Here is a 53,057-nt window from a genome sequence, read left to right on the forward strand (position 1 = left end):
AGTACAGGAACAGGGATGTCTTGCTGTAATTATACAGGGCCTTGGTGAGACCACACCTGGAATAGTGTGTGTAGTTTTGGTCTCCTTATCTGAGGAAGGATGTTCTTGATGATCAGCCATGATCATAATGAATGGCAGAGCAGGCTCGAAGGGCCGAATGGCCTACTCCTGCTCCTAGTTTCTATCTTTCTGATGAATCTGTGCTGCACCCCCCCTCCCTATAAGGCCAATATATCTTGCCCGCGGCGCGACTCTAAAAGGGGTTTAATCAGAGCTCGAAACATACATTGAGACACGCGGGTAATATTCCATTTGTTCTGAGGCGCTCAGCGCCAAAATTATAAAGTCATTTAATGGCTCTACTTTTACAAAGCCCGTTGGCTTTGACTCGGAGTGACCTTTGAATCAAGATAGATTCAGTCTGTCTCTGGGAATGACTGGGACTCAGGTGATGGATGAGAAGCCCCGGGGCAGTAACCATCCATTTCAAAGTTCCCCTCCTCTCCATTGGATTGAAAGCTGTTGTGCAATGCGGGGGAAATCCTCTTCTAGTAGAATTTAAAAGTTGAGCCGTTTCAAATGCAAGTCAAGTTTTTATTTTGCAACCTTCTCCGAAGTTTCCATTCCCCTCTCATACAGATCCCCCGCCTCCAACCTGCTGGACAGACTGAGCTAAAGTTTGTGGAGGGGATGCAAGCATTTTTTGTCGATAAACCAAAATCTACATTCTCTTATTAAAGAAGCCTTTTATCCGAGGGATTGACCCTTTAGGTCCACTCCCTCACTACCTGCACTAAAGAGAGGTCTGTAAATCACGTCCCTCTGTGTTTCTTATCACAGTTCGCCTTATCTCTCCAAAATAAAATCAACCTGGTTAGATATTTTTTTAAAATCTCAGCCGATACTCTCGTGTTTACAGACGTTGGGAGTTCTGTAATAATAAATAATCAGGTTTCTTTACAAAATCGCCCTATAGGTGCCTGATATGTTTTAGTGGACTTCACTTCCTCGAATTAAGTTCTTAAAACTATGCACCACCTCCCCCCCACCAACTCCTTTTCCAGACAGTATTGAAGTTCCGTTCTCATTCCTTCCGAAACCTAATTCAGTTAAAAAAAAAATTGGGGAGGGGGGCTGTTGATTTTTAAAAATACAGAATTTATTCAATTATTTGCAGTCTCCCAATCTACGTTGAATAATGTGGATATCAAGTGAACACTGCTCTCCTGTGCTACGCAGGTTGCTGAACCATGTAATGGTAATGAGGCGCACAGTATTGTGTTGCAGAATGACTCAAGAGAAAGCAGCGATCGACACCGTTTCCAGTTTGCTGAGACTGTGCAGAGTCTGCCATCTACTGGTCACTACTAGAACTTCAAATCAAGTATTTCAGGTCTGCAGATTGATTCTCGCTGAATAACATAGAAACAAGGATTTGTAATTATATAGCGCCTTTCATAACTTAAAGTCGTCCCAAAGTGCTTTACAGTCAATGGAGTACTTTTGAAGTGTAGTTACTGTTGTGTAGGAAACGGAAACTTTGGTCACTGTGCTGAACTGATGACCCACTGCAGCATTGCCTACTTTAAATGTGCACACAGCAAGTTCCCACCAACCGCAATGTGATAATGACCAGTTCATCTGGGTTTTTTGTGTAATGTTGATGGAGGGATAAATATTGGCAGGAACACCAGGGAGAACTCCCCTGCTCTTCTTCCAATAGTGCTATTGGATTTTTTTTTTACATCCACTTGAGAGGGCAGATAGACCTTATTGTCTCAAAAATGGCACTTCTGACACTGCAGCAATCCCTCAGTACTCAGGTCTTGACTTCTGACTCAAGAGTTAAGAGTGCTACCCACTAAGCCACAGCTGACATACAGGTGACGAAGCCAATGCCCACTTTACCCCCAAACAAGATTCTGAGAATAGAAAGGGGCGATTTATCAAAGGATATGGGGGAGAAAGTGGGAGCAGGCTATTGAGTTGGATGATCAGCCATGATCATAATAAATGGCAGAGCAGGTTCGAAGGGCCAAATGGCCTACCCCTGCTCCTTGTTTTTATGTTTCTATGTTTTCTATGATTAAATCCAGCTTATGTTTTAAACACCTGTCGATTGTAGATGGTAGAGAAGACTTGGGTAGGTCAAGAGTTGCACAGTTGTGAGACGCTGAGAAATAATGATTTAGAGCAGGAGTTAGTGTAACGGGTCATCTGTTTTATGCAATGAGGATATGAGGAGAGGAGCACATAAATTGGAGTATTTGGAGCTGAGAAAGGACGAGGAAAGGTCAATGGAGCAATATTGACAGAAATATCAACAGATGAAAAACCATGAAAGGGAGAGAGGCTTGCGGTGAGAGAGGAGAGATCAAATGACAAGTTAATCATTTCATCAATGAAATGTATTTGAAAATGAACCAATGTTTTTCATTTAGTGAGAACTGGCAGTGATTGATGTGGAAGCCAGTGACACCATTAATTAAAGTATCCCTGTGCTGGAGCACATGCTATTTATTATGTATGCCCTAAATCTAAGCTAATGGAACTTTAAACAGTAAAGGAGCTGTGTGTGAAATTGTACCATCTGTGTTCCTGCTTAATCGTTATTAATGCTCATCAAAAACATGTTTTATGGACGTCAAAGGTACTTTTGGTCTCATTACATTTAACAGTGTTAATGAATTAAAGTAGTAACTTACCAATTAAACCATTAATTACAGGTCAGAGATGACAAAAATAAATGCAGAAATGATTTTACATCTCTTTTTTGATATCAATTTGCTATTAAGGCCACATTTGAAATAGGCTTTGACACTCTCTCCTCAGTAAGAGAAACATTCAGTCATAAAGCTGCCCCCTGTATTCCACAATATCTGACAATGGAGTGAATTAGGGCACCGATTGCACTAACCAACATTTTGGGATGAAGAATAAAAACAGGGAACACTAAAGATAGAAACAGAAATGATAAAAGCTGGAAATCTGAAAGAAAAATGTCAAATTCTGGAAACACGGTATTTGTGGAGAGAACAAAGAGATTATTGCTTTTACTTGAGACCTTTCATCAGAACTGAACATTATATAAAATCTTATTTTGTGGTATGTTATTGCCATTGATATGTATTACTCTCATATATCAGGGTTTCAGCTTTGTCTCCATTGGTAGCACTCTTATCTCAAGTCAGAAGCTCTGCATTCAGGTACCACTCCAGGGACTTGAGCATAATATCCAGGTTGACAGCCCCAGTGCTGAGGGAATGTTGCAATATTGGAGGGGCAGTACTCAGGGAGCGCTGCACTGTCAGAGAAGCAGTACTGAGGGAGTGCTGCACTGTCGGAGGGTCAGTTCTGAGGGAGTGCTGCACTGTTTTAGGTCAGTACTGAGGGAGCGCCACGTTGTGGGAGGGTCAGTACTGAGGGAATGCTGCACTGTTTTAGGTCAGTACTGAGGAAGTGTCGCATTTCGGGAGGGTCAGTACTGAGGGAATGCTGCACTGTTTTAGGTCAGTACTGAGGGAGTGCCGCATTGTGGGAGGGTCAGTACTGTGGGAATGCTGCACTGTTTTAGGTCAGTACTGAGGGAGTGCCGCATTGTGGGAGGGTCAGTACTGAGGGAATGCTGCACTGTTGGAGGTGCAGTATTGAGGGAACGCCATACTGTTAGAAGGATGGTACTGAGGGAACACAGCACTTTTGGAGGTGCCACCTTTCCGATGAGGCATTAAATCCAGACCCTTTTTGAGGCCTTTGAAGTCGCCTGCCCAGAAAATATTCTATGCACTTGCTTCCCTCAGTTTCCTTCAAATGATATTCAATATGAAGGAATCCTGATTCATCAGTTAAGGGGCAGTAAATAGTAATTAGCATTGATTTTAAAATTCTCATCCTTGTTTTCAAATCCCTCCATAGTCTTATCCCTCCCTATCTTTATAACCTCCTCCAGCCCCTACAACCTTCCAAGCAAGAGATGCACGGTCACAGAGGGGAGACTTTGGCCTGAGTGAAACAGAGACTGATTAAATATATTTGGGAATTTGGTTCAAGGTGGGAATTCGGTGCATAGGGGAAAAAGGTGCTTTAGGTAAGATTTATTGCAAGAAGTAAAGAGTGCTGAGATTAAATAAAATAAAGTTCCAAGTGTCTATTGCAGACTTTATTTTAAAAAAACTCATTCATAAAAGCTGAGTTAGAGGGCAGGACTTTTAAATGCCTTGACAGTTTGCCAGCTCCCTTTGACAGTTCATCTTGATACTTTTGACAGTTGTTTTTGACAATTCCAATGAGCTTTACAGTTCCAATGAGTTTACATACTTTTTACACACATTCATGCCTAGTTTTAGGAATCCCAAAGGGCACCTGACCTCCCCCAAGGTGTCCCAGGACCATATCCAAAGGGTACTTTACTTCCCCAAAAGGGTACCGTGTCTATCCAAATGAATCCACAAAGTTCAAACCTACTGCTATCAGGTCTAAACTGCACACATCAGGTTTCAGACACCTCTCACACCAAAATCACATGAGGGGAGGCAACTGCTGATTTCTACGGGCAGCTACCTCTGCGAAATGCAGATGTGCAAATCCTGACCTAAGCCCATTCCTGGCCCCATGAAAATGGTAGGTGCTGTGTTCAAGTACGGGTCTTCTGGATTCGGGCCTCTTCAGCTATTTTCACCGTGGGGGAGAGGCTCTCTATCATAGTGAAACTCTAGGCCTAAGTCTTGATTTCAACAGTTAGGATGCATAGAGAAGGAAGTAGGTGTAGGAAAGAGTATTTGCAGCTTACAAGCAATGAGAGGTAAGTTTAAAGAAACAGTATCTAGAGAGAATAGAAAGGCTGAATGATAATCACTTTGTACCTTTGACCCAGAAACCCTTAATTTGGGATTATTGATCATCTTAGTAACGTATTACCTTTAGCCCTAATGATCAGAGAGGGCAGCGATGATCTTTAGGAAGGTTATTTCCACCTGGCTTTCCTTCTAGAACATGTTTTTTAAAATTCATTATTGGGATGTGGGCTTCGATGCTGGGTCAGCATTTATTACCCATCTCTAGTTGCCCTTGAGAAGGTGGTGGTGAGCTGCCTTCTTGAACCACTGCAGTCCATGTTGTGTAGCTGAAATGGAGGGAGTTCCAGGATTTTGACCCAGACAATGAGTCAGTCTTGTTTCAATGTGTTTGAATAATTTTATTGAACATGTGGGCTTACCATCTGGAGATATTAATTTGGGTTTTCATGTCAAGAAAGTAGACTGAGCTCTGGAATACACAGTGACAGGACAGCTGATTTTTTAAAAATGAAATTATTTATTGCGCTCTATTTGCACTTCTATGGATGTTGGAGTTGGACCCTGAAGAAAGAGGATGAGAGGAGGATAACAGCTTTTGAAATGTGGGTATGGTGAAGGATTCTCAGAATCGGTGGGATGGACAGAAAGACAAATGAGTGGGTTAGATCAAGAGTTCAGGAATCAAAAGGGTTGCTAAGTGCCGTTAGAGAGAGAAAGATAGGCAAGTACGGACATTGGAAACACAAACCCAATAACCTTGTCCGAGCAACAAAATTGAGAGTAAAAACAGAAGAGGAAGAAGAAAAATCGAATGGATAACCTTGAGACGTGGACTGAGGGAGGCTTGAAGAAAGCCAGAGAAGATGATGCCAACAGCCCAACTAAGGCTGTGGTGAAAATGAAGAAACAAAGAAACTTATTCCAATTTGGTTTTCCAAAGACCACCTGCTGCCTTGCTTCTACATATAACCATCATGGTGCTGTGTGTTAGTGTCCAACCACAGACTCCTGGGCCACCAGTTGAGCTACAGTGTAGGGAGCTGCCTGAAGGAGTCAAAGGAATAGTCATCCTCAGGCTGTTTTTGTATACCTGTTGTAAAGTGGCACAGGCACAGACCTGGGAGCAGGTGTTGCATTCCCATCAAAGCCAAGCTTCCTGCAGCAGATCACTACCGCTTAGAAGGACAGGGGCAGCAGACAGATGGGAACACTACCGCCTGAAAATTCCCCTCCAAGCCACTCACCGTCCTGACTTGGAAACATATCACTGTTCCTTCACTGTCGCCGGGTCAGAATCCTGGCACTCCCCAGCAATGTGCCCCCAACAGTTTGTTTGTGTATATGGCCACGCACAGCAGCATGTAGGCCGGTACACAGCCTGCATGGTACCGTCCAGGCCGACACGCACACACACACACATGCACACACACACCTACCTTAGTGGGAACATTGCCCCCTCCCTAACAGCACTGCGTGAGTACTGTCACTGCGTGGACTGCAGCAGATCAAGAAGGCAGCTCACTATCATCTTCTGAAGGACAATTAGGGATGGACAATAAGTGTTGTGTAGATGTCAATGCTATATCTAACCTGCTAGTGCTTGTTGCTGATGGTAGAAAGAAAGATTTGCATTTATATAGCATATTTCACCACCTCAGGATGTCTCAAAGCATTTTACACTTTAAAAGTACTTCACTGGTTGTAGTAAACACTGCAGCCATTTTGTACAAAGCAAGCTTCATAAGCAACAATATGATAAAGAACCAGATAATCTGCTTTTGTGAAGTGGGTTAACAGATGGATATTGGCCAGGATACCAGGGAGAACTTCCCTGCTCTACTTTAAAATAGTGGCAATGGAATCTGTTACACTCACCCTGAGAGGGCAGATGGGACCTCAGTTTAATGTTTCATTTGAAAGACAACACCTCCGCCAGTGCAGCACTGCCCCTCCAGCAGTGCAATGCTCCCTCAGGACTGCCCCTCTGACTTGGAGTACTCCCTCAACAGTATTGCCCCGTGACAGTGCGGTGCTCCCTCAGTACTGCCACTCCAACAGTGCACTGCTCCCTCAGTACCAACCCTCTGACAATGCAGCGCTCCCTCCATACTAACCCTCCGACATTACTGGCACTAGTGTCAACCTGGATTATGCGCTGGAGTGGGGGCTTGAATCCGCAAACTTCTGTCTCAGAGGTGAGAAAAGTCATCAACTGAGCCATGAGTAGGTGCCTGAAATGGGATGATGTTCCATTCTGTGGTATTAACATCTTTCACCTTGATGAGCAAAGAATGCACAATAAAAGACTTATTTATGTATGAAGTGGGCTGGAGTGAGTGCTGCTGCATTCCTATCAGATGTAGCTAGCAGATTTGGCAACTTCCTGCCAATGCCTTGAATACCTGGCAAAGTGATGCAGTTTCCATTTAACAGCTGAATGTGTATCTTCATCCGATCTTCACACCTGCAGCTGTTGAATTATTACATTATTTTTCATATAGTTTGCAACTTCAGACAATGTTTTCCACTGACAGCAGAATGTCTGTCTGGAGCGGAATATCCCTCACACTGTTATACAGGAAGAAGAGATCATTTGTTCCCACAAGCCTGTTCCGACATTTAGTTAGATCATGGCTGATCTGTATCTCAACCCCATTTACTCGCCTTTGCTCCATTTCCTTTGATACTCTTACCCAACAAAAATCTATTCATGTCAGCTATGACTCAGTTGTTAGCACTCTTACCTCTGAGTCATAAATTCTGGGTTCAGGTCCTACTCCAGGACTTGAACAAAAGAAAATCAGGGCTGACATTCCAGTGCAATACTGAGGGAATGCTACACTGTTGGAGATGCTGCCTTTCAGATGAGATTTGAAACCGAGGTCCCATCTGCCTAATTGGATGGACGTACAAGATCCTATGGCACTATGTTTCAGAAGAGCAGGGGCGCTCTCCTCTGGTGTCATGACCAATATTTATCCCTCAACCAACATCACTGAAGCAGATTATCTGGTCATTATCACATTGCTGTTTGTGGGAGTTTGCTGTGCGCAAATTGGTTGTTGTGTTTCCCACATTACAACAGCGACTACACTGTTAAAAAAAAACTTAATCGGCTGTAAAGCACTTTGAGATGTCCAGTGGTCATGAAAAACACTACATTAATGCGAGTGTTTCTTTCGGTCCTCAAAGCTCCAATTGACCCTCAGCATCCACAGATGTTTAGGGGACAGAGTTCCAGATTTCCACTACCCTTTGTGTCTGGAAAAGCACATCCCGATTTCGCTTTGAAATGGCCTAGCTCTCATTTAAAATGATACCCCCTTGTTCTGGATTCCCCCATCATCAGACATTGTTTCTCTACACAAAATCTCTCTTTAATAATTTTAAACACCTCGATTAGATCACGCTTTAATCAGGTAATCTCAAGGAAATACAAGCCAAGTTTATGCAACCAAAAAAGTTCTGAAGAAAGGTCACACGGACTCAAAACGTTAACTCTGTTTCTCTCTCTCCACAGATGCTGTCAGACCTGCTGAGTTTTTCCAGCATTTTGTGTTTTTATTTATACAACCTGTCCTGTTTGTAGTGGAGGAGTCCTAATCTCCCCATATTGAAATATCCATTTCTGAATGTTTTTAAAATTAAAACCAATGGTTTCAGACCATCCAAAAATCTAGATGTTGGATGTATCGGTACGTTACCTATTTGGTGACAAGTTAAGTTGTGCTGTAGTAACTTTGGGAATTTACAAGGGTTAGAACCATGCCCTTTCACTTTGGTGTTCTGGGGTGAAATCTCTGGGATGATCCCAGAGTGGAATGACTTGCAGTGAAATAACTCAGTAGAGTTCCTAATAGGTGTATGGGAACTACACATGGCCATTTGGATGGATTGCATGGACGTGGTGCAGTAGTGTTGCTCTTCTGAGATTAGGCACCTTCAGGAGCAGCTATGACAAAGCTTCATGGTACCCCCAACAACGGTGCACCATGGGATTGTTTAATGTTAGTTCCTATCATCAATTTTCCACTTTCCCATCTCACCCGTTGTTGTTAAGGAAAGCTTAGTTCATACTCTAGCCATGGAGAGTTAGGGAAAAATGGAGAAGAAATTGTGTACAGGCCAATCTCACATCCACCCTGGAAGCTAGTTTGAGAGCAGTATTGGTAGAGACCAGGTAGCAGGGCACCTTCCTGCCACTCTTGATTGTGGAGTGATGACTTGAAGAGGAGAAAAGACAAGCCAAGTCAAGGGGGGACAGCAGGTTGCCAATGGCAGGGTGTGCACAAAGGGTGCATGTTTTGAATTCTATAGAGTAACCTTTAGTTGCTGAGAGTGAGTGGAGTTAGCAACCTGCTCCCTATACTGCTTCAGAACTGATTATTAAAAAGTGTGTGAGGAGGAGCTGGATCTATCTGCCTTCTGAATCTTCTCTGCATGGGGAAGAAAAGCTCAGTATGTTCCCCTGATATGGAATCACAAAAAAAACTGCATCCCACAGCCCATGAGGCTCATGAGCATTGAAATGCTGTGATATTAGGGTGCTCATCTCTAGTGAGCCCATCACTTAATTCCCATCTTGCATCAGATCAGGCAAGGAAATTCCCTGTGCAGCCTGCTTCTGATGGAACTCCTGCGAGAAGAGACTTACGGGCACCTCTGGGAAGATCAAGTGGTGATGACAGGTCTGAGAGGAGATATCCCTGTCAAATAAATAACTGCATTCTCTGAACGAGAAGCCAAACATAACAGAACACCCAGGGAGTTGTCCAACTGTTACGTCTGCACTGTCTGCAACATGATTTAAGTACATTGGAAAAATGTAGACCATTTCATCAAAGCAGATGCTAAAATATTTTAACTGTGTTTCCTTAAACAGAGCCAAGAGATGCGAATCTTTTAAGGCACTTTGTGTGGAATCAGCTCACAGTCCGAGTATTTGAGGAATTGTTTTCTGTTCACCATAAGTGATCCTCTGCTGCCCCAATCCTCACTCGCACCAAGGATGATACCAGAACTGAGAGGTTATAACTATCGGGAAAGACTGAACAGACTGGGGTTCTTTTCTCCAGAAAAGAGAAAGCTGAGGGTTGACCTCATAGAGGTCTCCAAGGTAATGAAAGGGTTTAGTAGAATACACGCAGAGAAGATGTTTCCATTTGTGGGGAAGACCAGAACTAGAGGCCGTGAATGTAAGACAGTCACTAATAAATCCAATTGGGGAATCCGGGAGAAATTTCTTTACCCAGAGAGTGAGGAGAATGTTGAAGTGAGGGGAAGCTGGATTAACATGAGGGAGGGAAGAATAGGTTATGGTGATGGGGGTGATATGAAAAGGGTAGGAGGAAGCTCGTGTGGAGCAAAAACACTGTTATGGATCAAGTGAAGCAAATGGCCTGTTTCAGTGCTGTTAATACTTTGTTCACCCATCTCTTCTCTGGATACTGACCCACATTGGCTCCCAGTCCACCAACACCTCTAATTTAAAATTTCCATCTTTGTGTACAGATTCCTCCATGGCCTCTTTGCCCCCTCCTTACCTCTGTAACATTCTCCAGCCTCTACAACTCTCATTGATTCCAGTGACTGTGTAGACAAATTGCAAATGGGAGCTGATATTGAAAAATATGGAAATACATAGGGATTGAGATTTTTCACTGAATCCTGATTTGCCTGATCAATATCGTAACGTAAAACATGTCTGTCAAAGGCCAGAGCATTACATAAATATATTGAAGAAGATCTGGGCTCCAGCCTTGCCTTATTCTTCTGTGGGTAACTAATACACTTAGCAAAATAAGAGCTGGAAACTGCTGCTTTAAGCTTTTGGGCTCAGACAGACTTGTTGCAAAAATTAGAACTAATTTTGTTTGGCAAAAGTTACGATGATAGGAGCAGATTAAAGTTCAGCCAAGTGACCCTCAATTTGTTAGGTTTTACCACCAGTCCAGGTGTCCAGTGCATGGTGAAGGTTCCAGTTGGTGTTACGGGGAGGACCAAGAGCCTAGATTTTCTACTGTTTCTATTTGAATTGGTTAAAAACAGGTTCTTGTGCATCTAATTTTCCAAGCTCAGCTCATTATTAAAATTAAACACAGTTTTTGGTGTGAAGGAGAATGAGTGCAGGGAGTACACTCATGGTGGCAGTGGATTAAAGGGTTGGGGATAATTAATAGAGAATGCGGATGGGGTGGGGGGGGTGGAAAGATTCAGAAGGCAACTTAGCCCATTAGTGGCCTCTGGCAGGGCACACAGGATTTGGAGGTGGCAAGCATCAGTGAAGGGAAAGATGTCAGCTGTGACTCAGTGGCTAGTGCTCTCGCTTCTGAGTCAGGGGGTTGTGGGTTTGAGTCCCACTCCAGCAACTTGAGCACAAAATCCAGGCTTATGCCCACCATGTAGTACTGAGGCATGACACCCCGCCACCCCACCCCCCCCCCCCAAACTGCACCTTTCTGACCCCATTCGTGGACTGGGTAAAAGGTGCCAATTTTTGGGTGGCCCAGGTGGGTGGGAGCTCGGATTCTCACCCCCTCAAGCTGGTGCCACATCTACCTGGTACCATGGCAGCACAAGAAACTATGAAATAAACTGTTGCTTTTAAAAAAAAATCAAAACTTGATTTTCAATTTTTGTCACTCGACATAAAAAATAGAAACAAACAATCGCCGCCTTTAAACAGGAGAGGGAATATGTTGTGGTTTAACCTGTGTATTTTCTGTTGGATTCGCTTCGTTTTTTTTCCCCCCGGAGCTTCTTGTTCCTGTCAGGCGAATCGTTGATTCTGGGAGCCGCGGTGCAACCTATAGTGATAGTCGGGGCGCGCGCGGGGGTTGCAGCAGATGATTGACGTTGGGGACAGCCAATCACAGGGCGAACCTAGCTCGATCAGCCAACCAGCAGCTGAGGTAGGCGGACTTGGCGGTGACAGGTTAGGTTGAGCAGTGGAGGCCTTCCTGATCGTAGTTGAAGGAGCTGGTGAGTGAGGGGGTTTGTTATTGATTTCAGGGTGGGTTTAAAATGCTTTTGAAGATGTAATTCCCCGTTTGTTTTTAATTAAGCAGATAAGATAAATGTTAACAGGCCCTTTTTACTCCCATTTGCTTTAAAGGGACAGGCTTCCGGCAAGCACTGAGAAAACAGTCAATTCCACCTCGCCCTTTTCTACTTATTTTCTTTTATTTTCTGTAAAGACAAGTCACTAAGCATTTTAAGAAATGTTTGGTCCTCACTAGCAACTTATTTCAGCAGTGGTAGGGATTTCCCTGGCGGATGATGTACTTTGCCTGTTGCTGGTTGTTTTAAAGGGTTTTCCTAACAAAATGCTAAACGCTTTTTAGAAGGTGCAGGAGAATATTTTTTGATGGTGTTGTCGTAATGTCAAGCACAACTGACACTGTTCATCTATTGTTTTGGTCAGTTGACCAGGGTGTCTGACCTTTCCCTGCAGGGACCAAGCTCATAAAACTTGGGTGAAGATTGGTAACAGTCAATGATTTGGAACTCCAACTACACCTAGGGAGAGATTAAACAGGTAAAAACCACATAAGTCAGAGTACCCCTGCTGCTTGTTCAAGTATAAATCTACCTTATGGAGCTGGGTGGATTTCTGCAAGCTGGCTGTTGAGTTTTCAATAGTGCCCTGAGCTACTGTGGAGCTAGTTGGCTCGGGTATCAGACCACTGAGTCTGCCATAGAGGTCATGAATTCCATTGCTAATGGTGTTATCTTGATCCCAAAGAGATCCCACCTGTCCCTCCTCCAAGGAGGATACAATTTCAAACAAAGAGAAGAACTTGTCAGCTACCTTTTCATCCCTTAAAGAATGTTTGATTGATCTTAAACCCTGTGGTATGCACAAACTAACTGTATCACCATGCAGTTGATTTTACTGCTTCTCCACAGGCTTGAATCCCACCAAAGAACTTGCAAAATCAGCTAATTCGATGATATTACCTTGACCCATTTGTGGAATCTGTGATGTGGTGAGGTGCCTTTTGATGTTTCATTTAAACAGCCTGTATTTATATAACAGCTTTAACATAGTAAAACATTCCAAGGCACTTCACAGGAGCAATTATCAGAGAAAAAATTGACATAAGGAGTAGGGAAGATGGCCAATAACTTGGTTAACAAAGTAGGCCAGATGGGTTGACTTAAAGTTGGAGAGAGAGAGAGAGAGAGAGAGAGGTTTAGGGAGGGAACTCCAGAGCTTAGGTCCAAGGCAGCTGGGAGCACAGGGAGGGTGGGGGGAGAATGGGACTGGTGCAGGTTAGGATACAGGCAGCAGAGTTTTGGATGAGCTCAAGTTTATAGAGGGTAGAAGGTGGAGCTGGTCAGGAGAGCAAATTATTTCTGTTCAACACTTTTCACCTGCATGTTTTCTGACACAGCCTATCCTTCTCTGTCCCCTTTCATTAACCGTCTCCTGCCTCCTAGCAGCAAGGACACAGGAGGATAAAGTCCAGATTCAAACTTTGCCACCAACAGGAAGTACAATGTCACCTTAAAAAATAAAGATGCACCAATTCCTGCTCCACTCCTTGACATGAATTAAGGCAGGAGTGCATAAGCCCTGATTTAAATGAGGCAATGGTGGAAAACCTGGGGTAGCTCTGCTCTGTGCACCAAAAGCGCAAAATGGACCTGGCAAAATGCGCAAATGGTACAAATGCACCTGGAGGTCAATTTCATCCCGACTGTGGCAGTCTTGCGTTGTCTGGAATGAGGCCACCAAGCCCATTTCACACTGGACGTACAATATTTTTGGTATCTCCTCGCCTCAGTGTGGCTGTGATCAGGAGTTCACCACGCGGCTGTATTCATGAAGCTTGAACACCTCTAGTGTATTGGTATCTCCCCTCCCCTCCTCACTGATCCATGAGGCGGGGTCGGGGATCAGTGCAGGGAGAGGAACTCTGCTTTCAAAACAGTAAGCTGTACATAATGTGAATGGCACCCTTTCCATTTTAGCCATGGATGAGTGGGTAGCACTGTTTCCTCTGAGTCAGAAAGCTGTGGCTTCAAGGCCCACTCTGGAGACTTGAGCACAAAATAAGGCTGATACTCCCAGTGCAGTACTGAGGGAGTGCTGTACTGTTGAAAGGTTAATACTGAGGGGGGCGCTGCACTGTTGGAATGCCGCCTTTTGGATGAGATGTTAAACTGAGGCCCCTGCCTGTCCTCTCGGATGGATATATAAGGTCCCACGGTTGCTATTTTGAAGAAGAGCAGGGAGCAGGTTCTCCCTGGTTTCCTGGGGCCAACATTTATCATTAAAGTAAACAGATTTAATAGTCGGCTTTCCCATTTCTGTCAGTGGAGTCTTGCTGTGCGCAAATTGACTGGCTAGATAAGTGCAAGGTTCTATTTGCTGTTCCAGTATGTCAGCTTTGCATTATAAGTCTTAGAAATAGTGCAAATACTGGCTTTGGGTGGAACCTGAATAATAACTTTTACTCTCCCTGTGTGCAATACCTGAAAAAACTATGCTTAACTTTTACTATTTCAGTTTTTGGGTAAACTGTATCATTCTGCTTTACCCGATTATGTAGACAGATGCCAACAGCTATAAGTGGAGGACAGAGAAAGAGGGCCACTTTCTTTTTTGAACTTTCCCCTTCTTTAAAGTAGGAGACAGGATGAATGTTGGTGTCGCTCACAGTGAGGTTAATCCAAACACCCGGATAATGAACAGCCGGGGAATCTGGCTGGCCTACCTCATTTTAGTCGGAATTCTCCACGTCGTCCTGCTGAGCATTCCATTCTTCAGCATTCCTGTGGTGTGGACTCTCACTCATGTCATCCACAACTCGGTGAGTCATGGAGATTGGGCGGGGGTGGGATTGGTGGGCAGGGTGGTGGGGAGACAAAAATTCACACTTTTAAAGGGCAGGCAGCCACCATCCTGCACAGTCAGGTTGCAAAAACTGACCTCAGTTATGGATGGGTGAAAGAAAAGCAGCTAGGGCACCACTTGACCATTATCTAGTGATCCCTGGTGGAAAGTGCAAGCGTGTGTGAATGTTGGTAAACACAGAATTAAGCTTGCCTGTGATTTCCCTCCCACATCATGACCTATGTTTGCACGTGAAGGATGTGATGGCGTGGGAACCCTGCTGATATTTTCCTCTGCATTGTTTGCCATTGCATTCACATTTGAATACTTGGATTCCTGTTGTTGCTGTCAAATTTCATTATGTGATTTGCTGCCCATTTCCCCTCTCCCCTCTTTAAATGCACTAACTGGGATGCTGTTTCCCCAGGTCCCGTCCACCTTCTGCCGCTGGCTATTCTTCAAAAGTGACCCAAGGCAGCTAGTGCCAGGGAACTGTCCCACTGTGGCAATACAGCTGAGCCCAAACCCATCCCCATCCAATTGGATCTTGTGACTATCTTCTCTTTAACAGTGGAGCATACCGCTTGGTGCAGTCACCCAATGACCATTGCTGAGCTACAGCTCTGCTTGATTTTTCATTTTGTCGTACAGCTTATTCCCAAAATGACCAGAACAGAAAACAGTTAGCCCCCATTTCCTGAAGGGTTGGGTGGGGAGGGCATTTATTTACCCTTCACCATGAGGCAGAGAGAGTTCCAGTGTTTAACTGTATTTGACAGGATGTGAACTACTCAGTTTACTATGTATTCAAGAAATCAGAGGGGCAGTGTTGGAAAAGCACAGTGAGAGAGATGGAGATGAAGAGATGGGAATTCAGTTATTACTGGAAATTTCACTGATAGAGACACTACAGACTGAAAATTCCTGAATGTAACTAAACAGATCCCTGTTGTCCAAGACACACACTTTCAGTATAATTTTATTTTCAAAGTAAGCTCTCCCTGTTTGGACTTACACCTGCTCTAGGCTGTATTTTGAAAAATTAATTCATGGGATGTGGGCATCGCTGGCAAGGGCAGCATGTAATGCTCTTCCATAACTGCCCTGGAGGAGTGACGGTGAACTGCCTTCTTGAACTACTGTAGTCAATGTAGAATGCCCTACTCCCTGATCATGTTCCTGGAAGGGGGGACTATCCTGTCTTAATCCTTCTCTGCACTCCTCACACCCTTCCCCTCCCCACCCCACCCCACCAGGAGGCACTGCAAAGGCACTCAAGTGTTCCCCTATTTAGTGCAGCTCGGAGCAGAGCAGTAGATCTAACCCATATATATCTCCCTGCCTCAGGCCAATGCCAGAGCAGTAATCATCATGGCACTGATGATTATAGAAGGCTTGTTTTTATTTTGGCCAGGTGACCTGGACTGCACACTCATGGACTGACCCTTTGAACCTGAGCACAGGTTGGCAAGAGTTAATGAGCCTTTGATCATAACACATTCGTCACCGAGGTAAATTATAGGTATTAGTATATTCTCAACAGTTAGCATTAAATAAAAACCAAAAACCTTGAAATTCTTCTTGATGTCAATGGACTAACACGATGTGTGGGTATGATATTGTACTTGGGTGTTAACTATTTACAACTGGTTAAAATCTTTGCTACAATTAGCATAGGGCTGTCAGTGTATGTTCCTGACACGACTTTCTAGCCTAAAGCCTAGGTTTTTAAACCACAAGAGCTTCACATGGAAGACATTGCATATGGATCCTTAATTCCTTCAGCAAGAATAACATGAAAAAGATGGAGACCGACCTGCAGGCTCCAGCTGTGCTGAATATCCCCTGGGTTGCTCTGAGGTAGTTCCATAATTGCTGATGGCCTCTCCATTTAACAAAATTGCAACAGTCTTGGTCAGCACCAAGTGATGTACCAAGTCTCTGTTTGTAGGCAATGTATTGGTTTCTACACACGGTTAAAGGAACACCGTTTGAGACTCCAGACCAGGGCAAGGCACGATTGCTTACACACTGGGAGCAAATGGATTATGGGATCCAGTTTACATCTTCACGGAAGTTTCTCACCATCACTCCAATAATTCTGTAAGTCCAGGTTCCTTTTTCAGTACAACTGCTTTATTTGGTAAAACAAACACAAAATCTGGAACTTTTTTGTGGCAGAAGAGGGAAGAAGGAAACTAAGCAGTGGGCTCCATGTTATTAATAGGGAGTCAGTCATGGCTCAGTGGGTAGCACTCTTGCTTCTGGACTCAGAAGGTTATGAGTTCAAGCCATACTTGACAAACATTAGCACAAAAGTCAAGGCTGACACTCCCACTGAAGGACTGAGAGAGCGCTGCACTGTTGGAGGGTTTGGAGGGATGGTACTGAGGGAGTGTCACACTGTCAGAGGGTCAGTACTGAGGGAGTGCCGCACTGTCGGAGGGTCAGTACTGAGGGAGCACCGCACTGTCGGAGGGTCAGCGCTGAGGGAGCGCTGCACTGTTGGAGGGTTGGTGCTGAGGGAGTGTTGCATTGTCAAAGGTGCTGTCTTTTGGATAAGACATTAAACTGAGGCCCTGTCTGCCCTCTGAGGTGAATATAAAAGACCCTGTGGCCACGATTCGAAGAGCAGGGGTGGGGAGTTATCCCCAGTCTCCTGGGGCAAATATTTATACCTCAACCCACATCACTAAAACAGACTATCTGGTCATTATCATGTAGCTGTTTGTGTGATCTTGCTGAGCGCAAATTGGCTGCTGTGTTTCCTACATTACAATAGTGACTACACTTCTAAAGCACTTCTTTGGCTATAAAGCACACTGGGACATCCTGAGATCATGAAAGACATTATGAAAATATAAATATCACTTCTGTGTATGATAATCTCATGAAGTGTGGTTTTATAATTGATATAGTATCCCCGGGATGGGGATTTCTGCCATGGTTCCTCTTGCTGATCAGTGAGGGTTTGAATGTGTGTATCTTCACAGTCGAATAGCCTGTCACACCTGATGTATTTTTCTTTGGTGCTGTAAAGCAATCAGTGCCTGTGGTATCATTCCCATGCATGGGGTGGAGGGGAAACTTAAAAAAAATTATCATTCAATTCTGAGAAATAATCCAAGGTCTTGGAAAGGGTGCAAAGGATATTTACTAAAGTGACACCAGGGATAAGACACTTGAGTTATGAGGAGAGTCAGGAGAAGCTGTTGGAGGGTCAGCGCTGAGGGAGCGCCGCACTGTCGGAGGGTCAGCGCTGAGGGAGCACCGCACTGTCGGAGGGTCAGCGCCGAGGGAGCGCCGCACTGTCGGAGGGTCAGCGCTGAGGGAGCGCCGCACTGTCGGAGGGTCAGCGCTGAGGGAGCGCCGCACTGTCGGAGGGTCAGCGCTGAGGGAGCGCCGAACTGTCGGAGTGTCAGTACTGAGGGAGTGCCGCACTGTCGGAGTGTCAGTACTGAGGGAGCGCCGCACTGTCGGAGGGTCGATGCTGAGGGAGTGTTGCATTGCCAGATGTGGTGTCTTTCGGATGAGATGTTAAACTGAGACCCAATCTGCCCTCTGAGGTGGATATAAAAGACCTCATGGCCACGATTTGAAGAGCAGGAGTGGGGAGTTACCCCAGTCTCCTGGGGCAAATATTTATTCCTCAAGTGCAGAGTTAAGAGGGAACCTAATAGAGGTGTTAAAAATGCTATGGGGTTTTGATAGAGAAAGAGAGAAACTGCTTCCATTGGCAGGAGCATCGGTAACTAGAGGACCCAGATTTAAGGTGATTGGCAAAAGATCAAGAGGAGGAGATCGAGAGTCTTTTTTAGCACAGCGAGTTGTCATGATCTGGAAGGCGCTGCTGAAAGGGCAGTGGAAGCAGATTCAATAGGAACTTTCAAAAGGGATTTGGATAAATACATGAACAAGAAACATTTTCAGCACTTCCTTAGCCCTACTTCTGACGGTGTGGCACTCCCTCAGTACTGCACTAGGAATATGACAGAAGGAATGTGGGACTAATCCAAAGTGCTGGCACAGGCACAATGGGATGAATGGCCACCAGTGCTGTGTGATTCTACCAATTAGCATTTATTTAAGTGGCAAACAATCGTTAAAACTGTGTTTTCCTTCCAGGTATATGCTGGCAAGTTTCTACACTAAATATAACGTTGTTCATTTCCTGGTGAACACCACATCTTTGCTCACTGCGCTCATTCCCAAACTCCCGCAGCTGCATGGTGTCCGAATCTTTGGCATCAACAAATATTGAATGGGTGCATGACCACTGGGCAAATGCTGAAAGGTGATGCTGCCAGTAGCTCCAAACAGCCTCAGAAAGGGGCCAGCATGAGCAATGGGCACAATGTACTGAGACAATGGACAATGAAGGAACTGCTGGCACTACCTCTCGAAACATCAACTGTTCTCCTACCTGCGCAAGTGAAAGACTTTGTATGTATGAGTTGTGCTCCTGTGCATAAGCTGCTCATGTATAATTTTATATTTTTTTTCCTTCTTTGCATTAATTGTACACATATAAAAGAGGTTTATGTCAATGAGGGTGTGGAAGAGTTTTAATGTATAAGAATGTAGAAGTATGTGCCTAGCAAGTCTGCCCCCTGTCTACATTGCGTTGCAAACTCCACCTAACTAAAGACTCAATTAGTCTTTAATAACTTGGAAGCAACTGCTTGATGCAATAATTTATGTAAAAGTTCTTCCTCTCTCCCACTATGGCATAAGAACCATTTGTTGCCTTTCTATCTGTAACCATGGCAGAGCTGCTGCTTGATCTGATCTGACCTCTCCTTGCAACCTACTCCAGCAATATGGACTGAGCCGGGAGTCAGTCTCATTCCTTTTTCTTGCACTCTACAAAGGTGATTGAGGTTGTGCTATCCTAGCTTTTAAACAACATTAGAAAGGGTTAAATGCTGTGGTGAGACAATGAGAAGCCCTCAAGTCTGGCATTGCTTGAAATTGCAGCCCTTTAACACGACAGATAAGTAACATTGTGAAATTTCAGCATTTCACCACCTACAGTACTTAACTTAATTAGTCATTCCATAGGTGACAACGCCAAAGCCCAGTGCTAAGCCTATTGCACAACTATGACTATATTGAACCATATAAACCACTGATCCAAGAATTATTCACATTCTAGTTTAGCGCTGTTTAATGGAGAGTTAATTCTAATACTGAGGTTAGTCAGTCTCAACCAGGTCCCTGATACACAAGCCCACAGCATAATTTTGCACTAAAAGCAATCTCACTATAGGTCTCAAGAATGGAAACATTTCACACCTGTGCAGTCAAAGTAATTAGCTCAGTTGAGCATTTCTGAAATTAAGTTATTTCCATGCACTCATTCATTAATGATAGTTCAGTTTGCAGTCACGGTTCTAATACAGTTCCCATTGTGGTTAGCAAGAATGGGCAGAAGCACAAACCAGTGCAAAGCCAAACTGAACTCTTTCAACTACTGTACTCCTTGAGGCATTGAACTACAGGTTTCTCACTTTTATAAGCCGTTTACCTACTTAAACTGTTCATGCAGTTTAACATTACCTATGGTGATTAATTAACTAAGCATCAACTGTGGCTCAGTGGATAGTATGCTCATCCACAAATTGAAAGGTTATGGGTTCAAATCCCACTCCAGAGACTTGAGTACAAAAATCTAGAATAACATTCCCCCTGGTACCAGTACTCATGGAGGGCTGCAGTTTTCAAGGTGCCATCTTTCAGATGAAACAATAAACCAAACCCATCTATCCTCCTTGGTGGATTTGTTAAAGATCCCATGACACTAATTCAATAAAAGAATAAGGGAGTTTTCTCCCAGGTTCTGGTCAACATGTATCCCTCAGCCAGCATCACTAAAACAGACTACATCGTCAATATTATGCTGCTGCTTTGGGATTGTTACTATGCAGCGACTGCCACAACACAAGTGATTACAGCTAATCGCTTGGTATTGTAGAACTTGAGTGTTGCTGAAAAAAGAGACACGCTGTTGAAGCTTTTCATCTTGCACTCGTTAGGACAGATGCAAGAATGCCAAATTTCAAAGGGAGTAGCAATTTAATACTGCATAAGAAAAGGGGTGTCTGGAGAAAGGAACTTGCCTCCTTTGAATTAAACAAAAGCATTTGCTTTTTGGTGCATTTTCCACTCAGTGTCGACTTGCCAACCAATCAGCACCCTTTTCTCATGCATAGATTGTTGCTCCATTTGAAATTTGGCAGTCTTGCATCTGTCCTAATGAGTACAAGATGAAAAGCTTCAACAGCATGTCTCTTTCTCAGCAATACCCAAGTTCTGTATACCAAGTGACTATATGCCTGCGATAGATGCACAACAAAGACCAAACTTGGGATATCAACAACATGGTTCAACAAACAGGTGATTATCTGTTGAATGCCTCTGAGCTCCAAGGTTGTGCCAGTGTTCAGTGCCAAGCATATTGATAATGCTAAAATGAGACATAGTCTCATGTAGGATTAAGCTAGGTCATGTCTGCAAAACTCAGAGCGTAATGTCTAATGTTAGATGTGATGTCGCGATTGGACAGCACTTGCTGAACAGTCCCAAATGTGCTAAGAATTACATTGATAACCAATTTAAAATGATCATTTGGCTTGTAATGTGGCTCACTTACGCTTGCTAGAAACTATGCATATTTATACGCAGGGACTTGTTTTCTGCAAGCAAAAGGAACTTGACACGAAGATTGGCAGGGTGGTTAACAGTGAGGTTGAGTGTCTTGGGCTACAGGAAGATATAGACGGGATGGTTAAATGAGCAGATAAGTGGCAGATGGAATTTAACCCTGAAAAGTGTGAGGTGATACACTTTGGAAGGAGTAATTTGACAAGGAAGTATTCAATGAATGGCATGACACTAGGAAGTTCTGAGGAACAAAGGAACCTGGGCATGTGTGTCCATAGATCTCTGAAGTCAGAGGGGCATGTTAGTGGGATGGTGAAAAAGGCATATGGGACACTTGCCTTCATCAATCGAGGCATAAATTACAAAAGTAGGGAGGTCATGTTGGAGTTGTATAGAACCTTGGTGAGGCCACAGCTGGAGTACTGTGTGCAGTTCTAGTCGCCACATTATAGGAAGGATGTGATTGCACTGGAGGGGGTGCAGAGGAGATTCACCAGGATGTTGACTGGGATGAAACATTTAAGTTATGAAGAGAGGTTGGATAGACTTGGGTTGTTTTCGTTGGAGCAGAGAAGACTGAGGGGCGACCTGATCGAGGTGTACAAGATTATGAGGGGCATGGACAGGGTGGATAGGGAGCAGCTGTTCCCCTTAGTTCAAGGGTCAGTCACAAGGGGGCATAAGTTCAAGGTGAGGGGGCAGGAGGTTTAGGGGGGATGTGAGGAAAAACTTTTTTACCCAGAGAGTGGTGATGGTCTGGAATGCACTGCCTGGGAGGGTGGTGAAGGCGGGTTGCCTCACATACTTTAAAAAGTACCTGGATGAGCACTTGGCACATCATAACATTCAAGGCTATGGGCCAAGTGCTGGTAAATGGGATTAGGTAGGTAGGTCAGGTGTTTGTCACGTGTCAGTGCAGACTCGATGGGCCAAAGGGCCTCTTCTGCACTGTGATTCTGTGACCGTGGAGTGTGCCTTTTTTTGAATTAAACAAAAGCACGGGAGGGGAACAATAGCTCCATTCTCCATGGCAATGATGTGACCAATAAGTCGCCTTGCCAGCCAAACAGCATCTTTTTTCACATGTAGAATTGTTGCTCCCTTTGAAATTTGGCATTGTTGTGTCAGTCCTGACGAGTGCAAGATAAAAAGCTTCAACAGCATGTCTCTTTTTTTCAGCGATACACGTGATTACATTTCATTGGCTGTAAGGCACATTGGGATATCCTGAGATTGCGAAAGATGCTGTAGAAATATAAATTTTTTAATTATGTAAAGAGACTGAATAGTGAATGAGTGATGCCTCAAAATGGAAGCTTCCATTCGCTTTACATTACAGTTCTCTCCATGGGCACGTTTTGCAATCTAAGCCCCAAAATGAAGCTAGAGAGTACCTGTAATGTGCTTTTATCCTTTCCTTAACTTGTGGCCGCATGACTCAGTTAGTCTTCAGTGTTGGAAGATCCCGTATTCAAGACCCACTTCAGGATTTAAGCATGTGATTTTTAGGATGGCACTCTAGTGCAATACTGAGGGAGTGCTGCATTGGTGGTTGTGCTGTACTTCAAATGCATTATTGTAGCCCTAGTCTAATGGATGTCATCCCAGAGTACTAGTGGAAGAGGACCAGGAAGTTCTCCTGGTAATCATTCCTCGCTCAACAACACCAGACAGATTAACTGGAGTGTTGCTTGTGGAATCTTGTTGTGCGAAACATGGCAATTAGAGTAATTAAACAAATAAACTGAGAGACTTCATGCAGTGGTACAACAATGTTCTCACACTTCCAGACTTTGGGCTTAAATCTAGCCAGTGCTGATTAGGTGAAAGCCTGCATGTGTGAATGTGTCAAGTGAAATAGCTAGGGCTAACCTGAAAATGGTCCTGGAGTGAACACATTCACAGTACAGAAACTTTGCAAAATTTTAAATCTTACTCAGCAAATTAAAATAATTTAGAAATCTTTCTAAAATAAAAACACAAAGTGCCGCAAATGTACCTCTTCTCCACTGCTCAAAATTAATACCTGACTGCCTAGTTGTTAGTTTGTTACATGAAAAATTGAACAGAGACCCCATCTCCCCTCTCAGGTGGACATAAAAGAGCCCATGGCATTATTTCAAAGAGCATTAGCGTTCTTCCTGGTGCCCTGGCCAATATTTATCCCTCAATGAATAACTGCTGTTTGTGGGAGCAACTGAAGGTGGATTGAAGCTGGGATCTTTTTCTCACTTTGCATTTAGCCAACTGGGGGTTATTGAACAGAGACAGGTACAAACATTAGAAGGATTAATTCCAGTATGCGTAACCAAGCCCACCATCTTCAATGCATACAGTTGAACAGCAAACGTGAGTCTTCAACTTTTTAAAAATGTACCTCTTCTCCACTGCTCAAAATTAATACCTGACTGCCTAGTTGTTAGTTCGTTACATGAAAAATTGAACAGAGACCCCATCTGCCCTCTCAGGTGGACATAAAAGAGCCCATGGCACTATTTCAAAGAGCATTAGCGTTCTTCCTGGTGCCCCGGCCAATATTTATCCCTCAATCAATAACTGCTGTTTGTGGGAGCTTGCTGTGTGAAAATTGACTGTCGTGTTTCCTCCATTACGAGTGGCTACACTTCAAAAGTATTCCAATGGCTGTAAAGTCCTTTATGATATCCTGTGGTCGTGAAAGGTGCTACAGACATATGAAACAATAGATTCCAATCATGCCTGAACGTTTAAAGATAATACTCTCAGCAACAATATAATTTTTAAAAATACTCTCCCTTATATTAAAAAAATACACTTTATCAATGCAATCTGCATTTTATTTTCACTCCTGAAAAGGTTCTGGCCAACAAGAGATTGTGTCGGGATCTACAAGCCTTTTCAAATCAAATGAATGAAGGTCTGATAGGTGAACCTATCAAATAATAGCTGTAAATTTGCTGCTCGTCACCTCAAAATTAGCTCTAACTTCAACAATGCTCACAGTGATGGTCAGCAGAACTTTGTGAATAACAGCTTACAAACTTCTACATCAAACACTCTGGTCATAAAAGCCAACAATTTTTAAGTTACTTGTTCAACCTTAAGTATCTTAATTCATCTAAAAGGGGCAACCTACTGTCAAAAATTTCAGGATTAGAAACAAAAGGAGTGATTGAAGACATCATAAAATGAAAAATGTGAAAAACAGAAATGCTGCAAAACAGCATGTCACGCAGCATTTGTGGAGAGCAAGAGAGTTAACATGAAACTTTTCCATTATAATTGCTTTTTTTGATTCTTTGCCAAAACTGACATCACTGCTGTGAAAAGTGCAATTGTCATATACACACCATTTTAATTCTTGGCATATCATGGAAGGGTTTATTTGTACAGACACCGTCAAGGTGTGGGGTGGGCGCTACTGATTTTACTTATCATCAGGAAGCACTTTTAAGCTGTGTGCAATTTTCACTTTACGTGACTTCAGTCTACACAACATGGGCTTTTAAGACACCTTTGTAACCAGTTTACAGGCCAAAGAAAGTTGCTTTCACCTCCAAAATGGGCAGTAGAGCGAGGCAAAAGGAAAAAAAGTAAAAGATTATAACTGTATAAAGTTGAAGTTTGGGCAGGTTCAAAAAGTAAAATAAAAATGCCTTTTAAAAAAATTAAGTATTTTTTCTAAGCATGGTGTCATTATCAGTGTTCCTGATGTTTGAATAGATTTATTTTTGTACCAGCATTTGTTTCGGTTGTAACTTTTAGTTCAGAATCAGAGTGCTGTGCAAGAAATCTGATAATACTCGAATTTAATTATTGTCTCAATGCACTTGTTCATGTACATTTCCTAAACTTGAACTACCCCCTCCCTAACCTCCACTGTACCAAATCACCTGTTTTTTGTATTTACTCACCTTGGCTACAGTCTACTGCTCTGATGTCTCAAGATCCTCTCACTCCAGATCCTTACCAACTACTCCACCTCTTTACTCCCATGCTTACCAGCATCACTGCATCTCCCATTCAGCAACGACCTAAACCCCTCCAAGCAGCACCCTCTCTCAAACCTTTCCTCTTCAAAGTCCTCACAATGCTGTCTTGCAGCTACTCTCCCACCTCCTATGCTACTTCCCCCAACCTGGATTCTGCTTTGCCCACAGCACTGAGACTGCACCGGTCAAAGTTATAAATGACACATGACTATGACCATGACGATTTCCTAACTTGCACCTCCTATAAGCACAACTGTCCAAATTTAACACCGTGTTAACTGGGTTTCTGGCAGTTTGAACAGAATGGTTGAAACACTGATGTGAGACCATCTTTTGAAACTCAGGATGTTCAGATACACAATCAACTGACTACATTGCAGATGTCCTAGTTCTCCAGATTGTTCAATGATCACAAGGTAATCCAGCATCTCAGCTATACTGTATAGAACTAGGAAATTTAGATCACTGTTAGGTGTTAGGGTTGTGACATCACATATGCGAACTATTGTGGAGAACAGGGCTGTAGCTCACTATGTGCAGCACACATCTGCTCTCTTGGATTGCCAGTGCTCTCTTGCTAGATCCCTTCCTGTCCCTGTCTGTGCAGGGCAAAGAACAGCAAACATGCATTTAAATCAAATTCCTACTGTCTGGGAACTGATAGGCCATCTTGTATATAGGTCATAGATTTTTTTTGGCTAAGCAGTAGGGAGTCACATTATAAGTGGGCACCTTTTACCCAATATAATAAGCCTTTAACTCTATTAATTGGACAATTTCTGGCTCGATTCCCAGAGAAAGGTGGTTAAATCTTCAAGTACTGAGGAAGGTATACAGTGCTGAATCAAATTTCTATCAAGTATCCTCTTTCCATTCCTACCCCCTGGAGCTATGAACAGATGATGCAAATATTACTTTTATATCCCTGGACTGAATTAAATCCAGTGATAACTTTGAGTACCTCATTTGGGTTGCAAGGCACTTCATACTCAGTGTTCAATCATATTAAGATCTCTGCAGACAGCCATGTAATATATAATTCTTGCTACTGATAACTGTGTTCCATTATTATGCAACATGATATCATCTTCATAGAGGAGTTATGTTAAAGCAAATTGGGGTACAAAGGGTGGGGGAGAGAGAGAGGAGGATGACGACAAGGCATTCAGATAGCCTACAGAGACAGCAAAGGGCTGAAAAGGAGCACAACTCAATTTCTTTTATGATAAAGTTATTAACCAAAGGCTCCTTGTATATGATTTCTGCAGCACAGTAAATTTTCCAGTAAATTTTTTAATTTTTTTTAAAGTTACAAAAAGAAATTGTATCCGATCTCCCAAACCACAAATGTGCTCAATTTTACACCGTTAACTCAAATTAATTTCTGGTTTCTTTTATTGTAAAAAAAAGTGCTTTCTTTTTAAAAATAAAATACCAATCTTATGGTGCAAATTAGGCCACCAGACACACTGTTTTACGCTATTTTCACAATTTTTTTCCCATTAAAAATGATTGGGAGGACTTGAGACCTCAGGGAAAGGTACAGCCCAAAAAAAACCCAAAACATTTGAGGAGCATTTAAAAAGTCACCAACTGGGTCATGTCCCATTCTTCCTGTTGAAACCAGAAATTAATTTGTCTGTTTAACTCAACTTAAAAAGTAAAGTCCTCTTAAGATCATCTTAGTTGCTATTGTACATTCAAATTAAAACATTAAAAACAAGGTACAGTCCAAATCTATTCATACAATTCAATAAAAGAGGACTTTTATTTGTCTTTGCTCTACTCTAGAATCATGGTTGTCCTTCTCAGTCAGGTTGCCATTAAACTGACTGAGGTGATCGCTGAGGTTTGTTTTTGCACTTTAAGGCTCAGCGCGGGAATGTTCGTCGCACCTTCTTCCTCCGCTTTTGCTTTGTTTCGGTTCTTGGTGCAGCCTCTGCTTTGGGCTGACTGCTGGACCCTGACTGTGGAGGGCCAAAGAAGCTCCCGTTCGCCGTTTGAGGCGCAGCACCCTGGAAAATCTTGCTGAAGAAATCTTGGAGGTCAGTGGGAGGATTTGGGCCATTCTCGGAGCTAGATCTAAACAAGAGGGAAAGAGACATTACAATCCAGGTTTTGTCCCCCTCTCCATATGGCGGTAATCTGATGCAGCAGATTGTCAAAATCCTTAACCAGCCAGACTGCTAGATTCACTTTAAGAGATTCTCATGTGGAGGTCAGCTGTGTCGCATGCCATTCCTTGTCCAAGATAGGCAGGCAACTTCTGCCAATGCTGCTTTTCAGCTGACTGTTAAAGGCGGAACGAGGGGAGCTTCAGCTTGATTTTTGTGCCTTTGATGTGGGGGTTGCATAAGGGAGTCAACCATGTCGGTATGGGTCTAGAATCACATAGGACAGACTGGGTAAGATAAGATTGCAGGTTTCCTTCCCTAAGGAACAGTAATGAAACCGGTTAAGTTTTTAGGACAATTAGAGTGTTTCACAATCACTTTTACTAATGCCAGTTTCTTTGTTTCTAGATTTTAAAATTGAATTCAAATCCTCAGATTGTTAAAATGGAATTTGAACTCTTGAATTATTAGTCCAGTACTCAACCACTACACCACTGTAGGTACCACTTCTAACCTGTAACCACTACTTTTCTCCCAATAAGAATGGTTCCAGGGATGAGGGACTTCAACTATGAGGACTTCTGAGAAGCTGGGGTGGTTCTCCTTAAAGAGGTTAATAGAAGATTTGATAGGTGTTCAAAATCATGAGGGGTCAGGACAGAGTAGATAGGGAGAAACTGTTCCTCTTGGAAGGATCCAGGACCAGAGGACACCGATTTAAGGTGAATGGCAAAAGAACCAAAGATGACACAAGGAAAAATATTTTTACACAGCGAGTGGTTAGGGTCTGGAATGCACTGCCTGAGAATATGGCTGTCAAAAAAGGAATTGGATAATTATTTGAACAGAAAAAATAAAATTTGCTATGGGGAAAAGGGCACTGCAATGGCACTAGGGGACTTGCTTTTGCAGAGAGCCAGCATAGACACGGTGGGCCCAATGGTTTCCTTTCCTTCTGTATTTTAACCATTCTATATTTGTGATAACCTTGACATAGCACTGATGCACAAACTGAAATGCCAGGCTGGTAAGATCATTGAATCTAGACTGAGTTTTCAACTAGATTTTACTCGACTCACTTCCATTTAATTATTGCAATTTACATTAGGTCAATTGGGATACTGAAATTCTTGCTAAGAAAGTGATTTCATCCAGGGACTCCTATCCCCTGTGCATAGCTTGCCTGTGAATCTGCACTTGGATTACTACACTATAAAATTTACCTTAATGCCAGAGAAAGCATAGGGAGGAGAAAATGATTGGAAGATTAATAGTGAACATCCCTACATTTACCTACCTATGTCGACCACTGTTTCCAGAAGTTCGTGTAGCAAAGGATATATGGTAAGGAACATGATGTATATCAGGAGATATTCCAACCCTCTGACACCCAGCCCATTCTGGAGAGAAAATAAAGAGAGTTACTAAATTCCTGTGCCTCTGCATGACTTGTTAAGCTCTCCTAATCCTCCTCCTAACACATCACACATGTGTGGGCAATCTCTCCAAGGCTAGGATAAACAATGCAAAATACACACACCTGGTATAATTGCTTTTGGATTCCCATTTAGTATTCCCCAGTCAAAAAAAAAAGGGGGGGGGGGGGGAGAGAGAGAGAGAGAGAAAGAAAGAGAAGAGGGTGTGCGTGCCCATTCTGCAGTTTTTAACCAATAAGCTCTCCAACAACTCACTAGAAAGGGCACAAGTGAAATTCAAAATACTAAGATAAAAGCAAAGTGCTGCAGATGCTGGAAATCTGAAACAAAAACAGAAAATGCTGGAAAAACTCAGCAGGTTTAACAGTATCTGTGGAGAGAGAAACAGAGTTAACGTTTCAAATCCATATGGCCCTTCTTCAGAGCCTTCTTCTGAAGAAGGGTCATACAGACTCGAAACGTTAACTCTGTTTCTCTCTCCACAGATACAGTTAGACCTGCTGAGTTTTTCCAGCATTTTCTGTTTTTGTTTGAAATTCAAAAGAGATTGATTGTGGAGAGTGTATTAAGGGACATGGAACGGGCAGATAATTGGAGTTGATAATCTGCCACGATATAACTGAAAGGAAGAATGGCTTTGGGGAGCTGAATGGTCTCCTATTCCCGTGTAACAGGCTCAAGGGCCTGAATGGCCTCCTTCTGTTCTACTGACTGTCTATCCCTCCATATAGAAAAACACCGAGTCACCATTTTACATCAAATGGCCCAGAACCAACCGAAAAATCAGCATGTGCCAAACACAATCCCATCACTATGCCACCTCCCCAGTCCCCTCAAAAAAAAGTGATTTGAAAGGCTTTTCAACTTTAAGATTTTCAGACCTGGCTTCTCACTTGTTTTTCCTTTTAAGATTATTTCCATTGCTGTAGACAGGCTTTTAAAGTATTTCAGGAATATTTTCAAAGATTCTGGAATACAATTTTATTTGGATATTTCCAGGGAGGTTTCAGAAGAATCCCACAGGCCAGTAAATTTCCTGAAAGTTTTTATCCCTTGTTTATACTAGTTAAACATCAGGGCCCTGAATGGACCCGAATCAAAAGGTGCAGCAAATAACATGGAAACTAGATGTGGTTGTACTTTATTTTGTTGAAATTGTTGAAATAATGAGCCAAGTTGATGAATTTGTTGTGATTGTAAGAAACAGTAATAAACAGTTTCTGTAAAGTACATTTCTTCCCATCTTAATTCAGTGGAGAGTGAGAACTGCAGTTTGTTCAGAGAATGGCAAAGTTACTATCTCATGTCAGCCAACAGCAGGTGTATTCTGTAGGTTTTAGTATTGATTTTTTTCTTTGTTGCTGCTAAATCCCAAGAAAATAGAAATCTATCTTATACATTGAGCATCCAACAGTTAAGCCAAAGGCCTGAGATTTTCACATAGCACTGCACAAAATAGAAACAGGCTGTTTGGCTCAACTGGTTGATGCTGGCATTTGTGCTCCACACAGGTTCCAGGCTAGATTATAAATCCTTACCCTCTGAACACAATGCTATTCTGCTGGGGCTATCACGACTGTTAACTTTACAGAGTTTTTTTCCAAACTTGCGTCTTACACAAGGCTCACTTAAAACCTCCCAGTTTTGTCATCATTTTAATTTGATAGGTGTGCGATAATGGCTTCAAATTTCCTGTCTCCTTACCAGTGATATCATAAACTTTGCCATCCATCATGGCAAAGTAAGTGATTTTCAATCCTAGCATGCTCGATTCTGCCCAGAAGTCCCCATCCTCCACAGGGTGTCTCTTGTTACACTCTGCACAGTATCGAGCTGCCTTTGGTTCACGATCCATTTCAAATCTCCTGCAAAGGAAGGTCAAACTTTATATTTTACCACAGGTATATTAGGAATTGTACTTTCAGAAAGGTGTTTCAAATACCATATCATTACACAATCTTAGCCTGGAGCATTCTTTTAGTACACATGGTTCACCTGTGGCATTCGCAGTTCATGGGTTTTAGGGGTTGCAAGGAGACAGAAAGCAAGCTGTGTACAGAGTTGGTCTGAGAGCTAAACAGGTCAGGAGCTTTTCGGGTGGGATTGAAAAGCAAACGAGAGAGGAACAGGAACCTGACCAGAAGGTACAAGTAGGTGAGCTGCAATAGCAATCAGCATCCAGCAAAGAGAAATCATTTTTTTTTAAAAAAATGCATTCATTTTAGTGTGTACTTAACAGCAATGAAATGTAGTGTTCAAATAATGTTGTAATCTACCTGTTTTAGTTTCATTGTTCACAGGATACAGGGAACATTCATGCCATACATTATCTAACAGAATTCTCTTTTTTTGGTACAACATGATTGATGTGACACTATACACACCCATCAGAAACATTACTATTAAGTAAAGATTAGGGTGATGACCAACTTCTAAGTCAAGAAATTAAATTATGTAAGTAATCTGACAGGAGAATGACAAGTTTAGCTGATGAGTGAGAGCTGTGAAAGCACACTGCAACTGGCCACAGAGCTCCTAGGGTGGGAAATAAAGTCAGTCAGGGCTGCCATTCTCGACTACTACTGCTGGAGACAGATGTTGGCCTCAGCTGTGATCCCACTATGGTTGAATAGACTAATATTCACTATCTAGGCTCACATGATGAACAGTCAGTTGAATGAGGTGCCGAAGGGCACTTGGTATCCATGGAATCTTATTCCAACCAGAATTTGCACCTTGAGAGAAGGAAGATGGGAAAACGGGAAAGGGAAGATCAACAAAACAAACATCACCTAGCTTGACATTTATTTAAACAGATAAATGAGAGCACAAACTTGTGTTTTCCTTCACATTTACTGCACATCATAGTGTTCATGGCTTCCTTTAGGTCATCCTGGAGCTTGGTGAGAAACTCGTTCATGGACCGATGTAACTCACTCTCTGCAGCCCGTTTGCTAAAAACAAATAACACAAAAACATCCAGTTATATCTGGAAATAAATCTAGAGCAGGAAGTAGTCGAAAATTAAACTTGGGTTCCGCATTTCCTCAGAATAGAGGAACAAAGACTCAATACGAACCTCTCTCTACAACAAGCTTTCAATATCCATGCCTGGGGAAAGGCAGCTTTGATGAATTGAGAAGTTACACAAGAGAGAAGCTGTGTTTACACAGCACCTCATCACACCTGCAAGATGGCCCAAAGTGCTTTACAACCAACAAATTACTTTTTTTGAAGTGCAGTCAAAGAGCAAATGCAGCAGCCAATTTGCGCGCAGCAAGATCCAACAAATAGCAAATAAATGAACAACCAGATAATCTGGTTTTGATGAGGTTGGTTGAGGGATCAACGTTGGCCAGGACAAGGGACACAAGTCCCCTGCTCTTCCTCAAATTATGCCATGGGATCTGAACAGGAAAACACCGCTTCAGTTGGAGATCAAGAAAATGAAGGGACCAATTGCCCCAGGTTGCTCTTGCACAGCACAAGTAGCACAAAGTAATAGTAGGTATGACACCTCATGCATTCTCCTTTTGCATAGCCTTCTGTGTGGAGTATTAAAATTACTTAACCCACAACCTCCTTCAATCAGAAACACTGAAGTAAATTAGATACATGTAAAATGGAAAGCAGTTGCAAAAATAAATTTTAAAAATTTATAAAAGTCATGAAACATCAGAGAAAAGTAGGCCTAACCAGAGCTAATTAGGTATATATTTGAGTAGCCAAGTAATACTTTGTCTTTTAATAAGGTGCATGTTCTAATGGATTTTTGTGCTGAGCAATAGGAGTGTTGGCAGTGCAGGGGAATGGGAAAACTTTTACATCCAGCTTCAACATCAAGTGCTTCCAAACCATCTGTATGATATCTCTGCAGGAGGCTGACAAGTTACTACTAATTGAGTTGGAGTTTACAGACAGTTTTTGTAATGTAGGAATAGAAACTCAGTCAAATCCGTCCAGACTTGTTCACTAGGGACTCTTGTAGCCAACAGTGAGGAGACTTTAATTCCATTGGTCTGAGCTGTGTTTAAACCCAGTCCTGTGGTAAAATGGCGGCATCCTTAATGATATCAGCAGGAACCTTTAGAGGTTTTTTTTAAAAATTAAACTTGGTAACATTTTCACTCCTTAAATTAATCAAAATGGTAAACTTGGAAATTAAAAAATTACGAAAAGTAATCAGATTTGAGTAGTTCAAAACATGTTGAAATATTGACATCGTAAATAGAAATAGAAGGCAAGTTAACATTTTAAAAAAGACTTTGATCCTAAAGAGATAAGAATCACAGGCCACATGGATATGTCTGGAATGCAGCGCTGAATTTTGCTTACATTTCATATTCCTTCCTTCTCTCAGGATTGCTCACAATATCCCACGCCGCTCGCACCACCTTAAAGGCTTCCTCCGATCGTGGGTGTTGGTTTTTGTCAGGATGAACCTGCAATCACAATGGGGGTGGTTACTTTAAAAGAGAACAGTTTCTCAATCTAATGCACCTTGCTCAGCTACAACCGGTGATATTTCACAGAAATCCAGGCTTGCCAGTCTTCATTCATAAAATAAAATTATTTAACTAAAGCTCATCCTACAAATCTTGGGTGGAAATAAATGACTAAAATTAAAGTTTACAAACTGCAGGTGACTTGGTGGGTAACTGCAGGGCCTGAAGTGGTATTAATACAAACAGACGAGGAAGCTCCCAGCTTTATTCATTAGTCTGTGCTGTTACTTAATTTTAGCCAGTGGAATGCTACTACTCGCCTCACCACCCTGCCCCTTTGAAGGAGGTGCTGCGCACAAGCAAAGAGATGAAGAAACAAAAATATATCAGCTGGATTTCACTGTCCCGATTACTATTCAAAGACCCTGGCTAGAGGGTTGCTCGATATTGGGCGAGGACAGGATCGGGCTCAGCTGTGATGCCCTCTAGAGCTGAACAATCTGCCATCACTATCTCGGGTCAAGAATGTAAACTGCTACTCAAGAAAGTTCACCAGTTACAAAAATTATTCTGCAACAAAACAATGTTCTAAACACTAAACTCCATTATCTAGTAAATTGAAATAGTGAGACTCACCAAAATACTGTTATAGGTTGTCAAGTTCACTGATCTATAGCAAAGCATTGTATTACATTACATATGCAAAACTACTAACCCAGAGAAAGGACCCTAGCACTGGGTTCTGAACAGTGGGGTAGAAATAAAGAAAGACCCAACAATGGTGAAGAGCCCTCCAATGCAGAAATCAGCGTACCTTCGACAGTAGGTCAAGGATGTGTCTTCTTTCAAATCAAAAAAGACTGCCTGATATTTCCTTGTGGAATTTTGCTGTGACTGATATCGCTTAATTGCTGGCCAAAATTTGCCTGACTGTGTATCTCAAATGCACATTATTGCCTCGTGATGAGACGTCTTGGTTTAGGTGCAATGCTCGTTCTGAATTATACACACAGCCAAGCAGCAAATGGGAAAGTGCCGTGCAGGCTGCACATAATCATCCTGTTCAAGATACTGCGATGCAAAAAAATGTAAAGGTACTTTACAATCAAACGAATGGACTATATGTATCAGAAAAATATCAGAAGGGCATTTTACTAGGTGTATGGCTTATTGAGCATCAGCTGACAAGCCTATATAGGTAACAGCAATTCCTAACATTGCTTTTAGGTAAACAATAAGCTTGCTCTGTAGAAGCTGTGTTTTTTTTCCCCATAGGTATAAGTATCTCATGACACTTTCAGGGAGACTGATGTCTTTAATTGCTGCGATTGACAGATGTAAAGGCACCCTTTTGACCTCTTTATCCCAGTTTGACCTTTGTGAAGTTAATGGTACTTGTGATTGGGGAGGGTGGTACATAAGGTTGAGTGGGATAAGTTTGGATAGATCTGATGATCCTTTTTTGGCTTAGTGAGAAAGCGCACTCACCTCAATCAGAAGATTGAGGGCTCAAGCTCAGTTCCAGAGACTTGGAACACAACCTAAGCTGACACCTTTACCAATGCAGCACTCACTCAGTAGCACACTAAAGGTGCTATCTGTTGGATGAGACACTAAACTGAGGCCCCATCTGCCTTCTCAAGGAGACGTAAAAGATCCCAAAACACTAATGAAACAGCAAGGAGTTCCCTGGTGCCCTGCCCAAGATTTATCCCTCAAACCAATTTTCTAAAAAAGATCATTTATTGCATTGCTGTTTGTGGGATCTTGTTGTGCATTTCCCTACATTTCAACAGTAGCTGTAAAAGTATTTAATTGATGGTAAAACACCCTGGGATATTGAGGCAGTGAAAGGCGTTGCATAAATATAAGTTCTTGCTTACCTTTTTTCGTATTAAAATGTATATTTTCTGTATTTCTCTTGCTTCAATTTAATGTTATTTCTTAACAAACCTGGCCTTGTGTAATCAGAGTATTTGGTTTCTCAGTGGTGTCCACCCAACAGTCAGAGAGAAGTTACCATTTCCAGTGAGATATTTGTGGTCACAAGTGTTAAACTTTTGGACATACCTTTCCAACTAACAGAAAAAAACTGCACATTTTCAAAACAACGTTTATATAAAACACATTAAACATTCCAAACTCTCAAACGGAAATTGCAATAAATGAACCCTCACCAGGACTGCCAGATACTTAGTTATCAGTTATAGAAACAGATCGAGCAAAAATGTTCAGTAACAGTATGAATAAATACAGACTTAGCTACTGTAGGGGGATCACAGCAATGTTTACTTAGTTATGGGATCTAGATATGAATATAGCAGATTGGGGACGAAAACCCAACTTCAACCTTTAAGGGCATGAGAAATCAGAGTGTAACATTTTTAATTCAGTTACCAATTGGAATAAAGGTACAGGCACAAAAGACTGTGTCTGATTTTAAATTCCCTCTGCCTAGGCCACTGGATATCATCATAATACTAGAGCAGAAAGCAGGAAAACAACTTATTTGATGCTGCAGCTGGCAAACTGTTCTGTTGGGAGGTCATTCAGCCAGCTGTGAAAAAACATGACTTGTGTAGAACATCAACCTTACTTTTAGCCCTGAAGTGGATCATAAATTTTGAGCAATTATATATAGTACAGTCACAGATCCTTGTATAAATGTTCACTCAGTAATTTGTACAATATAAAAGGGCACAGCTCAGACAGTGGAGCGAGCTGCTAGAGGCTAAGTAACCAACTACATGTGTCAGCTATCATGTAAGATCAGTTGCTTTGATACCAGCTCTAGACTAAAAATGTGTATGTTTGTGTAGCTTTGACAGCTACGCAGTTTTTTTATGGAATAGGACCTGCTTGTTGTCAGGGCAACATCAGCAGCTTTCTAAAGATCTGGACCAGTCCAACTGAATACAACACCCTACCACACCACCATGTGTGCGATAAAAAGAACAGGATAATTAGCCATTTATAACACTTAGCACATCCCCATTCCCTGTAATCAACTGTAAACCTTTCCTCTCTGATAACATAAACATTACTGTTTTAAATCAATTTTAGAAACAATATTTATTACTACTTTTGTGCCATGCACAATACCTCACAATTGGCCAACCACACGTCCTTCCCCTTTACCTCTGACCAGAATCGCAGAGTAAACCAATCGGCATGAATAACAGCACCAAAAGGAGGTGGAGGGGAAATAAAACAGCCCAAACCCAACTCTGCTCAGGTCAAACTGGCTACTACCATTAGATGAGGAGTTCTTTTTAAACCAGCTACACAAGAATTGTAAAACAAATTTTGAAAAGAAAGCTGCCTACTAGCAGTGAGGAGCAGTGCATTTGTCGAGTATCCCAGGTTTCAGCCACATTATCGCAGGGTGGGAAAGATCTGTGGATTGAAGGCAGCAGTCTCACAGCTACAACCTAATCTCTACATTCAGGTGGCCTGCTCTGAACCCATGAATTAGACTGCAGATTTCTGATACATACAGGAATATTACATTAGGTTTAGTTTTGTAGAATTTTGCTATTGAGAATTTCCCATTTTTACCATCTTTCAAATTTTAGTGACAGAATCCAGAAGAGTGTGAGATTTATAAAATCCCAATAGCCAACAGGAAGAGATATTATTTTAAAAATAGAGAAATGCCTGCTGTTACAGTTAGGTAACTAACCACAATAACAGAATAAGCAAAAGTACATCATCAAAACTTGAAAACAGGAAAGGTCAGAAAGTGAGGGGGAGGGGGTAAGAGAAAGCTGCTCATATTATTTTGCATTTAAAATAATAAATGACTGTTATTTGAGCTGAAACACTGAGCCAGAATTTTCTGGGAAAATAACAGCAGTTCAATGCGCTCACTGTTATTAGCGTGTGAATAATCCAGCAACTTGCAGAGAAGACAAGACACCCCGTTAATTGCGAATTGCCACAAGCTGCCAGATGATTTGCGCTGCTCCGCTGTTAGCCTTGCGACAACCACAGATCGCCATCAAACTCTGAGCTTCAAGAAATTGCTGCGTTTGCGCTTTAAAGCAAATTGAATTTGCCGCAGAAAGTTAGGGCTGATGTTTAACAGTTCGAGGATCCTTTTAATGAGATTTACAGCCCTGCAATGTCACTCAACCTCTCGTCCCAGAAAGGGAGCAACTGAAACTGTCGATTCTCATTCCTGCATATTTTAAAAATTTTAAATTCAGATTTTCTTCCTTACTTTTCCTTTCTCTAAATCCAATCTTTCTTTCCCTCTCTTTTTGTGTCTTAGTTGACTCTAGTTCACCTTACTTCCTTTTCCATCCTTTCTCGGTATCATTCTCAATGGTTTAGACAGACTTGTTGGCCCCATTGTTCACCCATTGCCCGTTATCAGCTCACACTTCCAGCAATTTGTAGTGCAAAAAAAAGCAAGCTGAACGGAGAGGGGAAAAAATTCTAAAACTGGGCATGTCGTGAGATGCCCCGCTCCAGCAAAGTCTGGGTCATTATGTTGCAATTCAATGCAGAATGCATCATGCAGTGTTGCTAGACATGGGGCACATTGCTTTTGTCTATGAATCCATTTTGTCCACACATAATTGAGGCATTTCAGTATACAAAATTATTTTTCAGCTGTCAGCCCCAACTCAGTTGGTAGCATTCTTGTCTCGGAGTCAGAAAGTTTTGGGCTCAAGTTCCACTCCAGAGACTTGAGCATGATATCCAGGCTGACGCTCCAGTACAGTGCAGAGCAAGTGTGGCACTCTCAGAGGTGCCGCCTTTTAGATGAGGCATTCAACTGACAGCCCATCTGCCCTCTCAGATGGATAGAAAAGATCTCACAGTAACTATTTCAAAGATCAGCAGAGGAGTTACCTCCGGCGTCCTGCAGTATATTTAATCAGCGTCATGAAAAAAAATGATCTGGCCAGTATCACATTGCTGTTTGTGGGAGCTTGCTATGCACAAATTGGCTGCCGCATTTCCTACATTACAACAGTGACTACACTTCAAAAGTACTTAATTGGCTGTAAAGCACTTTGGGATATTCTGAAGTTGTGAAAGGCGCTACAGAAATGCAAATCTTTCTTTCTTTATTCACGCAATGTTGGTTTAAAGTGCCTGATTTCACATTTGCTTCCCTCCAATTATGCAGGAAGTGGCTGTTGGTTGAGATTTTTGAGAGGAAATGCCTCATCGCTGCCAATGAAGTGGGCACTGCCAATCACTTTCTATGCTGTCTTCCAGACCTCAGCCATGAGTGCACAGAGGTTCAGTCACTGGTGTTCAGAGGAACTTCTTGAGCACCACTGCCCTCTTCTCAATAACAGAACCAAGACTGAGAACTCAGTGACACAGGAAAAACAAATCTAGCACCTGCTGTTACACCACTACGTGGCCAGAGTGTGAGAGCAGAAATTCAGGTTCAGTGCTAATTTTGCTGTGATAAAGACACTATATAAATGCACGCTGTTGCTTTCTATGGGGTACTAGCATGTTCATAACCAAACATTGAACGAATTGTGCAATCCCCCAGATGGTGCTGCAACAAATGAAAAACATGACTGGGTAAGTTTATGTAACATTAGGAAATGAAGAATTTGAAATATCTGACCAAGGTAGTTAGATCAATGATACAGATTAGCTGACTGAATAGCAAAATTATTTTGATCAAGGACTACCTACCCCTATTCCAATTGTTATGTAGGCAAATATTCAGCAAAGCCTGACAATGAACTATATAGATCTGGTTCAGTCTACTCTGTCCTGATTTTGGTTATCACAGCAGATTCGATGAGTGAGAGGTGAGCAAAACAAAAAAATAAAATCTACCAGGATTTCAGGTCTTAGTCATTATCCAACTCCCCTCTACTGGAATTGCATATGAGTGACCACCAGGTGAAGTGGTTGACAAGCTCACTGACCCCAGTATGCTTAAAGGTCAGCTGCTCCTTGGATGTGTTACCGAAGGACCTCTGGTACATGAGACATTGCCTTTGGGAATGGGGGAAATTTTAAATTGCTATAAATGTTAGGGTGTTTAAAAAAGGTTACCCAGAGCAGTAGGACCAAGATTGGTACAGGTTTACCCTAAGAGATGGAAAATAGAAGCAGATTTTAGACACCCACAATACTTAGAACTTCGGCTGTGATAATCAGTCAAATGGAAATAACTGAGACAGACAGATGAATTTTGTTTTTAGTTAAATGTTTTCATGCAAAACTCACCAGTACGGCCAACTGCCGATAAGCCTTTTTCAGCTCGGCATCAGTGGCCATTACCTCCACGCCCAGAACTTTAAAAGGATCCAGGTCCTCCTCTGGTATATCGGCCATTGCCAGCAGTCGGTCCACCTCGTGATCTGGCTGGTATCTACTAGCACTGGGTGACTGGGGGGACGGAGATGAAACTGGAGACTGGCCTGCAGTCCGCCATTTACCAGTAAGCCAGGATCGCATTTTCAATTTTTCCCACAATCTTTTCAAATAATTCCAAGTCCTAGATTCTGCTATAGACGAGCACAAGCTGTGCAGAAAGAAAACAGCTGAGAAATGGGGAAAGCTTTCCTTGCCCCATATGGGTAACTTCTGAAATATCCTGGAAACCCCAGACTTTCCATATTTGTAGCAGAGTCGTAAACATCCTATAAATAACATAAGTACGAGAAAAAGCAGGGCAAGCAGCATTTTTAGAAACTTTATAGTCATCTTCATCGAGGAAAAGCAAAACCATCTAAACTTCTCTGACCCCGATTTTGCTTGCTTAAGTAACCACATGCATGAGGTCCTTGCACTGCCCTTTAGGGAGTTAAAATCTTCCTTTTGTATCTGGCAACATGAATACACAAGTTTGCCCCCTGTCTCCACATACTCTCCACACTTGTGGGTCACAAAAAGAATGACATCCATTAGAATTTTCACATAGGTTACACATTTCCAAAGCAATTCCTCAGTTTGTTTTTGCACTCCGCTCTTTAATCTGTCCCGATTGTCAGTGTGCTGTCGCTTCCTCTCAGCCTTTGTATGCCTCTGCTTATTAGCAGTTGAAGACTTGCCATTCTTCTTCACATGCTCCCTTGCATCCTCCTTATCATAGGTGTTTGAGGAGTTATCTTTTGATGATTTGTTTCTCTGGCGCTTGCTGCTTTTCCTGCTGGTGAACTTCATAGGATAGCTGATTTCTTCCGTCATTTTTACTGGGTTTTCATCCATTCCTTCATCTTCATTGAATTCATCACATTCATCCATTCCATCTTCTTGAGAAGCATTGGCAGAACGTATACAATCCAAGTTGTCAAGGAAAGACAGATTGTCATCTGTCCTGAAGGGGAAGTTGTGGTCTCCATAGCTGCCTGGTTGAAAGCATCCTTCCAAAAACACATGAGTACACACAGAATTCTCCCCCTGGTGGATGGAGGACAGACACCCATTCTCTCGTGAATCCTTCTCAGTCACACCTTCACGATCAGTTACACCATCAGGAAGTGTGTATGACTTCTCACTACTGGCCAACTCTGTGTCTCGATTTTGAAGATTACACCCATCACCTGATATGCCAGAACAATAAAGAGATGGCATCTGCCCTGTAAAATCCAGATGTCCACAGGGGAAGCGCAACCCTTCCATGTCCAGCGTCTTCAACTTTTCATTTAAAAGTTGATCTGAAGATGATCCTTTGTGATCGAAACAGTTTACATCACCAAGAGTCCAATCTGACAAGGTCACTGGCGTACAGTTCCCTGTATCAGTTTTTCTTACTGGTTCATGACTCGTCCTTTGCCAGGTCGTATTACCACGAGAAGGAAGGATGCGTTCAGAAATATACCGACTCGAGTCAACACCATCGCACCGGGCATCACATGAGTATGGAAAATCAGTCGTTTTATCATCACAGGGAGGATTGGCAACTGGTTGTCTTATCTGATCAAACTGGGAATGGCTGTGATAGGACAATCGCTGCTCCTCCTTCACATACCCGTGAGTTTTGCTTCTTTCTGACCACTGCAGATCATTTCGCCGAGCATGACGATCCTTTCTCTCCATTGTAGCAGAAACGCAAGTTGCTGGCAGTCATGTTTGTTCCATCTTCACCTAGAATCAATACACAAGATACAAGTGCTATAACAGAGAGAGAGAAATAAATATATGTAAACATTTGATGTAATTATTACCAGGACTAATGGTGTAGTCTGAAAGCCGTCTCAATTCAACACAGAGCATCTATCTGGACAGTTATTTCCAGAACTTAGTATATGCTATAAAAATATATAGCCTGTCCCTGGCTTTAAACAAGTTATATATATCTCAAGCTTGCTCTCATCATTTTTATTATAAGAAGCCCCTTGATTAGATTTGGGCACTGCAATCACTCCTACGGGTCCATTATTCATTCCCAATGATAACAGAAGGATGTCAGCGGATATTTTCTTACCCATCACAATATAGTTTCCTCTCAATTTTCTTCCCTTCTTTCCTGAAAGTGCGGAGCTGTGCTGGGGGACAGTACCAGAGATACCACTATCCCTTCTTTACCTTTTCCAAGTTCATTGAAGCTTGAGGAACTGGTACTTTCTGGTCTATATGGCTACACTGGAGTGCAGTCGCTCAACATATAGTACACAAAGGTCTGAAAACTAAAGAAAATAAATCCACACAAGTTTTTGTATTTCTACCCCCCCGAAATAAAATGTCCTGTACTTCATTCTACAGCCATATTCAGGCAGGATGAGAAGCACACTAATCAGAGTACAGTGACATTAACCTACACATTACCTTTCCCTCCAACATCCCCAGCCTCTTTTGAAGGGGTGCCTAGCCAAGAATTAAAACTGGGATTGGGAGCTGCAACTTTGGATATTGGGGACATCTAGCTGGAAGGTCTCATTGCTGTATAGTTTTTTTTATTCTTTCATGGGATGTGGGTGTCGCTGGCTAAGCCAGCATTTATTGCCCATCCCCAACTGCCCTTGATAAGGTGGTGGTGAGCCGCCTTCTTGAACTGCTGCAATCAGTCTGGTGTAGGTACACCCACAGTGCTGTTAGGAAGGGAGTTCCAGGATTTTGACCCAGCAACAGTGAAGGAACAGCCAATATAGTTCCACGTCAGGATGGTGTATAACTTGGACAGGAACTTCCAGGGTGTTCCCATGCATCTACTGCCCTTGTCCTTCTAGGTGGTACAGGACGTGGGTTTGGAAGGTGCTGTCGAAGGAGCCTTGGTGAGTTGCTGTTAACAGAAGAAACCGGGAACACTCAGAATATGTTCATGATTGTCAACTGAACCCTTGAGATTAGAATGGCAACAGATCAACTTAGCCATCACCTTTTAACTACTGAAAAAAGGGATAAAAGGAGCACACATGATGGATAATCGGCCTCTCCACATCATTTGGAGACTACATAAGGAGCAGTTGAATGCAGTTTTTGTCCTCTAAATTCAAGGAAATCATCTAACAAGTAACAAAGTCAGTTATAAAGGTAATTTTCAGAAGTGGAACAAACAATCAATAGGTGACCTTCAGCATGTATGCTCCAATTACATGTCACTTGCTTTTTCAGTTCTGGATTTTTTTTCACCTGTGCAGAGAGCTATGAAGTAGGTTGGTTAATATGCACAAACTGTTATGGCTAGAGTTGGCACTTGTTACAGCTAGTGATGAGTACACAGCCGACTGAATGCTTTTCCAGCTGTTGGAGGCTTGTTTGTAGGAAGGTAGGTGGAGGTGGGCTGCTGTCTCACAAACATGGAAGAAATAACATCTCACATGCACAACTGGCTGAAAAAATGGACATAAAGTCCAGCTGCAGACCACACTGTCACTCCAGATTTTAATATATATATATTTCATAGGAGCATCACTGGTTAGGTCAGCATTTGTTGCTCATCCCTAATTGTCCTCTAGAAGCTGGATGAGCTGCATTCTTGAACTGCTCGTGCAGGAACGTCCACAGTACCATAAGGAAGGGAATTCCAGGGTTTTGATCCACTGACAGTAAAGGAATGGCGACATAGTTCCAAGTCAGGATGGCGTGTGGCTTGGAGGGGAACTTGGTGTTCCCAAGCACCTACTGCCCTTGTCTTTCTAGGTTGTAGAGGCTGTGGGTTTGGAAGGTGCTGCCGAAGGAGTCTTTGAAGCAGTGCATCTCGTAAATGGTATACACTGCTGCCACTGTGTGATGGTGATGGAGGGAGTGCATGTTTAACGTGGCGGATGAGGTGCTGCTTTATCCTAGATTGTGTCAAGCTTGAGTGTTACTAGAGATGTGCTCATCCAGGCAAGTGGAGAGTGTTTCATCATATTCCCGACTTGTGCCTCGTAAATGGTGGATAAGCTTTGGGGAGTCAGGATGCAAGTTACTCTCTGCAAGATTCCCAGCCTCTGACCTGCTCTCATAGCCACAATATTCACATGGCTAGTCCAGGATATTGAGGGGTGGGGTGGGGGGGGTGTTGGAGTTCAGTGACAGTAATGCCATTGAATGTCAAGGGGAGATGGGTAGATTCTCTCTTTTTGAAGATGGTCATTGCTGGCACTTGTGTGACACAAATGTTACTTGCCACTTATCAGCCCAAGCCTGAATGTTGCCCAGGTCATGCTGCATTTGTACACGGACTGCTTCAGTATCTGCGGAGTAGCGAATGGTACTGAACAGAGTGCAATAATCAGTGAACATCACCACTTCTGACCTTATGAGAGGGGGCAGCTGGTGCTGGTACCAATGCCTTGTTCCTTGATATCATGCGTGAATTGAATCGGCTAAAGGCTGGTATCTGAGATTCTGGGGATCTCAGAAGGAGACTGAGAAATGGATCATCCAATTGGCACTTCTGGCTGCAGATGGTTGCAAATGCTTCAGCCTTGTCTTTTTGCGTTGATGTGCTCGGCTCACTCATGACTGAGGAAGTGGATATTTGTGGAGCTTCCTCCTCCAGTCCATCACAGGATGTGGCAGTGCTGCAAAGCTCTGATCTGATCCTTCAATGAGCTAATGAAGCTGTGGTTGGGGAGGGGGGGCAGGAGCCAATCAAAGCCCTCTTTGCTCCACTTAATCATGGAGGTGCTGTGAGCCAAATCAGCAGCAGCAGAAGAATTGTACTAACCACAATCTGTAACCTCATGGCCTGGCATATCCCCCACTCTACCATTACCACCTAGCCAGGGGATCAACTCTGGTTCAATGAAGAGTGTAGGAGGGCATGCCAGAAGCAGCACCAGACATACCTAAATTTGAGGTGCCAACCGACAACACAGGACTATTTGCGTACTAAACAGCACATGCAACAAGTGATAGACAGAGCTAAGCAATTCCACAACCAACGGATCAGATCCAAGCTCTGCAGTCCCGCCACATCCAGTTGTTCACTGGAGCAGGTGGCTCCACAAATATCCCCATCCTCAATGATGGTCTTTGCCTGGTACTTGTATGGCGCGAATGTTACCTGCCAATTGTCAGCCCAAGCCTGGATATTGTCCAGGTCTTGCTGCATTTGGACATGGACTGCTTCAGTATCTGAGGAGTCACAAATGGTGCTGAACATTGTGCAATCATCAACGAACATCCCCACTTCTGACCTTATGATGGAAGGTAGGTCTTTGATTAAGCAGATGATGTAGGTCATGATGGGGGAGCCCAGCACATCAGTGCAAAAGATAAGGCTTTGCAACAATCTTCAGCCAGAAGTGCCGAGTGGATGATCCATCTTGGCCGCCTCCTGAGGTACCCAGCATTACTGGTGCCAGTTTTCAGCCAATTTGATTCACTCCATGCAATATCAAGAAATGGCTGATGGCACTGGATACTGCAAAGGCTATGGACCCTGACAATATTCTGGCAATAGTATTGAAGACTTGTGCTCCAGAACTTGCCGTGCCCCTAGCCAAGCTGTTCCAGTACAGCTACAACACTGGCATCAACCCGGCAATGTGGAAAATTGCCCAGCTATGTCCTATAAACAAAAAGCAGGACAAATCCAACCTGGCCAATTACCACCCCATCAGTCTACTCTCTATCATTAGCGAAGCGATGGAAGGGATCATGAACAGTGCTATCAAGCAGCATGTGCTTAGCAATAACCTGCTAACTGACGCTCAGTCTGGGTCCTGCCAGGGCCAGTCAGCTCCTGACCTCATTACAGCCTTGGATCAAACATGGACAAAAGAGCTAAACTCCAGAGGTGAAATGAGTGTGACTGCCCTTGACATCAAGGCAGCATTTGCCAGAGTGAGGTGTCAGGGAACCCTAGCAAAACCGGAGTCAATGGGAATCAGGGGGAAAACTCTCTGTTGGTTGGAGTCATATCTAGCACAAAGGAAGATGATTGTGGTTGTTGGAGGTCAATCATCTCAGTTCCAGGACATCACTGCAGGAGTTCCTCAGGGTCATGTCCTCAGCCCAACCATCTTTAGCTGCTTCATCAATGACCTTCTTTCCATCATAAGGTCAGAAGTGGAGGTGTTCACTGACGATTGCACAGTGTCGACACCATTTGCGACTCCTCAGATGCTGAAGCAGCCCATGTCCAAATGCAGCAAGACCTAGACAATATCCAGGCTTGGGCTGACAAGTGGCAAGTAACATTCACGCCACACAAGTGTCAGCAATGGCCATTTCCAACAAGAGCGAATCTAACCATTTCCCCATGACAATCAATGGCATTACCATCGCTGAATCCCCCATGATCAACATCCTGGGGGTGACCATTGACCAGAAACTGAACAAGACATGTAAATACTGTGGCTACAAGAGCAGGTCAGAGGTTAGGAATCGCATTGTGGGTAACTCACCTCCTGACTCCCGAAAGCCTGTCTACAAGGCACAAGTCAGGAGTGTGATGGAATACTCTCCACTTGCCTGGATGAGTGCAGCTCCAACAACACTTGAGAAGCTCGACCGTCTAGGACAAAGCAGCCCCGCTCGATTGGGACCCCATCCACAAACATTCACTCTGTCCCCCACCGATGCACAGTGGCAGCAGTGTGTGTACCATCTACAAGGCGCACTGCAGGAACCCACCAAGGCTCATCAGACAGCATCTTTCAAACCCACAACCACTATCATTTAGAGGAACAAGGGCAGCAGGCACATGGGAACACCACCACCTGGAAGTTCTCCTCCCAGCCACTCACCACCCTGACTTGGAAATATATCGGCCGTTCCTTCACTGTCGCTGGATCAAAATCCTGGAACTCCCTTCCTAACAGTACTGTGGGTGTACCTACACCTCAGGGACTGCAGAGGTTCAAGAAGGCAACTCACCACCACCTCCTCAAGGGCAATCAGGGATGGGCAATAAATGTTGGCCTTGCCAGCGATGCCACATCCCGTGAATGAATTTTAAAGAAGTATCTCACCTGTCTTGTGGTGCATCAACCTCCTGAGATACTGGGAGAGATTTAACGGTATATTATTAAGGCTTCAGAATTTTCCACCTGAATTACCATGGCGGTTTTTGACTGCTCAGATTATACACTCTTGCGCAGTTTTGGTTTAACATCCATGTGACTTTATTGCACTTGCAACAGGAGAATTTTATCACCCACCTTAACTTGCTCTCTCTCTCCCCTAGTTCTACAATTACCAGGACAACTAATGCTACATCTACATTTCCTTGTGTTTGTATGCTGTGCTCAGTGCACATTTAAAGTGTCAACCAGTTGGCTTCAAAGGAACAGTATAGAGCTTTTTAAAGTTACAGGGTTCAATTCAGTTCTAGAATGACAGGTTTGAGAATTCTTTAATCTATAAGTTTTAATAGTCCATTGCTTATTTTTGGAATTTTTAGCCTGGTGATACATTCAAGATGGTAATTCAAGCTTCAGAGCATTTTGGAGTGATGCCACTTAGATATTCCATTCTAAATTCTTCTGTTTGCATTTGTAGTGGGCACTGCTATTGCAAACCTGTGAGCTGTAAGCACACCCCTTTGCAGTGGATGGGCTGCAGCCCCACCACTGGTGACGAGGTGTAATTACTATGCCAAGTTTGCACAGTTTCCATTCTAAATGTAGGCATAGGAATGTGTAATGGAACATTAAAATAAGGATGGAATGCATGTCTTTAAAATGGAGACTGAGTTGCACTTGTGCACTTTGGACCAATTATTGCCTCAAACTTTAACTCCACTTCACCCAACAAAATACACTTGCCTTGACACGCTGCGTGCAACACACGGAAGATTGAGGTTGAGTTTCAGCTTTGGGCATAATTAGGAAATTATATGGGTAAGGTTACAGCTCAAGTTTCCACTAAAATCCATTCACAAATATAAAACCTTCTGAGAACAAGCATCATTCTTTCTTTCCATTAAATAGTATTCCTAATGTATTTAAAAGTAGGAGCCTAGTGCCATTTTATTAATACAACTGAAAATGGTCTTAACACCAAAAACACGCATTTTTAATAAAGGTGTCTAGCCCTCCATGAGTTGTTACATTTAAAAATCACTAAAAACGACAAAAGTACTATGCTGAACCATTTAATAGTTTCATTGGTGCAGCTTAATTCATTTCTTAGTAAATTAAATTATTTTTGATATGGAAAAACTTTTAAAATGTGCCTAAGAAAGTGAAAGCAATTTGAAGAGCCTTCCCAAACAAGGAGAATTGGCAGATTCTTGCAATTTCTTTTGGGGTGGGGGAGAAAGAGTTGGACAGTTTTGCCAGCATGGCCTGATTCAGGTGAATTGAGTCTTGAACTAGTGGTGTCAAAGGCTGCGGAAAATACAAGTTTGGGCTTAACTCATTCAGGTTTAAAAATCCATGATCTCGTACTGATTTGGCCAATTCCACCCAGATTGCATTAATATAATTAGCACAAACGAGCAGAAGCTCAACACCTAAATTTATTAAAATCTGATAGATATCTAAGAGTCCAGGTTGTGGTGCAAACTTGTCAGCTTTTCTCAATCAGTGGTAACACACTCAGCTGAGTCAGAAGGCTGTACATTCAAGTCCCATTCCGGAGACTAGAGCCCATAATCCAGGCCATCACTTCAGTGTTGTCGGAGGTCCATCTATCAGATGAGATGTTAAACCAAGACCCTATCTATCTTCTCTGGTGGACGTAAAAAATCATCCCATGGCAGCATTTGAAGAGCAGGGTAATTCGTCCTAGTGCCCTGAAAATATTTACCCCTTAAACAATATCACCAAAAACAATGATCTCATTGCTGTTTGTGGGCGTTTGCTGCACGCAAATTAACTGCTGCAATTCAACAGTAACTATACTTTAAAAGTATTTCACTGGCTGTAAAGTGCTTAGGGATGTCTCGAGGTTGTGAAAGGTGTTGGTTCTCTCTCTCTTTCCCTTATCCGTTCCCATGCCCTCATACTAGATTATCCATTGCATTTAGTAAATCCGTTTATTTCTTCCCAACAGTTCCCTCACTTTACCTGGGGAAATTGCCACACAATTTGCTGTCAAATCACTGTAGGGAGCTTTACACTAACACAAGGGGGTGTTCACAGCCATTATATTTTAGTATGTGCAACCAAGTTTTCTTTTTTAAAACCATCTGTTGCAGACCAAGCTTTACTTTCAGTTTGAGGATTTTTTTCATTTAAAAGTATTTGTAGCACAACTGAATCTTAGTGGTCTGGTAAAAATTTCAGCATCAACAATTGCAATTAGACAAAATTTTAAAAGGAGTGAGTGGCTGCTATACTTGCCCAGGCTGTTGGGAGGTGGCTGCCCGTAAGGAGTCAAAAATAAGACTTAGCTTTGTTCAACTGAATTTTGCCAAATGTAAGAAAGCACTTTTATCCAATAAACCTACACATTTTATAATTTAAAAATGCAGTTTTATTTCCACTATATCAGCTTAGAATCCACTATATCCCTGAATTAATGTAGGCTGTTCACCAAATTTCAATTCAGGTTCTTTTCTTTAACTTGTCTGCATATACCTCCCTAAACACCTCCACCCCGTCCCCACTTTAAGATGCTCCTTAAAACCTCTCTCTTTGGCTAAGTGTTTGGTCACCTGTCCAAATATCTCCTTACGTGTCAGTGTCAAATTTTGAACAGTCCTGCGAAGCACCTTGGGACATTTTGCTACATTAAAAGCACTATACAAATGCATGTTGTTATCCCAGAAAGTGTTTAGAGCAGATTTAGAATTATACCACTGAGCACAGGTGTTTACAACATGAAAAACTCACATGCCCAATATTAAGTTTTTATTGAAATCTTGGTGAAAAAAATCCAAATGTGTCTGAAGAAAAATTTCATGTGCCCATCATTATGCTTTACTGAAATCCTGCTGACAACATGGTTCTCTCTTATAGATAAAATAGAGAATACTATAGTAAATCATATATTATGTGCAAAATAATAAAGCTATTAGAATAGCAATCTCAGATTATAAGCCTTCACACTTACAATTTATTACACTGTCACCCATCATTTCTATCTCTCATCTCCTCTAAAGCAGTTTGAAGAGGCAATAATGCATTCAAACAATTACTTCTCACAATAGTCTTTGAAAGTTACAACTCTGTACACACAGAGGTAGAGGAGATGATAACCTTACCAGTAACCATTTCTGCTCAAGGCAGATTGCAAGTACATAAATTGGAAGGGTGAAAATAACCAATGTACAAAGAGTCTAATTTTCACTGTTGTCATTTGATTAGTTTTCTTAAAAAATTTACCTACACATGTATATAACAAACATACTGAAATATCTTCACCTTCCTTCACCTCATCCCCCGCCACACAGATAACAACAGATTTGTGCTGTTTTAAACTAGAGACCAATGTAAATATGAACATGTAGCAGAAATAATGATTCTAATGCAGTGTTACAAGGGTATTTTATCAGTTTTACAGTACAGTTTACTCGTTGGTCAATCTCCTGATAATCTATATTTTTAAATAACTTCACACACAAAGCAGTAGCAGAGTATGGCATTTATGCCACTGTCATGTCTTAAATTCTTTAGCAATAATTGCGTCACTGATGGGTTATGTTTTTTAGCTCATGACATAATCACTTCAGCCTATTTCTTAATTCTGTTTTCTTCATATTACATTTGGCTCCAAAATTTTATAACGTTTCTAATATAAAACACAGTATCACCCACTTAACAACTTGACCAACTTCAGAAAAACTGATTGAAATTTTAAAACTTACCAGTAAAATTTTACTTTAAACGACACAGTAATAAGAAACCTATCCATTTTGGGATCATAGGAACCAACCTTATTTAATATTTAGTTATATTTTGCAGTAACTTACAGTAACCTTCAGTAAAAAAAACCTCGATTGAATTTTCTCTAGTCTAATGTCAAGAGATTTATACTCTTAGCTTTTAAAAACACGTTCAAAACAAATGCTAGTCCTTTGGCAATTGGGATATTTACAACCCAATGGTGGTGGAAACGGAACCGCCCCTCGAGGAATAGCTCCCGCCTCCTCTCCTTGTTGATTGGCTGGAGGTTTCGATGTTAGGAGAGTGTGCAGCTATGATTGGTTGCTCCGCCTGTCAGGTTAGATTCATTCGCGAGACACCCTCCCCTCCCCCCTTTCTGTTTGGATTCAGTTAGTGGGTTTGATTTTCAGAATGTCACGGGACGGATCTCACCTCAGCTTCAAGCGACCGCTCCTCTCACAACATCAAGGAAAAAGGCAGCAGCGTCCGAGCCCAGCTGCCGCCGATTGCGGTGAAGCGGGACTTTCAACGTCTCTACTCAGAACAAAACCGCCCGTTTCAACCAGTTTCTTACAGCGGTGGCGGTGGGGTGGGCGGGACACTAGTTCCACTTCCGGTGTGAGCCGGATCTACCGTCATGCGCCTCAACGCAGACGCATTACCGGCGTAACTGTGGGGTAAAGCAGAGCAGGGTAACTGGAAGCTAAATAAAGCCATAATAAATAAGAGGCGGCCGCCATTTGGCCTTTTCAACCCTGCTCCACTTCAATAAAATCATGGCCGATGTCTCCTTAACTCCACTTTCCTGCCTTTTCCCATAAACCTCGACTCCCCTATAGCTCAAACACCTGTAACTCAGCCAGGGGGCCAACTCCCAGCAAAGGACACTTTGTCATCCCACCCGAACCTGGAAGAGCTGGGGGCAGGGAGAAGGTGCACCAGTCGCTAGAGCCCCTCTAGAGATGGGACAACAAGCTGCCAGGAGATCGTGGCACACGCACAAAATTCAGAGGTACAGAATATGGAACACTGTCTCAGACGGGGGCAACCCAGGACAAGCCCGTTATTTTACAGGACGGTTGGTCACCCTGAACTCAGCCTTGAATATATTCAATGACCCCAGCCTCCACTGCTCTCTGGTGAAGAGAATTCCACAGACTAACGACTCAGAAAAAATTCCTCCTCCTCTGTCTTAAATGGAAGACCCCTTATTTTTAAACCACGGGCCCTAATTCTAGATTCTTGCACCGGGGAAAACATCCTCTCAACATCTATCCTGTTGGGTTCCCTCAGAATCGTATATGTTTCAATAAGATGACCTCTCATTCTTCTATAGTCCAATAAGCATAGGACCAACCTGCTCAACCATTCATCATAAGCCAACCCTTGCATCTCAGGAATCAGCTGAGTGAACCTTCTCTGAACTGCCTCCAATGCAACTACATCCCTCAAGTGAGAAGGCCAAAACTGTACTCAGTACTCCAGGTGCAGTCAAACCAATGCCCTGTAACAAGACTTCTCTACTGTTATACACCATCCTCCTTGCAATAAAGGCCAACATCCATTTGCCTTCCTAATTATTTGCTGTACCTGCATGTTAACATTTTGTGATCCATGTACAAGGCCACCTAGATCCCTTTGTACTGCAGAATTCTAGAGTCTCTCCATTTAAATACTATGCTTTTCTATTCTTCCTGCCAATTTTTTTTTTTGCCCACGCACTTGCCAATCTCCATTTGCAGACTCTTGTACCCTCCTTACAACTCTCTTTCCTACTATCTTTGCATCAATGGGACCAGGCTAACTGTGGTAACCAAGAACAGTGTAACTATGGGGTAAACCAGTTCATTCCCATACACCACAGCAGTCTCGTTCTATGGTACAAACTTTGATTTGACAAGTATTATGGAAGGAGTAGAATAGCTAAACAGCAAAAGTCAAGAGACTGCAAAGAGCAGGGTTTTGCCCGGGACAAAAAAAAACTTGCATTTATATAGCACCTTTCATAACCTCAGAACTTTTGTAGTGTGGTCACTGTTGTAATGTTGGAAATGTGGCAGTCAATTTGCACACAGCAAGCTCCCACAAACAGCAGTGTGTTAATGACTAGATAATTTAAGTTAATTGAGGGATAAATATTGGCTAGGACACCAGAGATAACTGTTCTTCAAAATACTACCATGGGATCTTTTACATCCACCTGTAAGAGCAGCCAGGACTTTAGTTTAATACTTCATCTGAAAGACAGAACTTCCGACCATACAGCAATCCCACTGTACTGGAATGTCAGCCCAGATTTTTATGCTTTGAGATGATCCACTGATATAGGAAAGCTAGGTATGCCCCATATATCATATTACAGAAATACAAACCACATAAGTTGAACTGAAGGACTACGATCGTAACTTGTTCTGCACATTTTTTCCTTTGTGCTTATAGAAGCAATTGGTACCACTGAACAAGTACTTACACGTACAGCAGACCCCATATTCTGTCAAAGAGTACATACCTCCATAAAGTTGCCAACCTCCATCCCCACCTCATCAATAAGTAATTAAAAAGACTACTGGAATTGTAGCCTTTATATCCGAGGGGCTTCAGTTATAGAATCATGGAAAGACCCTATCTGAACTATTGCATTCAATTTTGGGCA

General features: G+C 42.6%; 2 protein-coding genes across 9 annotated transcripts; one reads left to right on the forward strand and one right to left on the reverse strand.

The window, feature by feature from the left end:
- Positions 1 to 11,695: 11,695 nt before the first annotated feature.
- On the forward strand, positions 11,696 to 19,184 carry ormdl2 (ORMDL sphingolipid biosynthesis regulator 2). Of its 4 annotated transcripts, none has more exons than XM_041180554.1 (5): positions 11,701 to 11,777; positions 12,220 to 12,333; positions 14,430 to 14,614; positions 16,589 to 16,740; positions 18,763 to 19,184. In XM_041180554.1, the coding sequence occupies exons 3-5, from the start codon at positions 14,441 to 14,443 to the stop codon at positions 18,896 to 18,898; spliced, it is 462 nt and encodes a 153-aa protein (XP_041036488.1). In that variant the 5' UTR covers positions 11,701 to 11,777; positions 12,220 to 12,333; positions 14,430 to 14,440; the 3' UTR covers positions 18,899 to 19,184. The 4 variants fall into 4 exon arrangements, with proteins under 4 accessions (XP_041036489.1, XP_041036488.1, XP_041036487.1 ...); XM_041180553.1 differs by having other exon boundaries at positions 14,433 to 14,614; XM_041180555.1 differs by lacking the exon at positions 12,220 to 12,333 and having other exon boundaries at positions 11,696 to 11,777; positions 14,433 to 14,614.
- A 4,915-nt stretch (positions 19,185 to 24,099) lies between these two features.
- Positions 24,100 to 51,020, reverse strand: dnajc14 (DnaJ (Hsp40) homolog, subfamily C, member 14). 5 transcript variants are annotated; one of them, XM_041180547.1, is made up of 7 exons: positions 50,837 to 51,020; positions 39,480 to 41,342; positions 33,157 to 33,263; positions 31,656 to 31,775; positions 30,526 to 30,686; positions 28,683 to 28,785; positions 24,100 to 27,353 (listed from the first exon to the last, which is right to left on the reverse strand). In XM_041180547.1, exons 2-7 carry the CDS (start codon positions 41,292 to 41,294, stop codon positions 27,143 to 27,145), a joined length of 2,517 nt encoding a protein of 838 aa, XP_041036481.1. In that variant the 5' UTR covers positions 41,295 to 41,342; positions 50,837 to 51,020; the 3' UTR covers positions 24,100 to 27,142. The 5 variants fall into 5 exon arrangements, with proteins under 5 accessions (XP_041036481.1, XP_041036484.1, XP_041036485.1 ...); XM_041180550.1 differs by lacking the exon at positions 50,837 to 51,020 and adding an exon at positions 50,491 to 50,634; XM_041180551.1 differs by lacking the exon at positions 50,837 to 51,020 and adding an exon at positions 50,386 to 50,490.
- Between the last annotated feature and the right edge of the window lie 2,037 nt (positions 51,021 to 53,057).

Source organism: Carcharodon carcharias, chromosome X, assembly GCF_017639515.1.
Source record: "Carcharodon carcharias isolate sCarCar2 chromosome X, sCarCar2.pri, whole genome shotgun sequence".
Classification (NCBI taxonomy): domain Eukaryota; kingdom Metazoa; phylum Chordata; class Chondrichthyes; order Lamniformes; family Lamnidae; genus Carcharodon; species Carcharodon carcharias.

Bases quoted from the DNA above. Each gene is read 5' to 3' on its own strand.
- ormdl2 (XM_041180555.1), top strand. From the start codon at position 14,441: ATGAATGTTGGTGTCGCTCACAGTGAGGTTAATCCAAACACCCGGATA. The intron at 14,615-16,588 runs GTGAGTCATGGA...CTCTGTTTGTAG, and splicing joins CTCATGTCATCCACAACTCG to GCAATGTATTGGTTTCTACA. The intron at 16,741-18,762 runs GTAAGTCCAGGT...TTTTCCTTCCAG, and splicing joins ACCATCACTCCAATAATTCT to GTATATGCTGGCAAGTTTCT.
- dnajc14 (XM_041180547.1), bottom strand. From the start codon at position 41,294: ATGGAGAGAAAGGATCGTCATGCTCGGCGAAATGATCTGCAGTGGTCA. The intron at 30,687-31,655 runs GTTTGTGCTCTC...CTTCCTTTGCAG, and splicing joins AAATGTGAAGGAAAACACAA to GAGATTTGAAATGGATCGTG. The intron at 28,786-30,525 runs GTAAGGAGACAG...TTTTCTCTCCAG, and splicing joins CAAAGTTTATGATATCACTG to AATGGGCTGGGTGTCAGAGG.